A 64,731-nucleotide genomic window follows, 5' to 3' on the forward strand; every position below is an offset into this window, starting at 1 on the left:
GACTTTACTCCGGACAAAGTTTTTATTCCGGAGTTCCGACGGAATTTTCGGTTTTCCCGTAGTCGACGATCAAACATCCCATAGACTTGAATGGGGAATTCCGAAAATTCCTCTAAGCTCTCACACACACAGCGTGCGCAGAGCTCAGGCACGGCTTCTCTCTCTGTGATCCACGCAGTATAGTAATAAGTAGAATCCCATAATGACTGCAGTATTGACATGAAATGTCCAAACCCTCAGTAGCCACTTTTTGCAAAAAGTATTGGCACCCCACTGGGTATTCTGGTGACGTCACTCGACACCACATGACGTCATGTGTAGCCCCGCCCCCAAAACTAGCGAAATCAAAAACTTTGCACAACATGGACATGTGACATATCAAAACACTCAGCACAATGAGGGGAATTGCCCCATGGGTATTCTGGTCACGTCACGTTACGTCACGTGTAGCCCCGCCCCCAAAACAAGCGAAATCAAAAATTTGCACAACATGGACATGTGACATATAAACACTCAGCACATCGAGGGGGACTGCTCCACGCGTATTCTGGTCACGTCACGTGACGTCACGTGTAGCCCCGCCCCCAAAACAAGTGAAATCAAAAATTTGCACAACATGGACATGTGACATATCAAAACACTCAGCACATCGAGGGGAACTGCCCCAGGGGTATTATGGTAACGTCACGTGAGGTCACGTGACGTCACGTGAAAATTTAAAATTTGCACAACATGGACATGTGACATATCAAAACACTCAGCACAATGAGGGGAACTGCCCCACGGGTATAATGGTCACGTCACATGCTCATGTTCGCTCACCTTCAAAAGTATTGGCACCCTAGCAGTCCAGTAGCTTTCACAATCTTTCTGTCCACTCGCCTCCAAATTGCACCGGCTTTTGCGAATACTTGCACCGTCAAAGCCAACATCAACATTTACATTTACATTTACAGCATGTGACAGACCCCTTATCCAGAGCGACGTACATAAGAGCTTAAATCTCTAACACTGAATACATTAATGCTGCTCACTAGGTTACATACTTAAGATACCATGAGTTTAAAACATTTGTTCAACGTTACAATGAAAAAGTGTCAAAGGTTTTTTTTTTTTTTTTTTTCAAATGCAAAAGATAAGGAAAGAAGTGCTAGTTGAAATGTTTCCTGAATAAGTAGGTCTTCAACCGCCGCTTGAAAATAGCCAGTGACTCAATAGCCAGTCCGGACCTCTAGGGGACGTTCATTCCACCACCTTGGTGCCAGAACAGAGAAAAGTCTTGTAGTATACTTGCCTCTTAACCTGAGAGATGGTGGAACCAGTCGAGCAGTGCTGGTAGATCAGAGGTTGCGGGGTGAAGTGCGAGGAATGATGAGGGCTTTGAGGTAAGAGGGAGCTGGTCCATTTTTGGCTTTGTAGGCCAGCATCAGTGTTTTGAATCGGATGCGAGCAGCTACCGGAAGCCAGTGGAGGGATCGCAGCAGCGGGGTGGTATCAAAGTTTGTTGCGATGAACTTTACAAATCTAGTTATGTTGGCTTTGTAGAAGCCAACATTCTGATTTCCGTTATAAGCTTATTATTATTATTATTATTATTATTATTATTATTATTATTATTATTATTATTATTATTATTATTAGACAAAAATTTATTTAAAAAAATGCGGCCTAGGGCGTTCGAGCCACATGCACCAAATTCGGATATGTCGTAGACCCTTGTCTTAAGTTTGTTGCTTCTATTTTTCTAAGCGATCGGAATTCCGGCAGTCCCGGTACGGAAGGTCAAAGTGGCCTTTTTTTCCATAGACTTCCATTATAAACTTTTGAGGTTCATATCTCGGACAAAGTTTTTATTCCGGAGTTCCGACGGAATTTTCGGTTTTCCCATAGTCGACGGTCAAACATCCCATAGACTTGAATAGGGAATTCCGAAAAGTCCTCTAAGCTCTCACACACACAATACATCCAACATTAAGAATTGCATGTACTGTTCTATGCAGTATAATAAGTAGAATCCCATAATGACTGCAGTAGTGACATGAAATGTTCAAACCCTCAGTAGCCACTTTTTGCCAAAAGTATTGGCACCCCACCGGGTATTCTGGTGACATCACTCGACACCACGTGACGTCACGTGTAGCCCCGCCCCCAAAATAAGCGAAATCAAAAATTTGCACAACATGGACATGTGACATGTCAAAACACTCAGCACAATGAGGGGAACTGCCCCACGGGTATTCTGGTCACGTCACGTGACGTCACGTGTAGCCCCGCCACCAAAACAAGCAAAATCAAAAATTTGCACAACATGGACATGTGACATATCAATACACTCAGCACAATGAGGGGAAGTACCTCACGGGTATTCGGATCATGTTACATGCTCATGTCTGCTCACCTCCAAAAGTATTGGCACCCTAGAGGTCCAGTAGCTTTCACAATCTTTCTGTCCACCTGCCTCCAAAATGCACCGGCCTTTGCGAATACTTGGACCGTCAAAGCCAACATCAAAGTTTGTCGCGACGAACTTTACAAATCTGTTTTTTTTGTTTGTTTGTTTGTTTGTTTGTTTGTGGAGGGGTGCTGGGGAGGTTGGAGATGTCACACTTGTCTGTCTTCAAAACTAGAGAGCCCTGGCATTTGGTCTGATAATATAGAGCACAGTATTATGGGATGTATTATGTGTACGCCTGACTAAAGAGATGAGTTTTTAATCTACATTTTAACTGGGGAAATGTGTCTGAGCCCCGAACACTATCAGGAAGACAATTCCAAAGTTTGGGAGCTAAATAAGAAAATGCTCTACCACCTTTAGTAGACTTAGATATTCTGGGGACTAGCAGAAGTCCTGAGTTTTGTGATCTCAGAGAGCGTGAAGGATTGTAACGTGTTAGAAGACTAGTTAGATACATGGGAGCTAAACCATTAAGAGCCTTGTACGTAAGTAGCAGCAGTTTGTAATCAGTTCTAAACTTAACAGGTAGCCAGTGTAGAGCTGATAAAATTGGGGTTAAAGGTCATACTTTCTTGTCCTAGTGAGAACTCTGGCAGCTGCATTTTGGACTAACTGTAACCTATTTATTAAAGATGCAGGACAAAAACCTAGTAATGCATTACAATAGTCCAGTCTAGAGGTCATGAAGGCATGAACTAGCTTCTCAGCATCAGATACAGACAGGATGTTTCTCAGCTTGGTGATATTTCTAAGGTGAAGAAGGCTGTGTTTGTAATATGATGATATAAGTATAAAGACAAGTTGCTTAGTTGCTACCTTAGGATGATGCATTTGGGGATTTATGCTACACATTTTTCTGCTTTGCAACCAGGTGCGGAAACCAGGAAACAAAATACAGTTGAATGCAAATGTTTGTACACCCTTTGACACCTGTTATGATAAATCCTGCTAATTAGATTAGACAAGTATGTCATTTAGCCTATCAGTTAGCCTTAGACAATAAAGAGTGATAAAGATAATAATTACATCAGATGTGCAAACAGTCTAGACCCAACCGTAAGATTAAATTCTCACACAGATTACTCACACAGATTAGATTACTCACACAATTTCTACATGGCTGCTAATAAACTGTTGATTAGCTTTTGCTAAAACTCGTCCACTAATGAAAACACACACCTTTACTGTATTTAGTAACTGACATGTTTATGTTCGACTTGTGCTGTCAGTGGTCATTAATATTCAGTACTCAGTTACAGCAGTCTATCATTCCTTTCCTGACTAATTCTTCTATGAATAAATAGTCAAAGTTTCTTCAACTTCCGTTCAGACATGTCCATGTCCTGTCCATCACTCATACACACGATCGTACACAACCTCGCTCCTGCACACAGCACAGCTGCCTGTAGGGAGTGGACGTTAGCATGGGTCATTTCTTAATAAGTGACTGTTATGTGCTTGAGTGGCTTTTATGGATCTGCTGGAATTCACCTGACATGGTGATTCATGGGGCTGGTGGTGGTAGCGTCATTTTTAGAGTTACTCTTGTCCAATCCCCTCTTTACTCCTCTCCAGTCAGAGTTGTGCTTGTTCTGTACGGTTCATTCAAAGTTAGATGCTCTTATGTCCCTTAAAACTCATTAATCTGCTTTATCTGATAACCAACGAGAACATTGGACCTAAAGCAGAAAACAACTTTAAGGGCAGAAGATGAAATGGGTTTTATTGAAGGGAATGCATGGAGAAGAGGCACGGCTCAAGGCAGGGAAACCACACAGACCAGTCACTGTGACACAATCACTAAAGCTGTTCCACATAATGCACTTCCTGTTAATACAGCGCTTTCAGTTCAGTTCCATTTTATCTGTATCACACTTTTAACAGTGGACATGGTCTCAAAGCAGGTTTAGAGAAATAGAAAAACATGGAATTACAATGTAAAAGTTTAACATCTATCCCTGTTGATCGGGTCTATGTTGATGGTGGTGAGGAAAAACTCCTTGAGGTGATATGAGGAGGAAACCTTGAGATGAACCAGACTCAGGAGTGAACACTGGACAGTAACGAACATCTTCAGTGTCTCAGCATTGCTTCAGTGTTTAAGTTCATCTTGGTTCTGTAGAACTGCGGCTGTGACAAAAGTTCTGAGCTGAGCTGAACACTTTGCTGTCATGAGCTCAAACACCACACATTCCTAACAGAGGAGAGGTTTTGTGAGGACCACGTCAGTAATTATTTAAAAGAATTACGCTGTATTTAACAGGAGGATTAACTAACGTTCAGAAAATATGTAACGTCTTAAAACAGACAAAAGCACTTGTGTAAATCCTGATGACGTTCTGAACATTATTCAAATGTGTGTGTAATGTGAAGGATGTGTAAGCACTTTATTTTAGTGTGTAGATGATGAAATCCAGCAAGCGGAGAACTTCCTGTGCAGAAGTTCACTGGCCGTCAACCGTCATTGAGAATAAACACCATATAAATTCCTGTCATCAGTTAGTAAGAACTAATACAGCAGTTTAGTACAGTAGCACTACAGGACCTGTATGTAGGTGTGTGTGTGTGTGTTTGTGTGTGTGTGTGTGTGTGTGTGTGTGTGTGTGTGTGTGTGTGTGTGTGTAGCAGTTTGTAGCAATGACTGTGTCCACATTTCCAACTTCACAATCACTGTTAAGCTTGTTGAGGACCATGCTGTTGTTCGCCTGATCTCTGATTAAAGCCTGGAGAACTAGTGCCAGGAAAACAGCCTCCTCCTGAACATCAGCAGCACAAAGAAGTTGATCGTGGACTTCAGCTTGAAACAGGAGAGGAGATAGTGTCTGCCCAGGAGAACCCCAGTGGAGAAAGTGGACAATTGGTGACCAAGGTCCCTCAGCATCTTTACCACCTCACACACTTTACACTGCTCTTTCAGGAGATCCAGAGCATCCTGCTAGGAAGCATCACAGCCTGGATTGGGAACAGGACCATGCAGGACCGAAGGCTCTCCAGCTGTCGGTTCCTCTGAGTTCAAGGCCAGGAAGATAGAGAAGGACCTTAAGCTTCTAAACTCTGACACTTGTCCCTGATGTGGTCAGAGAAGTGCTACAGCTCCATGAATTCAAACACAGAGAATGAGGAGAAACTTCGTACTCCTACAGAACATTTCAACGAAATTCTATTCAGTATTATTTGTTTTGCACTTTTAACAGTGGACATTGTTTCAACACACACCCAGCATCCCTTTCCTGTTTACTTTGTTTTCATCTGCACTTTATTTCAAATGCACTCGTTATAAAAGCTCCATTTTTATGGAGTCAGTAAAAGCATTTCACTGCGTCACACTGTGCACAGTAGTGTGTATGAGCAAAGGTTAAAACAGAAAAAACAATTTTTGAATGTACACAGAACACCTCACACTAAACACCCAGAGTGTATAATCAGAAAGTACCTTCATGATAAAAGAACAATAATAAAATTACACAAGATGCCACAAGACAGGGGCAAAGAAGTAAACATTATCACCACATGACATGAGGACAGCTACATGACCTACAGCATTACACAAAGCTGGAGGAAAAACCCCAAATCAGCTGAAAGGCCCAGCGAGCTGTACTGAGTTAAATATATGATAATATAAGAACACAAAACCTCATGTTCACCATAACACACAGCAAACTCAATTAGCTTAACAGTTTAAATTTTAAGATTCAGTTCCTCAAACCACTTTTACCACAGAGCTGCTGCTGAGTTCTGGATTCTGATTGGTGGTCAGATGTTGATTAATTCTCTCTAACAGCAGCTCTGACTGTAGAGGAGTTTGCAGTTTCTCAGTAAAACAAACAAGCTGCATTATTATTATTATTATTATTATTATTATTATTATTATTATTATTATTATTATTATTATAAGAACTGCGTCTTTTGTTTATTTTTTGCTTTAAATATTTATTACGTTTACAGCATTTTGCAGACGCCGTTAGTCAGAGCGACTTACATTTTTAGCTCATTTATACAGACGAGCAATTGAGGGTTAAGGGCCTTGCTCAGGGGCCCAGCATGGGCAGATTGGTGACCAAGGGATTCACGACTCATGACCTTCGATGAGTAGTCCAACACCTTAACCCCCAGACTCCCACATTCCATAATCACTTCATCTTCCGTTTTATTTTTTATTTTCATTGTTTAAGTTGAGTTTGCCTGTGTGCAATTGGCTGGTTATAAAATCATCTAAATTGAAAGCTTCTCACTGTATGTCACCCAGTCCCCCCCTCTCACCCCCAGTCTTTCCCAGTCCTCCCAGATTTTCACAAATCTGTCCTCCCAGTCCTCTGTTTAAAGCTTGAAAAGCCCAGAATTCTCGTTCCCTTCTGTTCTCTTTGAACAATTCAAATCTTCTCTATGGATTTCATGCCACATAAGATAAATCTGAAGTGGGAGGAACCTGTGGACCAGGAGAACCTCACGGTAGTAGCATGGATTGTTTGCCTCATGTTGACCCGAGGGAACGTTCAGGCCGAATGTCCTCACTCCTACATGATGTCTGGGTTGAAGTCCAGCTTTTTCCAGACACATTCCCATGTAAGCATCATCGATAGGAATCAGGGGGATGGAGTGAGACATGTTGTAGATAACTCTGGAAGTGAATTGTGACAGCAGGAAGCCACCACCACCACAGTAGGGAGGATAGGTGTCTGATTTATGGATTTGTACAGGGACGAAGTATTTACTGCCTTGTTGCCGATCGGCTCCATATATTCGTTCAAGTGGCCGATAAAAAGATGTTTGCTTCCATCAATATCATCTAAGCCCTTGAGGTACTGCACCATATTGTCTGTGTTGGCAAAAATGTCATCATCTCCATTGAGGAGAAAGTGCACATCTGGGCAAAACCTCTCCATCCACTCCAGGAATAAGACCTGCTTCAGTGTGAGGTTGTAAAAGGTATCATCAAAGTCCCACTGCAGAATGTCCTGGTACTCGCGGTTCTCCAGCTCCAGGAGTTTATTCAGTTTTTCCTTCTCATAACCGTCTCCTGTGGTTCCAGATATGAACACGGTGCGGATCCACACACCGCTATGAAGCCGCTCCAAAGCCCACGTTTTACGCAGAACCTCACGCCGATCGTAGTTGGGTGGAGAACTTTTAATGACCAACAGTAGGAAAACATCTGCGGAGTTCTTTGGTCCGCCGCACTTCCCAGGATTGTTGAGGAGCATGGGGAAATGGCGACAGTGCTGGTAAAACAGGAAGTCTTGGATATTCTTTGGTAAAGTTGAGAAGTCATGAATCTTGGAGGCAGATGAGTTTAGCGTACACTTGGGGACTGAGTTTAGGAACATGTCCGGCCATGTCTCTGGTTCAGGTTTCTGCTTTCTCAAGACTTTGTCTTGTCTTATGGTTTGTGATTTCTTGCCCTGGAGGTGTATTTGCAGTATTACTAACAAACACAGAGTGGCTGTGATGAGCAGTGACACCACCTCCAGGTTCCTGGTAAATCTCCTGTGTCCTGCAAAAATCAAATCAAATAAAAATTTCAATTTTATTCAGAGGGGAAAAACAAAACCTAGAATACATTTGAATATAATAATAATAATAATAATAATAATAATAATAATAATAATAATAATAATAATAATAATAATAACTATATTATTTCCTTCCCTGTAAGCACTCTCTGAAAGATGAAAAGTGATATTATATTTATTGCAATGTTCTTTATATACAGTATGTTAAATAATAAAGGACCCAATACTGAGTCAGTGACGTGGGGGTAAAACAGACCCAAATAGTGTTAAAATAAAACAGGAGTTATTAAATAAAAAGCACAAAACAGAAACCAAGTCATGACACAGGACAACATCACAACAGGAGACAACAACAGAGGCTCGACTAAATACTAATCACAATTAGACACATGAGGAACAGGTGTGCAGAGACGGGGAGAAACACCAAAGACCATTATAACCATGTGTGTGAAGTATTGCGACGTCTTCGCAATCACCAGAAAATGATCCAGTTCCTGGGGTATGATGTATCAGAACGTGGCGTCAGCATGGACGATACAAAGGTGGTTGTGATCACAACCTGGCCACCACCCAGCTCTATAAAGGAGCTCCAAAGATTCCTGGGATTCGCAAATTTCTACCGTCGCTTCATTCGGGACTTCAGTCTCATCGTTACTCCACTCACCACCGTGCTTCGTGGAAACCCTAAGAAACTCATCTGGACTCCAGACATGCAAATCGCATTCGAGAGACTAAAAAGGGCATTTTGCGACGCGCCAGTACTGGTTCAGCCAGACCCCACGAAACCTTTCCGGGTAGAGGTGGACGCATCCTCCACCGGTGTGGGCGCGGTTCTGGCGCAAAGGACAGGTGAATCCCCCGCTCATCATCCATGCGCCTTTTATTCATACAAGTTCAGTTCGGCCGAGAAGAACTATGTTATTGGCGACCGTGAACTGTTAGCCATAAAAATGGCACTGGAAGAGTGGAGACACTGGCTCGAGGGAGCCAGACATCCGTTCATTGTGATCACAGATCATAAGAATCTCCAGTACTTGAAGGAGGCCAGACGAATGAACTCTAGACAAGCCAGGTGGGCTCTATTCTTTACATGGTTTAACTTCTCCATTCCTATCAACCAGGTTCAAAGAATGGACAAGCAGACGAACTATCATGGAGATTCTCACCAGAAGAAGAAAAGCTGTCTCCCGAGCCCATCCTAGCGGATAAAATCTTTGCATGCCCAATTGAATGGAGCGAGAAGGATGAGATACCAGACACTCCATCACCTCCTCCAGAGTGTCCGCCTGGACGTATGTTCGTCCCTCATTCACTCAGGACCACATTGATTGAAAAGAGTCACTCGTCTCCAGGCACGGGACATCCCGGTGTGAATCAGAGTGTCACCGTGCTGCAGCAGCGCTACTGATGGCCCAATATGAGGCAGGATGTGAACCGTTTTGTCCAGGGCTGACGGAATTGTGCAATGGCCAAGACACCCAGACAGCTTCCGTGTGGCAAGCTCCTACCTCTCCCCGTTCCTCGTCGTCCATGGTCGCATTTAGGAGTAGATATTGCCACCGATCTGCCAGTCTCTCAAGGTAATAAGTCATTTTCGTCATTGTAGATCCTTTTTCAAAAATATTAAAGCTCGTCCCAATGAAAGGTCTTCCTACAGCTATGGAGAGCGCCGAAGTGCTATTCCAGCAAGTATTCCGCCATTTCCCCTACATACTGCCCCTTACAGAAGCCCAGGTGAGAATGGAGCTCAGGAAGGTCAAGGTTAGGAAGACTGCAGGCCCAGCCTTCCTCACCTTGGTAAATGCAGGGAACACCAAAGAACTGGTGGTGGATTTCTGCAGAGACAAACACACTCTCACAAAAGCACTCTCTGGACTCTCATGAATGCCTGGGTGTTCATCTGAACAGTAAATTGTACTGAACAGACAATACAGATGCCATTTCTAAGATAGAGCAGAGCAAACTCTTTCTGTTGAAGCACTAGTGAAGACCTTTTTTGCCACAGCCATCATCTATGGATTAGTCTGCTGGTGCAGCAGCATCTCTACTACACACAGGAAGAGACTGGACAAGCTGATAAGGAAGGCCAGTGTCGTAACTCAGAGCCGGTCTCCAAGCCGACACATCACAGGGTGTCCTCTTCTCTTAGACTTTTTGGTTACTAAAAACTGTTTTAGTTAGACTTAACTGTTAGCTCTATAAATACTACAAAAACACTGAGAAATCTCCTCAGACCTGGAAGAGAATGAGCAAACTTCTTTATTGTGGTCAATCAGCCAACAATCTTTTAAGAGAAATTGCCAAGTTGAAAAATAACAAATGAAAACCCCCAAAAAGAGAATGTCATGCAAAATCAACCAAGAAAAACAAGAACTCTCGCGACATTCTTGCAAAAATAAAAACACCCATCTTCACACACACACACGCACACACACCACACACGCACACACACCACCCACAACACGCGCGCACACACACACACACACCACGCACGCACACACACCACACACGCACACACACCACACACGCACACACACAACACGCGCGCACACATGCACACACACACGCGCACGCGCCCGCACACGCAATTAGTTTGAGAGTGTAAATACCGTACTGTTTCCTTCTTCTGCATTTTTTTCTTTACTGCTGTAACATAAAAATCTCCCCACTGTGGTATGAATGAAGCTTTATCTTATCGCAACTTATCATGTCTTAACAATAGGGACATTCTGTACAAGTGCTGTGAACTGATGTAAAGATGTCGCTCTGGATTAGGACGTCTGCCAAATGCTGAAAATATAAAGATCCATGTTGTTGTATTGGGTGAACAGTGTTCGAAAGCGTGAGCTTTATATAAGTTAATGATGATGACAGAAAGATGAGACTCACTGGTTAAAATCTACAGAATTAAAATGTTTCTAAGACTTACATGTGATAAACATTTTTGCAATTGTGCAATGACTTTATTAACAGAGATCTAAATGTGACCTGTGTGTGTGTGTGTGTGTGTGTGTGTGTGTGTGTGTGTGTGTGTGTGTGTGTGTGTGTGTGTGTGTGTGTGTCTACACATGTACAAGGTTGCTCTGCTGACAGATAAACAAACTCTGTCTTGTTCCTATGGAGAAAATGTTCTGCTCAGCGGCTCCTATTTGACTGTTTAAGTGGAAACCAGTCACTGTGTACACACACACACTGTGGTCACAACCTGACAGCAATATTTTGTGATGTAAAAAAAACTCATAACTTTTTCCTCCTCTGTGTGAAGTGGCAGCATATAGAAATGAAATGAAACATGGAGGAAACAGAGCAGCACAGTGACATCACCAGGAACAGGACAAAATCATAGCAGGGAGGCTGCTGAGAGACCTACAGCAACATTAAAGGAGCTACAGGAAGATCTCACACCTACTGATTCCTCTCAGAATGTGATAGCAGCCTCTCTCATTCTTCACATGTCTGAGCTAACAGTCTTCTTCTTCTTTGGTCTTTTCCTGTTAGGGGTCACCACTCCTGACACTCTTCTGTCACACACACACAACACTCCTGACACTCTTCTGTCACACACACACAACACTCCTGACACTCTTCTGTCACACACACACAACACTCCTGACACTCTTCTGTCAAATACACACACAACACTCCTGACACTCTTCTGTCACACACACAACACTCCTGACACTCTTCTGTCACACACACAACACTCCTGACACTCTTCTTTCACACACACAACACTCCTGACACTCTTCTGTCACACACACAACACTCTCTCTCGTTCATACACATTTATTCTGTCTTACTACCACTGACTTTCATTCTCCTCAGATCCTTCCTCACCTCATCCTATTCGCTTCTTCCTCCAGTCTTTCCCTGTCATTTTCCTCACAAATCAGCTCTTCAAAATACTCCTTCCATCTTCTCTGCACACTGTCCTCACCTGTCAGCACCTTCCCATCTCTATCTCTGTCTCCCTAATCTGTACAAGTCCTCCTCACCTTCCTCATGTCTAACCCTGTGTACAACTCATCGTATGCTTTCTGCTTTGTCTTCATCACGTCCCTCTTCACTCTCTCTGTGATTCCTTGTAATCATTTCTACTTTCTTCAGTCCTTTCTACACCTCACTTCTTTTTAGCCTCTTCCTCTGAATGTTGTCCTGTGTTTCCTCATTCCACCACCAAATACAGCTCACAGTATACTCATTTATCTCAACTCTAACATTTCCAAGTATGTTCTGTGTATTTATTTGTGATCTCCAGGAAATGTGTATAAAGTCACAGATTGGTGACACAGTGTAGAGAGAAAGCAGTAAAATGGAGATTTCATTGCTTACCGAAAATCCTCTGCAGCACCACCATTTTGACCTGAAACAGTTTCAGACCTTGTGTTAATACAGAGAGCGAAACAGACACAGACATAACGTTCACTTTATTTTTTTTTTTATTTTTTTTGGGGGGGGGGGGGGGTTTGGGTGTCTGTGTGTGCCCGTGTGTGTAGCATCATCCACCCCCCACCATCCCCCATCCCAGTTGTAAGTAGGGTTGCCACCTTCAATACAGAAAAATAAGGGACGCCTGCCACAGCGGGGGCCACACCCCTCGGGGCCACACCCCTCGGGGCCACGATGACCACAGTCCCGATGGCGTGCCAGTGGCGGTATATCATAACTTAAAACATGTATTCATAAAAATATTAATATTGATACCAATGGACATTATAATAAGACGTCTGCTATTGAAATCAGTGTGAACAGATGCACTCAGTCTCTCACTGTCACAACTTAAGTGGTCATATTGAATACACAGCTATGACAATAATAAATATACACCAACAAACTGTGACTGTGAACACAAAAATAAGCTTTTGGAGGAACTTGTGAGATGTGAACCATATTTTATTAACTTATTATTAAATTAACAGATCCATAACTTAGTAATTATATCTTGCAAACTTGCAAAAGATCTTCCATGAACATCATGAACATAATAACATCAGTGGATGTATATCAGTGTATCAGTGAATATCAGCGGACCAGAAGTGATAGTGTGCAGTATTTGAGCAGGTCAGGCCTACTTTCGTTTATAAGTGTACTTCTTGTCACTCCGTGCAGCACTGAGAAGCTGTTTGTCTTTCAAACATCTACAGAAAACTCTCAACAGGACTGCAACGTTAAAAGTGATCACGAGCTCACTCCTGATGAGCTCCACAGGAGAGCTTCCTGCTGTCAGTCCATTTGTTGGCTATGATCAATGATCATTCTAGAAATGATCCTTTCCACATAACCAGCATCCACTGGTTGTGTGGACACGGGCGGGGGGGGATGGGGGGGGGGGTTTATCTGGAGACGCCATCGTTTCATATGGATTTTCTGTCACTCTGACTCTGTCAAAAGAACCGGCGAGGCGGCGTCCCGCCCTCCTCTGACTCTGATTGGCCGTGATTCACGGCCCGTAACCCTAAAACAAACCAATCAAACCAACGATGGCAACGAGTATTACCCAATCAGGGGCAGAATAGGACGCATCTCCACACAATGCGGGTGGGGTGATGTGCATGGGATGCTGTATAAGATGTATGTAGATGTCGCCTTGGGGTCCTAAAAATGCGTCAAAACCGCCGCCATCTTTGTACGGTGCTCCTTTACCTCAAACACATGGACGATGCCGGACTTCTGTGCTGCGTTTGTTTGTTAAAACGAAATAAATCTAAAAACCAGACAGAAGGGATTACATTACACACGTGAGAATGTGTTTTATGGTGATGAATGTTAGGGAATTATATTTCTTGTTCCGTTGGTTTGTTTTGTGACAGTTAGGAAATCAGACGTTTGTAGATTCCGAAGCTCTTAATAAGGACATTAAAAATTGACCCATGTTTTGTTTTGTTTTTTTGCTTAAAGGTGAAAAGACGGAACTTTCTGTATGTTCTGTAAGATTCCCTTATCTGTCTAACATATTTTATTAGATTGTCCTGGACTTAACACAAGCAGAACGCTCTTTTATTACATTACTTCACTTAAGGACAGATTTAATTATATTATGTTTGAAAAGGGTTTGGATTTTTTTTTAACGTATGTTAATTAAAATAAAAAAAGTTATATTTGTTTTGTTTTTATTACATTTATATTTGTGTTTTTGTAATTGAATTTTGCCATGAAAATAGCTTTTGATTGCTGACATGGTATTAAATATAATAATGTGAATCTGAATGTGTTTGTAGATTCCCAAGTGATAAACAGAGACGTCAGTCATGGACAAGTTGCAGGGAAACTAAACAGTTAAGTCAGCTGACGGTCCAGGATGTCACCAGTTAGCTTGGCAGTGTAACACACAAGTTCAGCCTCAAAGTCCAACTTTTTTATTTATTTATTTTTTTGTTTATGTGACACTTTATTACATACTTATTTAATGTGGCAAAGGTATTGCAGGAAGGGAAATATAATAGAAAAACTGATAATAGGAAATAACAGATTGAACAGTCTTTGGCACCTCGACTATCTCACTTTCACATTATGTTCCTGTTGAATTTGTGATTTGCTTCCAACTGGAAACTGCTTTATTTATATATATATATATATATATATATATATATATATATATATATATATATATATATATATATATATAGTGTGTGTGTGTGTGTGTGTGTACCGTAGCAACACTGCTAGCTACAATAGTGTGACTATACATGTTAATTTATAATCACACACACACACACACACACACACACACACACCATTGTAGCAGTGTTACATGCAGCAGGCTATAAGGTAAGTAGTGATTGTTCATTTGAAGTTTACTCAAGTGGAAGAATGTAAATAATAAACTTACACCTACTAGCATTATGCATTATAATGCGAAAAAGTAGATTAATTTATATCAAAACCTTAAAAAAAAAAAAGAAATCGCATTCATGACGTTTTATGTTGATTTTATTACTTACTTGCCTACATTGACACTAATGCATTAAGAGGAGGGGGTCCCCTGTACCAAGATGGCGGCTCTATTGACACATTCGTTCCAATGTACTGCCCTATACATGGCGACATCTAGTGTATATATATCTATGCTGTATAATGTGGACCTATGTAAAATACGGGACAAATCGCACCACGTATTGATTTGATGCGGGACGCGTCATTTTGCCTGTAAATATGGGACGATTCCGTATTTCACAGGACGGGTGTAAGAGGTGAGCATTAAGTACAAGACAGAAAGACATGAAGACACCTTCATACAGTTCTGTTACACAGGAATCTTCATCACAGAAGAATGTTAAACGTTACGTTTTACACAACACAACACACACTGACTAGAAAATCACTTTAACTCTGGACTTGTACAGCACAGTGCCACTTTATACACTATTTACACACCATACTGTATCTGGACACTTTAAGGACAATCTTTAAAATCCATACACACTTATTAATATGTATATTTATGCATATGTATATACAATATGTCTCCTCCTATTTTCATATTTTATATAATTTTTTATAGTTTTCTTATATAGTTTATACATTTTTATTTATCTATCTCCTTTGTTTTTTTATCCTAAATTGCATCACCTTTTATTCTTATACCGGACAGATGCATAAAGCATTTCACTGCATGACGTACCCTGTATGTATGTGTATGTGACAAATAAAAATTTGATTTGATTTGGGCAAAAGTGAAGATAACCAAATCAACATCATCACCTCGTCTAACTGGGTCTACACTTAACAGGAATGCACTAATTAAATATTATTAATATTGTTAAATTAATTTAATAATAAATGAATATTAAATATTTAGAGTTTTTTCCCTCGCACTAACATCATAACCATAAATGGAAAATAATTAAATCTTAATTACTTGAATAATGTCTTCTGTGTCTTCTGTTCATTATTCCTTTTACATTTACATGTGATACAAATTTAAATTTATTTATAAAGGACTGAAATTTATAAAGGACTGAAAATCAGACATCAAACTGTTCACAAGTCTCTCAGGACAAACCTTAACTTAGTCAGTAAGGAACAAACAGAGAGAAACTCAGACAGAAAAGAAACTCTCTCTACTTTTATGATTACTGTTCATTTCTACACCACATGAAAAGCTGAAGCAACTGAACACACACACAAACACACACACACACACACACACACACACACACACACACACACACACACACAATAAATAAAAAAAGATTTACCTGTAATATGAACTCAAACAAGCTGGACAATGAAAGAGGTTAAGAAGAGAAAGTATCAGCCATCAGGATGTGTGTGTGCGTGAGTGTGCATATATGTGTGTATGTGTTTGTGTGTGTGTGTGTGTGTGTGTGTGCCTGTGTGTGTGTGTGCTCTGAACACTTAAGTTCATTTCAGCATTACCAGTTCAAACACTTGTTAATAACCTGTAGGCCCTCCCCTGAACAGAGAGGAAGAGACAGGAGAAGAGGGAAAATAAGAGTGTGCAACACAGAAATAGTGAAATCACACCTACAGAGGTACATTTTCCTTTCAGCCACCCAGAAACACACACACACACACACACACACACACACACACACACACACACACACACACACACACACACACACACATGCACACACACACATAAAGACTCAATGACTATTGCCCCATTGCACTCACACCCATCTTTATGAAGTGCTTCGAGAAGCTCGTCATGAGGCACATGAAGACCCAGTTACCACCCTCACTGGACCCCCTACAGTTCGCGTATCGTACAAACCGCTTCACAGCCGATGCCATTGCCACGGCCCTTTATTTAGCCCTCACCCACCTGGACAATAAAGACACTTATGTACAAAGGTTGTTCATAGACTTTAGTTCAGCTGGGACTGAACACGTCTCTCTGCAACTGGATCTTGGACTTCCTGACTGGGAGACCTCAGTCAGTCTGGATCGGGAACAGCATCTCCAGCACCACCACACTGAACACTGGAGCCCCTCAGGGCTGTGTGCTCAGTCCACTGCTGTTCACATTGCTGACTCACGACTGTGCAGCAATACACAGATCGGACCATATCATCAAGTTCGCAGATGACACGACTGTGGTGGGTCTCATCAGCAAGAACAAGGAGTCAGCATACAGTGAGGAGGTGCCACATCTAACTACAGTACCTGGTGTAGAGCCAACAACGTGTCTCTGAATGTCAAAGAGATGGTTATTGACTTCAGAAGAGCACAGAGCGACCACTCTCCGCTGAACATCGATGGATCTTCTATGGAGATCGTCAAGAGCACCAAATTTCTTGGTGTTCATCTAGCGGAGAACTTCACCTGGTCACTCAATACCAGCTCCATAACCAAGAAAGTCCAGCAGCGTCTCTACTTCTTATGAAGGCTGAGTAAGGCACATCTCCCTCCCCCCATCCTGACCATGTTTTTCAGAGGGACCATTGAGAGCATCCTGAGCAGCTGCATCACTGTCTGGTTTGGGAACTGCACCATCTCAGATCGCAAGATCCTGCAGCAGATAGTGAGGACAGCTGAGAAGTTCATTGGTGTCTCTCTTCCCTCTATCATGGACACTTACACCACATGTTGCATCTGCAAAGCCAACAGTATTGTGGACCTCAGACACCTCACACACACTCTTCACCCCACACACCCCTTACACACACACTGTCCTGCACTGCCTTTTGTTTTGCACTGTCTTCTTGTCCTGTGTCCCATACTGTGTACACCAGGTTGTAAAGATAAACTTTGTGTGTCTATGACTAATTTACTTCAGTCCTTATCTGTGTTGTTCTATGTTGTTCAAACACACCATTATCAGGGGTTCTTCCTGTTTGAAGGACAACAGATGGATTTCGTGTGAACAGAGCAGTACAGAGACAGACTAGACTTGGGGTTGGAGTAAGACAAGGAGGAAGATGAAGATGAGGAATCTGATAAAACTGGAGTAAAAGCTGCACCAGATCCCAAAGGGAGCAGTGACATGGACTTTATGTCCACAGGTTGATTTACACTCTGAAGTCCTGCTGTTTTGTGTAGCTGTATGGAGCACCAGGAGTCTGGAGGAACGTGGTTTTATTTCACGGTGAACTGCATCAGATATAAATATATATATATACACACGCACACATGCACACAGAATATACATATATATACACCTGCACACACACACACACACACACACACACTATACATATACACATACACACACACACATATCACAATATTATTACTGAAATATTATCATTAAACAAAAAATACATAATAAATAGACAGTTTATTGCTCACACTCTTGACTTGTGATGAAGTCACATTTTATTTCAGCAAGATGATCTGAAGGAACCACAAATAAATACATTTTAATTTCTCAACTAATAAATACAACTACAGCATTGTTTCCCCATCAAAAAAAAACATTCACAGCCATCATCAATATTTTGTTGTTCCCAACAAGGACGGGAGGCTGCGTCCGATTTTGGACCTGTGGGCCCTGAACTGTACTCTGAAGACTTACAGGTTCAGGATGTTCGCGCTCAAGGTTATCGTGTCCCAGATCAGGTCCAAAGACTGTTTTGTGATGATCGACCTCGAGGGTGCTTATTTTCATATAGGCATTCTACCAGAGCACAGGAAGTTCCTCAGGTTCACTTTTGGGGGCGAAGTGTACCAGTATTGTGTTCTTCCTTTTGGCTTACCCCTTTCAGCACGCACATTTACAAAGTGCATGGACGCTGCCCTGACACCGTCGGGTCTCCAGGGCATCCGTGTACTGAATTACCTGGATGACTGGCTCATTCTGGCCCAATCGAATGCTATGGTGGCCAGTCATCGAGATGCTGTGCTTGCCCATATGAGGTCTCCAGGCCTCAGGTTGAATCCAGAGTGTGTGTGCTTTCTCCTTCTCAGAGAACCACCTTTCTGGTGATAGTTTGGTATCCACCACGATGCGGGCACATCTGTCTCTTGCTCGGGTGGCTTCCATCTGGTCAGCTGTGAAAGTTATTCAGCTAGGCCGAGGCCTCTTTTTCACCGAGGGACAGAGGGTGCTCGGCCTCATGTTGGCAGCAACCAACTTTATCCCTTTGGGTCTGCCTCACATGAGGCAGGGTCTGCCTCACATTCGAGCTCTGCCTCAGGAGTCCGGGCTTTCATCCTCACAGCCATCCCTTCAGGGTATGCGCTGTGGGCTTCGTACCCTTCTTATGTGGAAAAGACCCTGGTTCCAGGCCTTGGGTCCCACTCTAGGGGCGTGTCACCGTTGCAGGATTCTTTCGACGGATGCCTCACTTTCGGACTGGGGAGCGGCCTTGGATGGCCATCCTGCCCAGGGTCTATGGGAGGTCTATAATCAACCTTTTTTGGCACAGTAGATTCTGCTTTGGGCAGAGACCAGGTTCCTTTTGCTGAGAGTGATTTACATTCCATGTAAATCGGGAGGCAGACTTCCTGTCGAGGCAATTGCTGAGGCCCGGGGAGTGACATCTCCACCCCACGTGGTGTCGCGAATTTGGCAAATTTTTGCCCGGCGGAAGTGGATCTGTTCGCCTCCAAGGAGTCGACCCACTGTCCTCCGGGGCTTTCCCTCTCTCATCCGGCCCCTATGGGCCTGGAAGTCTTTGTATGGACGTGGCCGAGGCTCCATCTGTATGCCTTCCCCCGTAGCTCTGCTCCCACAAGTCCTAGCCAAAGTGCACCACGACTGGGTCAAACTTCTCCTCGTTGCCCTTCGTTGGCTCTCTCGAGTTGATCCACAGTCCTAGCCTCCCTTCTGAACGGAACTCCATGGGACGTTCCCGTCAGGGTGGATCTCCTCTCTCAGGCACAGGGGGCAATACACCCCCGCCTTTAGATGTGGAAGCTTCGGGTCTGGCCTCTGAGGTGGACTAGTTACTAGAGGCAGGCCTCTCATCTGAGGTGACAGAGACTCTACAGAATGCTAGGGCTCCTTTCACTAGGAAGCTATATGCTCTGAAATGTAGGATTTTTTTTGTCTCTGGTGCGATGAACACTGTCAGGATCCAGTTCACTGCCCGGTTGGTACAGTGCTGGAGTTCCTGCAGTCATTTCTTGGTGCCTGTCCCCATCTACTTTACAGGTGTACATGGCCGCCATTGCTGCGAACCACAAGCCTCTCCTTGGGATCTTCTTGGGTAGGCACCCTCTGGTCTCTCACTTTGTGCATGGTGTCAGGCGGCTGACCTCTCTGTGGTCCTGGAGGGGTTGCTGGAAGACCACTTTGAACCCATAGAGTCAGCCTCTGAAAAGATTCTGACCCCAAAGATGGCTTTGCTCCTAGCTTTGGCCTCTCTCAAAAGAGTGAGAGATTTGCAGGCCTTGTCAATCGCCCCCCAACTGCCAAGAATTTTCCCCCTGGCATGTCCAAGTCTATTCTGCACCCCAGGGCAGGATATGTCTCTAAGGTGCCCAGGATGGCTGGCGTGGGCCTACTCTTCCCCGCCTCATGAGTCAGCGGAACAGGAGAGGCTGCATTTGCTTTACCCAGTAAGGGCCTTGAGGACTTATGTCCACCGCTCTAGTTTGTGGAATAACTCCTCTGCCCTTTTTGTCTGTTTTGGGGGCCGGAATGAGGGTAATACGGTTTCCAGGCATCACCTGGTGCACTGGGTGGTGGAGGCTATTAACTCAGGCATATGAGTTGTGCGATCTTGCCTCACCTCTCGGCATCATAGCTCACTCCACTAGGAGTATTGCCTCATCCAGTGCCTTGGCCAGTGGTGTCCCCCTTGATGATATTTGTGCTGCGGCAGGTTGGTCCTCACCCCACACCTTTTATGAGGTTCTATATCCTGTACTTGGACCCCACTCCAGGGTCCCAGGTCCTGCTGGGCCATTGATGGTCTGTTCTGTTCGTGCTTTCTCATGGCCTCTGGCACAGTCATCGACCAGTGCGTGGCGGCATGGGTATTGCCCTTATATGGACTTACTGGCACGTAATCACTTCGTCACGTGTCCTTCCCGAGCCATTAAATTGGTGTGTTTGCACACAGAGCTTCAGATACTTCAGACCTCATGGAAGCGATCCCATAGCGCCAGCCCTGACGCAGCATGTCGTTTCTTTCTCAGGGAACCGAGTTACAAACGTAACCTGGTGTAGTTTTTTCGTTAGAACTGGTTTCTGTGGGAGAAAAGTGTCATTTTAATTTAGTTACATTGTGAGTGTTCAGATTTTGAGTTCATCTGCTTCCATACAACATGTCTCAGACAATGCAGGACAAATGATATTACACAAAAGACAATAGACAAAAGCAGCACTGAGCAGTGTACATGCTGTATGTTCTACAGTAGAGGTTAGGTTAGAAAAATTATGTTAATGTGAGATTATATGTCTTAATGTGAGATTAGATTAAACTTCGAATGTATCTGTATCTGTATTTGTTTATTTTATTCTCAGTGTCAGACATGGCCACGTCTTTTATTGTCATTCCATCCATATATATCTGACACACTACGTCAGACACGGCCACGTCTCCGGCTAAGTCTTCCATGCTGGGCTCAGACTCTGCCTACATCTGGATCCTCTCTCTGATTGGTTAGTCAGTAATGTTTACAATTATTTTTATCTACTAATTCATGTGTTTATTTGGCTCATTTTTTATCATCTAGTCTCTCATATGAATAATTTTTCTGAATCTTTGTCTATATATTTATTGATTTTCTCTTTATTCTAGAGTTTTAATGTCACAGCAAGTGAAGGAACAAAAGAATTGTTCTTCTTGTTCCTGTTTTTCTCCTTATCACATCATCATCTCTTTGGTCTCCCTGTTTTTTTCCTCTCTAGTTTTCTCCTGTGTTCTTTTTGCTGCTCTGTTTCACTACCGGAGAACTGGAACCTTCTCATCGTCTCTCTCTCAGTTCCCTGGAGAATCCACGATGAAGGAGTCACAGGATCCACTCGTAGCAGCAGGAGACCCCGAGACACATGAAGACAAAGTAATAAAACTAATAAAACATTACACACAGGCTGCTTACAGATGGGGAAAGAGGGAGGGAGAATTATTTACCTGATATTGTGATTATATATTTATTTATTTAACATTTTGTTATTTATTAAGTCCTGACTATAAAACACGAATTGTGTTTAAAATGCCACGTGTATTTCTTCAGTCTGTAAATGGCATAAACAATAAAATTAGACATTCAGAGTTGTTAATTTTTTTTTTCCCACAGGAAATCATGGCCCCTGTTCCTGTCTGAAGTGACAGAAGAAAAGAGAGATTGTGCGTGCATGGGGGTGCACAAGTGTGTGTGTATGTGTGTGTGTGTGTGTGTGTGTGTGTGTGTGTGTGTGTGTGTGTGTGTGTGTGTGTGTGTGTGTGTGTGTGTGTGTGTGTGTGTGTTTGCACGTGTGTGCATCTGTGGGTTTGTTTATGGGTCTGTTGTGTTTGTTTGTGAGTGGGTGTGTCAAACTGATGATGGCTATGAATGTTTTTTTTTTTTGGCGGGGAAACAATGCTGTAGTTGTATTTATTAGTTGAGAAATTGAAATGTATTTATTTGTGGTTCCTTCAGATCATCTTGCTGAAATAAAAAAGTAAACATGTGACAAGTCAAGAGTGTGAGCAATAAACTGTCTTTATTTATTTTGTATTTTTTGTTGATGATAATTTTGTTAATAATAATTTAGTAATAATATTGTGATGACCAGAGTAGGTGTGAGTCACTTGTGGAAGTGTTTGGTGCCTTATGCTTGTTAGAACTGGTTTCTGTGGGAGAAAAAAAATTCAATTTTATTTATATCATTTATATTATTTTATACTATATAATTTTAACTAAATAAATTGTGAGTGTTCAGATTCTGAGTTGATCTGCTTCCACACAACATGTCTCAGTAATAAACTATACACTGAAGGTGGACTTTTAATATCACTCTTAATATTCTACATGACATTATTTTCGCTGGAAACCAGTTATGAAGAAAGTTGCAGAGAGACGTGTTCAGTCCCAGCTGAACTAAAGTCTATGAACAACCTTTATACATAAGTGTCTTTATTGTCCAGGTGGGTGAGGGCTAAATAAAGGGCCGTGGCAATGGCATCGTCTGTGGAGCGGTTTGTACGATATGTGAACTGTAGGGGGTCCAGTGAGGGTGGTAACTGGGTCTTCATGTGCCTCATGTCGAGCTTCTCGAAGCACTTCATAAAGATGGGTGTGAGTGCAATGGGGCAATAGTCATTGAGTCTTTATGTGTGTGTGTGCATGTGTGTGTGTGTGTGTGTTTCTGGGTGGCTGAAAGGAAAATGTACCTCTGTAGGTGTGATTTCACTATTTCTGTGTTGCACACTCTTATTTTCCCCTCTTCTCCTGTCTCTTCATCTCTGTTCAGGGGAGGGCCTACAGGTTATTAACAAGTGTTTAAACTGGTAATGCTGAAATGAACTTAAGTGTTCAGAGCACACACACACACACGCACACACACACACACACACACAAACACACACACACACATATGCACACTCACGCACACACACATCCTGATGGCTGATACTTTCTCTTCTTAACCTCTTTCATTGTCCAGCTTGTTTGAGTTCATATTACAGGTAAATCTTTTTTTATTTATTGTGTCTGTGTGTGTGTGTGTGCGTGTGTGTGTGTGTGTGTGTGTGTGTGTGTTCAGTTGCTTCAGCTTTTAATGTGGTGTAGAAATGAACAGTAATCATAAAAGTAGAGAGAGTTTCGTTTCTGTCTGAGTTTCTCTCTGTTTGTTCCTTACTGACTAAGTTAAGGTTTGTCCTGAGAGACTTGTGAACAGTTTGATGTCTGATTTTAAGTCCTTTATAAATTTCAGTCCTTTATAAATAAATTTAAATTTGTATCACATGTAAATGTAAAAGGAATAATGAACAGAAGACACAGAAGACATTATTCAAGTAATTAAGATTTAATTCTTTTCCATTTATGGTTATGGTGTTAGTGCGAGGGAAAAAACTCTAAATATTTAATATTCATTTATTATTAAATTAATTTAACAATATTAATAATATTTAATTAGTGCATTCCTGTTAAGTGTAGACCCAGTTAGACGAGGTGATGATGTTGATTTGGTTATCTTCACTTTTGCCCAAATCAAATCAAATTTTTATTTGTCACATACACATACATACAGGGTACGTCATGCAGTGAAATGCTTTATGCATCTGTCCGGTATAAGAATAAAAGGTGATGCAATTTAGTATAAAAAAACAAAGGAGATAGATAAATAAAAATGTATAAACTATATAAGAAAACTATAAAAAATGATATAAAATATGAAAATAGGAGGAGACATATTGTAGATACATATGCATAAATATACATATTAATAAGTGTGTATGGATTTTAAAGATTGTCCTTAAAGTGTCCAGATACAGTATGGTGTGTAAATAGTGTATAAAGTGGCACTGTGCTGTACAAGTCCAGAGTTAAAGTGATTTTCTAGTCAGTGTGTGTTGTGTTGTGTAAAACGTAACGTTTAACATTCTTCTGTGACGAAGATTCCTGTGTAACAGAACTGTATGAAGGTGTCTTCATGTCTTTCTGTCTTGTACTTAATGCTCACCTCTTACACCCGTCCTGTGAAATACGGAATCGTCCCATATTTACAGGCAAAATGACGCGTCCCGTATCAAATCAATACGTGGCGCGATTTGTCCCGTATTTTACATAGGTCCACATTATACAGCATAGATATATATGCACTAGATGTCGCCATGTATAGGGCAGTACATTGGAATGAATGCATCAATAGAGCCGCCATCTTGGTACGGGGGACCCCCTCCTCTTAATGCATTAGTGTCAATGTAGGCAAGTAAGTAATAAAATCAACATAAAACGTCATGAATGCGATTTCTATTTTTTTATTTTTTTATTTTTTTAAGGTTTTGATATAAATTAATCTACTTTTTCGCAATATAATGCATAATGCTAGTAGGTAAGTTCATTATTTACATTCTTCCACTTGAGTAAACTTCAAATGAACAATCACTACTTACCTTATAGCCTACTGCATGTAACACTGCTACAATGGTGTGTGTGTGTGTGTGTGTGTGTGTGTGTGTGTGTGTGTGTGTGTGTGTGTGTGTGTGTGTGTGATTATAAATTAACATGTATAGTCACACTATTGTAGCTAGCAGTGTTGCTACGGTACACACACACACACACACACACACACACACACACACACACTATATATATATATATATATATATATATATATATATATATATATATATATATATATATATATATATATATATATAAATAAAGCAGTTTCCAGTTGGAAGCAAATCACAAATTCAACAGGAACATAATGTGAAAGTGAGATAGTCGAGGTGCCAAAGACTGTTCAATCTGTTATTTCCTATTATCAGTTTTTCTATTATATTTCCCTTCCTGCAATACCTTTGCCACATTAAATAAGTATGTAATAAAGTGTCACATAAACAAAAAAATAAATAAATAAAAAAGTTGGACTTTGAGGCTGAACTTGTGTGTTACACTGCCAAGCTATCTGGTGACATCCTGGACCGTCAGCTGACTTAAGTGTTTAGTTTCCCTGCAACTTGTCCATGACTGACGTCTCTGTTTATCACTTGGGAATCTACAAACACATTCAGATTCACATTATTATATTTAATACCATGTCAGCAATCAAAAGCTATTTTCATGGCAAAATTCAATTACAAAAACACAAATATAAATGTAATAAAAACAAAACAAATATAACTTTTTTTATTTTAATTAACATACGTTAAAAAAAAATCCAAACCCTTTTCAAACATAATATAATTAAATCTGTCCTTAAGTGAAGTAATGTAATAAAAGAGCGTTCTGCTTGTGTTAAGTCCAGGACAATCTAATAAAATATGTTAGACAGATAAGGGAATCTTACAGAACATACAGAAAGTTCCGTCTTTTCACCTTTAAGCAAAAAAAAAAACAAAACATGGGTCAATTTTTAATGTCCTTATTAAGAGCTTCAGAATCTACAAACGTCTGATTTCCTAACTGTCACAAAACAAACCAACGGAACAAGAAATATAATTCCCTAACATTCATCACCATAAAACACATTCTCACTTGTGTAATGTAATCCCTTCTGTCTGGTTTTTAGATTTATTTCGTTTTAACAAACAAACGCAGCACAGAAGTCCGGCATCGTCCATGTGTTTGAGGTAAAGGAGCACCGTACAAAGATGGCGGCGGTTTTGACGCATTTTTAGGACCCCAAGGCGACATCTACATACATCTTACAGAGTGACAGAAAATCCATATGAAACGATGGCATCTCCAGATAAACCCCCCCCCCCATCCCCCCCCCGCCCGCGTCCACACAACCAGTGGATGCTGGTTATGTGGAAAGGATCATTTCTAGAATGGCCAACAAATGGAGTGACAGCAGGAAGCTCTCCTGTGGAGCTCATCAGGAGTGAGCTCGTGATCACTTTTAACGTTGCAGTCCTGTTGAGAGTTTTCTGTAGATGTTTGAAAGACAAACAGCTTCTCAGTGCTGCACGGAGTGACAAGAAGTACACTTATAAAAGAAAGTAGGCCTGACCTGCTCCAATACTGCACACTATCACTTCTGGTCCGCTGATATTCACTGATACACTGATATACATCCACTGATGTTATTATGTTCATGATGTTCATGGAAGATCTTTTGCAAGTTTGCAAGATATAATTACTAAGTTATGGATCTGTTAATTTAATAATAAGTTAATAAAATATGGTTCACATCTCACAAGTTCCTCCAAAAGCTTATTTTTGTGTTCACAGTCACAGTTTGTTGGTGTATATTTATTATTGTCATAGCTGTGTATTCAATATGACCACTTAAGTTGTGACAGTGAGAGACTGAGTGCATCTGTTCACACTGATTTCAATAGCAGATATCTTATTATAATGTCCATTGGTATCAATATTAATATTTTTATGAATACATGTTTTAAGTTATGATATACCGCCACTGGCACGCCATCGGGACTGTGGTCATCGTGGCCCCGAGGGGTGTGGCCCCCGCTGTGGCAGGCGTCCCTTATTTTTCTGTATTGAAGGTGGCAACCCTACTTACAACTGGGATGGGGGATGGTGGGGGGTGGATGATGCTACACACACGGGCACACACAGACACCCAAAGGCCCCCCCCCCCCCTTCAAAAAAAATAAATAAATAAAAATAAAGTGAACGTTATGTCTGTGTCTGTTTCGCTCTCTGTATTAACACAAGGTCTGAAACTGTTTCAGGTGAAAATGGTGGTGCTGCAGAGGATTTTCGGTAAGCAATGAAATCTCCATTTTACTGCTTTCTCTCTACACTGTGTCACCAATCTGTGACTTTATACACATTTCCTGGAGATCACAAATAAATACACAGAACATACTTGGAAATGTTAGAGTTGAGATAAATGAGTATACTGTGAGCTGTATTTGGTGGTGGAATGAGGAAACACAGGACAACATTCAGAGGAAGAGGCTAAAAAGAAGTGAGGTGTAGAAAGGACTGAAGAAAGTAGAAATGATTACAAGGAATCACAGAGAGAGTGAAGAGGGACGTGATGAAGACAAAGCAGAAAGCATACGATGAGTTGTACACAGGGTTAGACATGAGGAAGGTGAGGAGGACTTGTACAGATTAGGGAGACAGAGATAGAGATGGGAAGGTTCTGACAGGTGAGGACAGTGTGCAGAGAAGATGGAAGGAGTATTTTGAAGAGCTGATTTGTGAGGAAAATGACAGGGAAAGACTGGAGGAAGAGACGAATAGGATGAGGTGAGGAAGGATCTGAGGAGAATAAAAGTCAGTGGTAGTAAGACAGAATAAATGTGTATGAACGAGAGAGAGTGTTGTGTGTGTGACAGAAGAGTGTCAGGAGTGTTGTGTGTGTGTGTGTGTGTGTGTGTGTGTGTCTGTGTGTGTGTGAGAGAGACAGAAGAGTTTCAGGAGTGTTGTGTGTGTAACAGAAGAGTGTCAGGAGTGTTGTGTGTGTGACAGAAGAGTGTCAGGAGTGTTGTGTGTGTGACAGACGAGTGTCAGGAGTGTTGTGTGTGTGTGTGTGTGTGTGTGTGTGTGTGTGTGACAGAAGAGTGTCAGGAGTGTTGTGTGTGTGTGTGACAGAAGAGTGTCAGGAGTGTTGTGTGTGTGTGTGACAGAAGAGTGTCAGGAGTGTTGTGTGTGTGACAGAAGAGTGTCAGGAGTGTTGTGTGTGTGACAGAAGAGTGTCAGGAGTGTCATGTGTGTGACAGAAGAGTGTCAGGAGTGTTGTGTGTGTGTGACAGAAGAGTGTCAGGAGTGTTGTGTGTGTGTGACAGAAGAGTGTCAGGAGTGTTGTGTGTGTGTGACAGAAGAGTGTCAGGAGTGTTGTGTGTGTGTGACAGAAGAGTGTCAGGAGTGTTGTGTGTATGTGACAGAAGAGTGTCAGGAGTGTTGTGTATGTGACAGAAGAGTGTCAGGAGTGTTGTGTGTGTGTGACAGAAGAGTGTCAGGAGTGTTGTGTGTGTGTGACAGAAGAGTGTCAGGAGTGTTGTGTGTGTGTGACAGAAGAGTGTCAGGAGTGTTGTGTATGTGACAGAAGAGTGTCAGGAGTGTTGTGTGTGTGTGACAGAAGAGTGTCAGGAGTGTTGTGTGTGTGTGACAGAAGAGTGTCAGGAGTGTTGTGTGTGTGTGTGTGACAGAAGAGTGTCAGGAGTGTTGTGTGTGTGTGACAGAAGAGTGTCAGGAGTGTTGTGTGTGTATTTGACAGAAGAGTGTCAGGAGTGTTGTGTGTGTGTGACAGAAGAGTGTCAGGAGTGTTGTGTGTGTGACAGAAGAGTGTCAGGAGTGTTGTGTGTATGTGACAGAAGAGTGTCAGGAGTGTTGTGTGTGTGTGACAGAAGAGTGTCAGGAGTGTTGTGTGTGTGTGACAGAAGAGTGTCAGGAGTGTTGTGTATGTGTGACAGAAGAGTGTCAGGAGTGTTGTGTGTGTGACAGAAGAGTGTCAGGAGTGTTGTGTGTATGTGACAGAAGAGTGTCAGGAGTGTTGTGTGTGTGTGACAGAAGAGTGTCAGGAGTGGTGACCCCTAACAGGAAAAGACCAAAGAAGAAGAAGACTGTTAGCTCAGACATGTGAAGAATGAGAGAGGCTGCTATCACATTCTGAGAGGAATCAGTAGGTGTGAGATCTTCCTGTAGCTCCTTTAATGTTGCTGTAGGTCTCTCAGCAGCCTCCCTGCTATGATTTTGTCCTGTTCCTGGTGATGTCACTGTGCTGCTCTGTTTCCTCCATGTTTCATTTCATTTCTATATGCTGCCACTTCACACAGAGGAGGAAAAAGTTATGAGTTTTTTTACATCACAAAATATTGCTGTCAGGTTGTGACCACAGTGTGTGTGTGTACACAGTGACTGGTTTCCACTTAAACAGTCAAATAGGAGCCGCTGAGCAGAACATTTTCTCCATAGGAACAAGACAGAGTTTGTTTACACACACACACACACACACACACACACACACACACACACACACACACACACACACACACACACACACACACACACACACACACATCAGGTACACACACACACACACACATCAGGTACACACACACACACATCAGGTACACACACACATCAGGTACACACACACATCAGGTACACACACATCAGGTACACACACACACACATCAAGGTTCAGATTATTTGTGTTTTTTTACATCACAAAATATTGCTGTCAGGTTGTGACCACAGTGTGTGTGTGTACACAGTGACTGGTTTCCACTTAAACAGTCAAATAGGAGCCGCTGAGTAGAACATTTCCTCCACAAGAGAGTTTGTTTATCTGTCAGCAGAGCAACCTTGTACATGAGTACACACACACACACACACACACACACACACACACACACACACACACACACACACACACAGGTCACATTTAGATCTCTGTTAATAAAGTCATTGCACAATTGCAAAAATGTTTATCACATGTACGACTTAGAAACATTTTAATTCTGTAGATTTTAACCAGTGAGTCTCATCTTTCTGTCATCATCATTAACTTGTATAAAGTTCTCGTGCTTGAACATTGTTCACCCAATACAACAACATAGATCTTTATATTTACAGCATTTGTCCGTGTCACTATATATGTGAGCCGCGTTGCATTAGGCAGCGTGACTTCATTGATTATATTGTGTATTCCCTGTGTAGCGTGGTTTATGTTTGTCTTCCTAATGTATTAAACCCCTTTCATTTGAAGCTATCCTGCATATGGGTCTGTCTCCAAGCCACCTCTGCCAGGGTCCTGACAGAATGAAGCCACCTCGACCATGCAGACCCAGCAGGATAGCTTCCAGCTCGGACCGGCTTTTTTTTTTTCATTTTACCCCTGGACTGTTCCGCCAGTCCTTCCGGTGACATCGCTCCGCATCTCACCGGTGAAGGACGCCGCTCCACTTCCGGTTCCGCTCCGAGGAGGACGTCGCTTCACCACTTCCGTGGAGGGTGTCATCATGTTATTGGGGTTCCTTTTTTTTTTTGAGGTGCCCTGTGGCATCGCCCCGCATCTCTCCGGTGAAGGACGCCGCTCCACTTCTGGTTCCGTTCCGAGGAGGACGTCGCTTCACCACTTCCGCGGGGGGTGCTGCAGGCCCGAGGCGGGGGCGCCTTCCCGCCCTTTTCCTCAGCTCGCCGAGGCGCGTTTGGCCGCGGTGCGTCGGGGGAAGATGCTCGGCCCTTCAGCTCGGCGGTGGACGTCACTCGGCCCTTCAGCTCGGCTGTGGACTTCGCTCGGCCTTTAGTTCGGATGCGGACGTCGCCTCGGCCCCTTAGCTCGGCTGTGGACATCGCTCAGCCCTTTCCGGCTGCGCCGCCGTGTGCATCTGCTCCCCCCCACCTGCCTCGCCGTGTGCTTCTGCTCCCCTCGCCTACCTCGCCGTGGTCCTTGCTCTTCCCACTAGCCTCGCCGTCATCCTTGCTTCCCTCACCTGCCATTCTCCGTGGACCTCACCCCCCCGGACCTTGCTGGGTTTTGGTGCTTCGGGAGCCGCGCCTTAAGGGGGTGTTCTGTTAGGGATCAGCGCAGACTTGGTGCCATGTGCGTTTGTTGTTTGTTTGTCCACGTCTGCTCCTCCCCGGTCATCACACATGTTTCCCGTTGTGTGTGATTGTCCGTGTCACTATATCTGTGATCCGCGTTGCATTAGGCAGCACGGCTTCTTTGATTATATTGTGTATTCCCTGTGTAGCGTGGTTTATGTTTGTCTTCCTAATGTATTAAACCCCTTTCATTTGAAGCTATCCTGTGTACGGGTCTGTCTCCAAGCCACCTCAGCCAGGGTCCTGACAATACCACAGTGGGGAGATTTTTATGTTACAGCCGTAAAGAAAAAAATGCAGAAGAAGGAAACAGTACGGTATTTACACTCTCAAACTAATTGCACTAGTTTATATTGGTGTTATTACACATTTGCTATTCGGCAGAAATGTAAGTTGTTGTTATTGCACAGTTTATAACAATGCACATTATGGTGACTGGTTCACTGGGAGACACTCTGATTATACAGTCTAATAGCAACAGGGAGCTGCTCGTACAGGGGGTGAAAGTCATTCTCCATCAATGATGAGAGCTTAGCGACCATCCTCCTTTCCCCCACCTTCTCTACAGTGTCCAAGGGAATCCCCAGGACTGAGCTGGTGTATAATATAATATAATAAATAATATAATAAATAATGTTGTAACAAATCTTAGTAGAAATAATTAAAGTATTATTCCTTACAATACTATAACCAATGTAAAGTATTAGGCCTTGCAAAATATTACAATTGCTGTCATAAGACATATGTAGGCGATGTTGTAGGCCAAAGATGTTTATTGTAATCATAAACTTACTAAAAGTAACCAGATTCGGGGCTTTCAGGCCTAGTCAGTCTGAGCACATTTGTAATAACAAATACAAAATTGTTATAGAGAATGAAGAAGACCATGGTTCTCAGACCTTAGCTCATAGCGATAACTTTTTATGTAGACTAAAAAAGACATTGGTTCACAGACCTAGGCCCTGAGAACTAAGGGGAGGAAAATCCATAAATGGGCATATGGGGAAAAGGTAAAGGGTGAATAAGGGGAAATTAGGTCAGTGTATTTAGAAAACATAGGAGGTGATTCCAGTAAATAAGGTGATATGGCACCTGGGACTCCAAGAAATACTGGGAACTAAAGAGAAGGCTCCTAGGAGCGCCAGGGTATATATTGAGAAGATATCTGGGGCTCGGGGGTGAAGGTGTGTGTGCGCGTGGGTGTGTGCATGTGTGTGTGTGCGCGCGTGTTGTGTGTGTGCGTGTGTGGTGTGTGTGTGCGCGCGTGTTGTGTGTGTGCATGTGTGTGTGAAGATGGGTGTTTTTATTTTTGCAAGAATGTCGCGAGAGTTCTTGTTTTTCTTGATTGATTTTGCATGACATTCTCTTTTTGGGGGTTTTCATTTGTTATTTTTCAACTTGGCAATTTCTCTTAAAAGATTGTTGGCTGATTGACCACAATAAAGAAGTTTGCTCATTCTCTTCCAGGTCTGAGGAGATTTCTCAGTATTTTTGTAGTATTTATAGAGCTAACAGTTAAGTCTAACTAAAACAGTTTTTAGTAACCAAAAAGTCTAAGAGAAGAGGACACCCTGTGATGTGTCAGCTTGGAGACCGGCTCTGAGTTACGACACTGGCCTTCCTTATCAGCTTGTCCAGTCTCTTCCTGTGTGTAGTAGAGATGCTGCTGCACCAGCAGACTAATCCATAGATGATGACTGAGGCAAAAAAGGTCTTCACTAGTGCTTCAACAGAAAGAGTTTGCTCTGCTCTATCTTAGAAATGGCATCTGTATTGTCTGTTCAGTACAATTTACTGTTCAGATGAACACCCAGGCATTCATGAGAGTCCAGAGAGTGCTTTTGTGAGAGTGTGTTTGTCTCTGCAGAAATCCACCACCAGTTCTTTGGTGTTCCCTGCATTTACCAAGGTGACGAAGGCTGGGCCTGCAGTCTTCCTAACCTTGACCTTCCTGAGCTCCATTCTCACCTGGGCTTCTGTAAGGGGCAGTATGTATGGGTTGGTGTGGGGGCTGGGGGGAATTGGTAGGGGGGATAGGTTGGATGTGTTGTTGATCTGAGAGCAGTGCAGAGAGAGGTAGACCTATGCAGCTTGCTGTGGAAGCAGAGAAGGGGGACTGGATGGGGGTAGGTGTGGGTAGCTGATCAAATCAGTTAAAGAATAGATTCAGATCATTCACCCACTTCAGGTCACCCTCAGCCTGAAAGCTGGGCTCCTTATGACCAGTGATGGTTTTAGAGGTTGTTTTTTTACAGATCAGTGGGTGAATTAATGATGAGGTTTTTCTTCTTAGTCCTCTCCTGCCTTGAAGCCATCAATTAGCTTCATTTTCACTTTATTAGAGGAGCTCATGAGTGTTAGCACCAGGATTGAAGGATTTATTACTCGGTAATTGTTATACCTGGTGGCAGTGGTGACATAATGAGGCATAACAGGATGTTAATGAAATGTATAATCTCTCAACTGTGCTTGAGGGAACTTTATAATCACTGGAAGTTTCCAGATGAGCCAAGACTGAACTCAAACAAAACCTGACACTAACTGTACAGACAGACTGCGCTCGTTAGTTTGCGAGTGATAGCCTGAAGAGAGACTGACAGAGATTTTTAGAAGCCTGAAGAAAGCTGTCCAGACTCTGGAAATTAACTGGGGGCCCTGATCCGAGACAATGTCCTCTGGGAGCCCGAAATGGCGGAATACTTGCTGGAATAGCACCTCGGCGCTCTCCATAGCTGTAGGAAGACCGTTCATCGGGACGAGCTTTAACATTTTTGAAAAACGATCTATAATGACGAAAATGACATATTACCTTGGGAGACTGGCAGATCGGTGGCAAAATCTACTCCTAAATGCGACCATGGACAACAAGGAACGAGGAGAGGTAGGAGCTTGCCAAACGGAAGCTGTCTGGGTGTCTTGGCCATTGCACAATCCCGGCAGCCCTGGACAAAACGGTTCACATCCTGCCTCATATTGGGCCATCAGTAGCGCTGCTGCAGCACGGTGACACTCTGATTCACACCGGGATGTCCCGTGCCTGAAGACAAGTGACTCCTTTCAATCAATGTGGTCCTGAGTGAATGAGGGATATGCCTGTCCTTTGCACCAGAACCGCGCCCACACCGGTGGAGGATGCGTCCACCTCTACCCGGAATGGTTTCGTGGGGTCTGGCTGAACCAGTACTGGCGCTTCGCCAAAATGTCCCTTTTAGTCTCTCGAATGCGAATTGCATGTCTGGAGTCCAGATGAGTTTCTTAGGGTTTCCACGAAGCGCGGTGGTGAGTGGAGTAACGATGAGACTGAAGTCCCGAATGAAGCGACGGTAGAAATTCGCGAATCCCAGGAATCTTTGGAGCTCCTTTATAGATGGGTGGTGGCCAGGTTGTGATCGCTACCACCTTTGTATCGTCCATGCTGACGCCACGTTCTGATACATCATACCCCAGGAACTTATCGTTTTCTGGTGATTGCGAAGACGTCGCAATACTTCACACACATGGTTATAATGGTCTTTGGTGTTTCTCCCCGTCTCTGCACACCTGTTCCTCATGTGTCTAATTGTGATTAGTATTTAGTCGAGCCTCTGTTGTTGTCTCCTGTTGTGATGTTGTCCTGTGTCATGACTTGGTTTCTGTTTTGTGCTTTTTATTTAATAACTCCTGTTTTATTTTAACACTATTTGGGTCTGTTTTACCCCCACGTCACTGACTCAGTATTGGGTCCTTTATTATTTAACATACTGTATATAAAGAACATTGCAATAAATATAATATCACTTTTCATCTTTCAGAGAGTGCTTACAGGGAAGGAAATAATATAGTTATTATTATTATTATTATTATTATTATTATTATTATTATTATTATTATTATTATTATTATTATTATATTCAAATGTATTCTAAGTTTTGTTTTCCCCCTCTGAATAAAATTGTAATTTTTATTTGATTTGATTTTTGCAGGACACAGGAAATTTACCAGGAACCTGGAGGTGTTGTCACTGCTCATCACAGCCACTCTGTGTTTGTTAGTAATACTGCAAATACACCTCCAGGGCAAGAAATCACAAACCACAAGACAAGACAAAGTCTTGAGAAAGCAGAAACCTGAACCACAGACATGGCCAGACATGTTCCTAAACTCAGTCCCCAAGTGTACGCTAAACTCATCTGCCTCCAAGATTCATGACTTCTCAACTTTACCTAAGAATATCCAAGACTTCCTGTTTTACCAGCACTGTCGCCATTTCCCCCATGCTCCTCAACAATCCTGGGAAGTGCGGCGGACCAAAGAACTCCGCAGATGTTTTCCTACTGTTGGTCATTAAGAGTTCTCCACCCAACTACGATCGGCGTGAGGTTCTGCGTAAAACGTGGGCTTTGGAGCGGCTTCATAGCGGTGTGTGGATCCGCACCGTGTTCATATCTGGAACCACAGGAGACGGTTATGAGAAGGAAAGACAGAATAAACTCCTGGAGCTGGAGAACCGCGAGTACCAGGACATTCTGCAGTGGGACTTTGATGATACCTTTTACAACCTCACACTGAAGCAGGTCTTATTCCTGGAGTGGATGGAGAGGTTTTGCCCAGATGTGCACTTTCTCCTCAATGGAGATGATGACATTTTTGCCAACACAGACAATATGGTGCAGTACCTCAAGGGCTTAGATGATAATGATGGAAGCAAACATCTTTTTATCGGCCACTTGAACGAATATATGGAGCCGATCCGGCAACAAGGCAGTAAATACTTCGTCCCTGTACAAATCCATAAATCAGACACCTATCCTCCCTACTGTGGTGGTGGTGGCTTCCTGCTGTCACAATTCACTTCCAGAGTTATCTACAACATGTCTCACTCCATCCCCCTGATTCCTATCGATGATGTTTACATGGGAATGTGTCTGGAAAAGGCAGGACTTCTACCCAGACATCATATAGGAGTGAGGACATTCGGCCTGAACGTTCCCTCGGGTCACCATGAGGCAAACAATCCATGCTACTACCGTGAGGTTCTCCTGGTTCACAGGTTCCTCCCACTTCAGATTTATCTTATGTGGCATGAAATCCATAGAGAAGATTTGAATTGTTCAAAGAGAACAGAAGGGAATGAGAATTCTGGGCTTTTCAAGCTTTAAACAGAGGACTGGGAGGACAGATTTGTGAAAATCTGGGAGGACTGGGAAAGACTGGGGGTGAGAGGGGTGACTGGGTGACATACAGTGAGAAGCTTTCAATTTAGATGATTTTATAACCAGCCAATTGCACACAGGCAAACTCAACTTAAACAATGAAAGTAAAAAAATAAAACGGAAGATGAAGTGATTATGGAATGTGGGAGTCTGGGGGTTAAGGTGTTGGACTACTCATCGAAGGTCATGAGTCGTGAATCCCTTGGCCACCAATCTGCCCATGCTGGGCCCCTGAGCAAGGCCCTTAACCCTCAATTGCTCATCTGTATAAAAGAGCTAAAAATGTAAGTCACTCTGAATAACGGCGTCTGCTAAATGCTGTAAATGTAATAAATATTTAAAGCAAAAAATAAACAAAAGATGCAGTTCTTATAATAATAATAATAATAATAATAATAATAATAATAATAATAATAATAATAATAATAATAATAATAATGCAGCTTGTTTTTTTTACTGAGAAACTGCAAACTCCTCTACAGTCAGAGCTGCTGTTAGAGAGAATTAATCAACATCTGACCACCAATCAGAATCCAGAACTCAGCAGCAGCTCTGTGGTAAAAGTGGTTTGAGGAACTGAATCTTAAAATTTAAACTGTTAAGCTAATTGAGTTTGCTGTGTGTTATGGTGAACATGAGGTTTTGTGTTCTTATATTATCATATATTAAACTCAGTACAGCTCGCTGGGCCTTTCAGCTGATTTGGGGTTTTTCCTCCAGCTTTGTGTAATGCTGTAGGTCATGAAGCTGTCCTCATGTCATGTGGTGATAATGTTTACTTCTTTGCCCCTGTCTTGTGGCATCTTGTGTAATTTTATTATTGTTCTTTTATCATGAAGGTACTTTCTGATTATACACTCTGGGTGTTTAGTGTGAGGTGTTCTGTGTACATTCAAAAATTGTTTTTTCTGTTTTAACCTTTGCTCATACACACTACCGTGCACAGTGTGACGCAGTGAAATGCTTTTACTGACTCCATAAAAACGGAGCTTTTATAACGAGTGCATTTGAAATAAAGTGCAGATGAAAACAAAGTGAACAGGAAAGGGATGCTGGGTGTGTGTTGAAACAATGTCCACTGTTAAAAGTGCAAAACAAATAATACTGAATAGAATTTCGTTGAAATGTTCTGTAGGAGTACGAAGTTTCTCCTCATTCTCTGTGTTTGAATTCATGGAGCTGTAGCACTTCTCTGACCACATCAGGGACAAGTGTCAGAGTTTAGAAGCTTAAGGTCCTTCTCTATCTTCCTGGCCTTGAACTCAGAGGAACCGACAGCTGGAGAGCCTTCGGTCCTGCATGGTCCTGTTCCCAATCCAGGCTGTGATGCTTCCTGGCAGGATGCTCTGGATCTCCTGAAAGAGCAATGTAAAGTGTGTGAGGTGGTAAAGATGCTGAGGGACCTTGGTCACCAATTGTCCACTTTCTCCACTGAGGTTCTCCTGGGCAGACACTATCTCCTCTCCTGTTTCAAGCTGAAGTCCACGATCAACTTCTTTGTGCTGCTGATGTTCAGGAGGAGGCTGTTTTCCTGGCACTAGTTCTCCAGGCTTTAATCAGAGATCAGGCGAACAACAGCATGGTCCTCAACAAGCTTAACAGTGATTGTGAAGTTGGAAATGTGGACACAGTCATTGCTACAAACTGCTACACACACACACACACACACACACACACACACACACACACACACACACACACACACACACACACACACACACACACTCCTACATACAGCTCCTGTAGTGCTACTGTAATAAACTGCTGTATTAGTTCTTATTAACTGATAACAGTCATTTATATGGTGTTTAGTCTCAGTGACGGTTGACGGCCAGTGAACTTCTGCACAGGAAGTTCTCCGCTTGCTGGATTTCATCATCCACACACTAAAATAAAGTGCTTACACACCCTTCACATTACACACACATTTGAATAATGTTCAGAACGTCATCAGGATTTACACAAGTGCTTTTGTCTGTTTTAAGACGTTACATATTTTCTGAACGTTTCTTAATCCTCCTGTTAAATACAGCGTAATTCTTTTAAATAATTACTGACGTGGTCCTCACAAAGCCTCTCCTCTGTTAGGAATGTGTGGTGTTTGAGCTCATGACAGCAAAGTGTTCAGCTCAGCTCAGAACTTTTGTCACAGCCGCAGTTCTACAGAACCAAGATGAACTTAAACACTGAAGCAATGCTGAGACACTGAAGATGTTCGTTACTGTCCAGTGTTCACTCCTGAGTCTGGTTCCTCTCAAGGTTTCCTCCTCATATCACCTCAAGGAGTTTTTCCTCACCACCATCAACATAGACCCGATCAACAGGGATAGATGTTAAACTTTTACATTGTAATTCCATGTTTTTCTATTTCTCTAAACCTGCTTTGAGACCATGTCCACTGTTAAAAGTGTGATACAGATAAAATGGAACTGAATTGAAAGCGCTGTATTAACAGGAAGTGCATTATGTGGAACAGCTTTAGTGATTGTGTCACAGTGACTGGTCTGTGTGGTTTCCCTGCCTTGAGCCGTGCCTCTTCTCCATGCATTCCCTTCAATAAAACCCATTTCATCTTCTGCCCTTAAAGTTGTTTTCTGCTTTAGGTCCCATGTTCTCGTTGTTTATCAGATAAAGCTTATTAATGAGTTTTTAAGGACATAAGAGCATCTAACTTTTAATGAACTGTACAGAACAAGCACAACTCTGACTGGAGAGGAGTAAAGAGGGGATTGGACAAGAGTAACTCTAAAAATGACGCTACCACCACCAGCCCCATGAATCACCATGTCAGGGGAATTCCAGCAGATCCATAAAAGCCACTCAAGCACATAACAGTCACTTATTAAGAAATGACCCATGCTAACGTCCACTCCCTACAGGCAGCTGTGCTGTGTGCAGGAGCGAGGTTGTGTACGATCGTGTGTATGAGTGATGGACAGGACATGGACATGTCTGAACGGAAGTTGAAGAAACTTTGAACTATTTGTTCATAGAAGAATTAGTCAGGAAAGGAATGATAGACTGCTGTAACTGAGTACTGAATATTAATGACCGCTGACAGCACAAGTCGAACATAAACATGTCACTTACTAAATACAGTAAAGGTGTGTGTTTTCATTAGTGGACGAGTTTTAGCAAAAGCTAATCAACAGTTTATTAGCAGCCATGTAGAAATTGTGTGAGTAATCTAATCTGTGTGAGTAATCTGATAAGAATTGAATCTTACGGTTGGGTCTAGACTGCTTGCACATCTGAGTTAATTATTACCTTTATCAATCTTTATTGTCTAAGGCTAACTGATAGGCTAAATGACATACTTGTCTAATCTAATTAGCAGGATGTATCATAACAGGTTAAGGGTGTACAAAGATATGCATTCAACTGTATTTTGTTTCCTGGTTTCCGCACCTGGTTGCAAAGCAGAAAAATGTGTAGCATAAATCCCCAAATGCATCATCCTAAGGTAGCAACTAAGCAACTTGTCTTTAAACTTATATCATCATATTACAAACACAGCCTTCTTCCACCTTAGAAATATCACCAAGCTGAGAAACATCCTGTCTGTATCTGATGCTGAGAAGCTAGTTCACGTGACGGTGCCCATCCTTCCCCTGCACCACCAGGGCGGTAGGCCGTTGGCTCTGCCACAGGATGTGATTCAGAGCATGGCCCCCCTCCAGCGGGCACCTCCCTCCACTTCCGCCCAAAGTCTCTGTACGGATGGGGGAGGCCCGCCGCCAGATCAGGTCAGGGGACTGGTTCGTCACAATAGATCTGGAAGACGCGTACTTTCACGTTTCCATCCTTCCTTCACACAGGAGGTTCCTGAGGTTTGCTTTCGGGGGCGAAGCTTACCAATATCGGGTCCTCCCGTTCGGCCTAGCACTCTCGCCCCGCACCTTCACGAAATGCGTCGACGCAGCACTGACCCCGCTGTGGCTCCAGGGCATCCGCATTTTAAACTACCTCGACGACTGGCTGATTCTGGCTCAGTCGGAGTGCCAGGCATTGCGTCATCGAGATGTCGTCCTCGCCTGCATGAAGGTGCCCGGGTTTCGGCTAAACGCCAGCAAAAGCGTGCTCTCTCCAGCACAGAGAACCACCTTTTTGGGCGTGATCTGGGACTCGGCCCGGATGTAGGCACGGTTGTCACCTGCTCGGGTCGAAGTCATCCTCACCTCAGTCAGGAGAGTGCGGGAAGGCCAGCCACTCACTGTGAAGCGGTTCCAGAGGCTGCTAGGGCTCATGGCTGCGGCGTCCAGCGTAATCCCGCTCGGCCTCCTGCACATGACGCCCCTCCAGTGGTGGCTTCGGGGCAGGGGGTTTTCTCTTAGGGGAAACCCATATCGTTCCATCAAGGTCTCGTGGCGTGCCCTTCGAGCCTTGGATGTTTGGAAAGACCGAACATTTCTGTCCCAAGGCCCCGTGTTGGGGGCTCCATGTCGCCGCGTGACGCTAACGACAGACGCCTCCCTCACGGGGTGGGGTGCGGTCATGAGTGGCCACTCCGCCCAAGGTCTGTGGAGCGGCCCACGTCTCTCGTGGCACATAAATTGCCTGGAGATGATGGCGGTGTTTTTGGGGTTAAAACACTTCCTCCCGGACCTGAGAGATCGCCATGTATTGGTCCGCACGGACAATACTGCGGAGGTCTCCTACATCAACCACCAAGGGGGCCTCCGATCTTGCCCTTTGTACAAGTTAGCACGAGCGGTCCTCTTGTGGTCTCGGTGACAGACTCCTCTCTTTGAGGGCCATTTATATCCCGGGATGGTTGAATGTCAGAGCAGATGCCCTGTCGAGGCAGGGGCCGAGGCCTGGGGAATGGCGTCTCCACCCAGAGGTGGTGGAGTTCATATGGCGGAGGTTCTACAGAGCCCAGGTGGATCTGTTTGCGACCCGGGAAACCTCGCACTGTCCCCTCTGTCGAGTTCTATGTCCTTGACCTCAGAGCCACCCCGGGCTCCTCTGTTCTACGTGCAGGTGCCGAGGCCCTCACTCTCTAAGCAGGGTCTGGTCAGTGTGGCGTGATTGGACACTCGTTCCCATAGCGTTTCGACGCAGCTCGAGTTCCAAAAGGGAACGTCTCTAGGTTACGACCGTAACCATAGTTCCCTGAGGAACGAGACGCTGCGTCTCCGTGCCACACTCCCTGCATCCCTGCGGCGCTTACCTTCTCTCACAGGAGCTAGCGTCTTGTCCATCTCGCAGCCATTTGTAGCTTCCTGTTTACGCGACGTCACCCGCCGATGACGTCACGTTCCAAAGCCTATTGGTCAGATTACACACGTGGTTCAGAGCACGGTCACACAGAGGGCGTTCCCATAGCGTTTCGACGCAGCGTCTCGTTCCTCAGGGAACTATGGTTACGGTCGTAACCTAGAGACGTTCATGCCTTCATGACCTCTAGACTGGACTATTGTAATGCATTACTAGGTGGTTGTCCTGCATCTTTAATAAATAACCCACAGTTAGTCCAAAATGCAGCTGCCAGACTTCTCACTAGGACAAGAAAGTATGACCATATAACCCCAATTTTATCATCTCTACACTGGCTACCCTTTAAAGGTGGGGTCTCCGATTTTTGAAAGCCAATGTTGACATTTGAAATCACCAAAACAAACACGCCCCTAACCCAAATGGGTCCCACCCCTGTATCGATAGCTCCGCCCACACATACATACATAACCCAGGCAAATAATGGAAAGAAACGTGTCTTTATCATAGCTGAAGGGAAGAACAATACGATAAATTGCAGATAAACAAACAAGCAAAAATGACACACAAGCATAATGATGTAAAGGACAAAGGCATATATTAGTTCTGTGTAACAAAGCAAAACCAACGTTACTCACCTATCGAGAAGGAAAAAAGCGCCTCGGCGTCTTAAGTAAAGTCGGCCACACATTCACAGATTGGAGTTTCCCGAGTCAATAACTGAGCTAAACGCTGTTACTACACAAAACGCAGTTGTAGCTGCCTCTCTATATTACTACGATAGAAAAGAGGTGTTATTTGTGTAGTACAGTGGTACTCCGCTTATCGACCGGCTCGGACATCGACCTTTTCGCTTAGCGAACAGTTGTTTGAGCGAAATTTGCACCTGCTGAACGACCAAATCCCTGCTTATCGACCTCGACCCATGTAGTGCGAGGGGAAGGATCTTCCCAGTCTCGCCTCAGCCTTCGTGGAGAGAGCATCTATCGTAAATTAAACTTCGGTTTGTCGGAAGAAAGGTTTGCTGTTGAAATGCTTGCTTGTCCTGGACAACGGCACATCCTCCAGATTTAGGCGATGAGTTGGAGGCTGAGTTTGACTGGATTACAGTCAAATTTCTGCCATCAAATATGACCTCCCTCATTCAGCCTATGGATCAGATGATCATAGCAAACTTTAAAAAACTCTACACCAAACACCTGTTTCGTAAGTGTTTTAGCATGACCAATTCCTGCAATTTGACCCTGAAAGAGTACTGGAAGGACGACTTCAGTATCTATCAATGTATTCTGATAGATATGGCAAAGTTTTTAATTTATACTTTTTACAGTATTATATACAATATTATTTATGTACCTGTATTATTTTATGTATAATTTAGTATTAATACTGCTAAAAACGGGGCAAAAATGGTTAATTATTGGGTATCGGTGGAGGTCGGGAACGGATTAATCGGGTAACCATTTCTTATGGGATAATTACATTCGCTCTCCGACCTTTTCGCATTTTGACCGGTTTTATGGAACGGATTAAGATCAATAAGCGGGGTACCACTGTAACAGCGTTTAGCTCAGGAGTTATTGACTCGGGAATCTCCAACCTGTGAATATGTGGCCAACTTCCTGCTCCTTCAGTTCTCTCCAGCGCTGGAAAGCTGATCCTATATTAACACGTCCTACTTCTTGCCTTATCGTAAGTCTTTCTTCTCTTTCTTTCTTTGTTTTTAACCTCCATGTCGATGTTAAAACCGCTTTCTGCTAACGTCACACATGCGCACTCAACACTCTCTCCGCCCATATCGACAAGACACGCCCCTTTCTGCTCATTGGCTACACGTTAGATTTCATTTTTGTTTTGATTTTTGTTTATTATTCGGCATGACTCAGTTTTCTGAAGCATTTCTGAAAAATCGGAGACCCTGCCTTTAAGTTTAGAACTGATTACAAACTGCTGCTACTTACGTACAAGGCTCTTAATGGTTTAGCTCCCATGTATCTAACTAGTCTTCTAACACGTTACAATCCTTCACGCTCTCTGACATCACAAAACTCAGGACTTCTGCTAGTTCCCAGAATATCTAAGTCTACTAAAGGTGGTAGAGCGTTTCCTTATTTAGCTCCCAAACTTTGGAATAGTCTTCCTGATAGTGTTCGGGGCTCAGACACACTTTCCCAGTTTAAATGTAGATTAAAAACTCATCTCTTTAGTCAGGCGTACATATAATACATCCCATAATATTGTGCTCTATTACATCAGACCAAATGCACATTACCATCTAGTGCTTGTTAATATTATGAACAGCAGCTACATTAATTCCTCTCCACTGCTTCTCTCTTTCTACCATCTTGAGGCATCCAGACATTGTACCAGCTCCAGATGTGTTACACTTCTTGAAGGTCATGAACGTTCAAAGAGGAGATACCAACTCCATGTGGTCTTTGAGGAAACAATCTCCTCATCAATATAACATTTATTAGACTGTATATATATAATCACACCCCCAGTGTCACCCAGATGAGGATGAGGTTATATAATCACACCCCCAGTGTCACCCAGATGAGGATGAGGTTATATAATCACACCCCCAGTGTCACCCAGATGAGGATGAGGTTATATAATCACACCCCCAGTGTCACCCAGATGAGGATGAGGTTCCCCTTTGAGTCTGGTTCCTCTCAAGGTTTCTTCCTTTACCATCTAAGGGAGTTTTTCCTCCCCACAGTCACCTGAGTCACCTCAGACTTGTTCATTGGGGATAAATACATACACATTTATATATATATCTAATATTAATCTTGTATTTTGTGTTATATTAATCTTTATATTATTCTTTATATCAACCTTTTGTTCTATGTTTATGTTCTGTAAAGCTGCTTTGAGACGACGACCATTGTTAAAATCTCTATACAAATAAATTTGAATTAAATTTGGATAAAGGAACAGGAACCAGAAAATTGTATGTATGTAAAACAGTGTACTGAGAACGTGCCGGAGCGGTTGTGAAAGTGACGTGACATACGGCTAAGTACAGTGGAGCATACTCAGAATTCCTTCTCTGCATTTAACCCATCCAAAGTGCACACACACAGCAGTGAACACACACACACCGTGAACACACACCCGGAGCAGTGGGAAGCCATTTATGCTGCGGTGCCCGGGGAGCAGTTGGGGGGTTCGGTGCCTTGCTCAAGGGCACCTCAGTCGTGGCCGGCCCGAGACTCGAACTCACAACCTTAGGATTACGAGTCAGACTCTCTAACCAATAGGCCGTGTGTGTGTGTACGCATTTGTGTCTGTGTGTGTCTGCGTGTTTGTGTGTATGTGTGTGTGTGTATGTGTATGTGTGTGTATGCATGTTTCTGTCTGTGCGTGTGTATGCGTGTGTGTGTGTATGCATGTTTCTGTCTGTGTGTGTGTTTATGCGTGTGTGTGTGTGTGTGTGTGTGTGTGTGTATGTGTGTGTATGCGTGTATGTGTGTGTGTGTGTCTGTGTATGTGTATACGTGTGTGTGTGCTTGTGTGTGTGTGTGTGTGTACGTGTGTGTGTGTGTGTGTGTGTGTGTGTGTGTGCTTGTGTGTGTGTGTGTGCGTGTGTGCGCGTGTGTGTGCATGCGTGTGTATGTGTGTGTGTGTATGTGTGTGTGAGGAGCAGGTAGATGATAGCCCACATGTCAGCCTGGGTTAAAGATGAGGGCTTCATCTGAAGTCAGTCAGCAGAAACCCTGACGTGGTTTTGGGGAAGTCAGAACTTTTACTTGCCCTAAAGTCTCTTTACTGCTACAGTGAGTTATTAAAATGCTTAACATCTGCACAGAGGAACTAAGAAACACTGTGAAACACTGCGTGTGTTCCAGTAAAATACTGAGTGATAGAGCAGATCGTGATGATCTGATGCCTTTATTATATTTCAGCCATGTGGTGAGAAACATGTCACTACACTCCAAAATGTACACATCAGAAATCTACAGCTTTATTTTCACTCATGAGTGAAGTTTTGTGGTTGAGTTTAGATCATTTCCTGTGTTCCATTTCTCACATATAAACTTTACAATGAAATCTGAGTCTGAACTGATTCTGAGTCCGAGTGACGTTAGGCTTTGTGTCAGTGAACAGATTGTGATGTAAATAAACAGAATTAAAATTTTACACTTTATTATAAGATTGAATTTAAACTTTTGCTAATTAAAGTGATGAGCTACAATTCTATTATATTTTATCAATTTCAGACTGTAGGAGGTTTCTCACTCCCTCACCAGCAGATTGTTACACTACAGCATCACATCCGAGTGTGCAGTAATTTCTGTATGTGAAATTTGTATGTATATAAAATCTGAGAAAAACCTTTTGTTTGAGATTTTGTGGAGAGAAGAGTTTTTTGCCCTTCTGGTTGGGGCCTGCAGATGGCGCACTAGTGCATGTTACAGATATTCAATTTATTTCTATTTAAATTTATTTGTATAGAGCTTTTAACAATGGACATTGTCTCAAAGCATTCCATGTGCTCCATGTGGAACTCCACGGCAAGACACTGTGCACGCACACACACACACACACACACACACACACACACACACACACACACACACACACACACACACACACACACACACACACACACACACACACACACACACACACACACACACACACACACACACACGCACACACACATACACACACACACACACACACACACACACACACACACACACACACACACACACACACACACACACACACACACACACACACACACACACACACACACACATTGTACTGGACCAACACTGAACACATCTACAGGTACTGAACACACACACACGCACACACACACACACACACACACTGTACTGGAACGACACTGAACACATCTATAGGTACTGAACACACACACTGTACTCAACCGACACTGAACACATCTACGGGTACTGAACACACACACACACTGTACTGAACACATCTACAGGTACTGAACACACACACTGTACTGGACCAACACTGAACACATCTACAGGTACTGAACACACACACACACACACACACTGTACTGAACACACAAACATACAGGTATTGAGCACACACATGTGTACAGGTACTGAACACACACACACACACTGTACTGGACCAACATTGAACAACATTAAACACATCAATAGGAACACACACACATGTGTACAGGTACTGAACACACACACGTGTACAGGTACTTAACACATACACGTGTACAGGTACTGAACACACACACGAACAGGTACTGAACAAACACACGTGTACAGGTACTGAACACTCACACGCAGGTACTGAACACACACTAAACTCGACCAATATTGAACAACATTAAACACATCAATAGGTACTGAACACACACACACATGTACGGGTACTGAGAACACACACACACACACACACACACACACACACACACACACACACACACACACACACACACACACACACACACACACACACACACACACACACACACACACACACACACGTGTACTGATCTCTGAACTGTGTGTGTTCTCAGGATGGTTCTGGATGCATTAGATCATGAACCCTCAGTGATGTTCTCTGGAGTCAGTGGGATTGTGGGTCTGGCTGTGGACTGGATTAATGAGGTTCTGTACTGGACCAGTAACAGTACTGGAGCTGTTCATGCTGCAGAACTGAACGGAAGTGAACACACTCCTCTAATCTCGGGTCTGTCGTCCCCGACCGCTGTCGCCGTGCAGCCTGTAGTCGGGTCAGTTGTGCAGGTTCTAACTCCAAGTAACCTGTCACCTGATTCGAATGAAATTCCACTTATATGGAAATCAGCTTTTGTCCTTCCCCTGTTTAAAGAGTGATCATGCCTGCTTGGGGGTGCACAAGTGTGTGTGTGGGTTTGTTTAAGGCTCTGTTGTGTTTGTTTGTGTGTGTGTGTGTGTGTGTGTCACACTGATGATGCCTGTGAATGTTTTTTTGATGGGGAAACAATGCTGTAGTTGTATTTATTAGTTGAGAAATTAAAATGTATTTATTTGTGGTTCCTTCAGATCATCTTGCTGAAATAAAATGTGACTTCATCACAAGTCAAGAGTGTGAGCAATAAACTGTCTATTTATTATGTATTTTTTGTTTAATGATAATATTTCAGTAATAATATTGTGATATGTGTGTGTGTGTATGTGTATATGTATAGTGTGTGTGTGTGTGTGTGTGTGTGTGTGTGTGTGTGTGTGTGTGTGTGTGTGTGTGTGTGCAGGTGTATATATATGTATATTCTGTGTGCATGTGTGCGTGTGTATATATATATATTTATATCTGATGCAGTTCACCGTGAAATAAAACCACGTTCCTCCAGACTCCTGGTGCTCCATACAGCTACACAAAACAGCAGGACTTCAGAGTGTAAATCAACCTGTGGACATAAAGTCCATGTCACTGCTCCCTTTGGGATCTGGTGCAGCTTTTACTCCAGTTTTATCAGATTCCTCATCTTCATCTTCCTCCTTGTCTTACTACAACCCCAAGTCTAGTCTGTCTCTGTACTGCTCTGTTCACACGAAATCCATCTGTTGTCCTTCAAACAGGAAGAACCCCTGATAATGGTGTGTTTGAACAACATAGAACAACACAGATAAGGACTGAAGTAAATTAGTCATAGACACACAAAGTTTATCTTTACAACCTGGTGTACACAGTATGGGACACAGGACAAGAAGACAGTGCAAAACAAAAGGCAGTGCAGGACAGTGTGTGTGTGTAAGGGGTGTGTGGGGTGAAGAGTGTGTGTGAGGTGTCTGAGGTCCACAATACTTTTGGCTTTGCAGATGCAGCGTGTGGTGTAAGTGTCCATGATAGAGGGAAGAGAGACACCAATGAACTTCTCAGCTGTCCTCACTATCTGCTGCAGGATCTTGCGATCTGAGATGGTGCAGTTCCCAAACCAGACAGTGATGCAGCTGCTCAGGATGCTCTCAATGGTCCCTCTGAAAAACATGGTCAGGATGGGGGGAGGGAGATGTGCCTTACTCAGCCTTCATAAGAAGTAGAGACGCTGCTGGACTTTCTTGGTTATGGAGCTGGTGTTGAGTGACCAGGTGAAGTTCTTCACTAGATGAACACTAAGAAATTTGGTGCTCTTGACGATCTCTACAGAAGATCCATCGATGTTCAGCGGAGAGTGGTCGCTCTGTGCTCTTCTGAAGTCAACAACCATCTCTTTGACATTCAGAGACACGTTGTTGGCTCTACACCAGGTACTGTAGTTAGATGTTGCACCTCCTCACTGTATGCTGACTCCTTGTTCTTGCTGATGAGACCCACCACAGTCGTGTCATCTGCGAACTTGATGATATGGTCCGATCTGTGCATTGCTGCACAGTCGTGAGTCAGCAATGTGAACAGCAGTGGACTGAGCACACAGCCCTGAGGGGCTCCAGTGTTCAGTGTGGTGGTGCTGGAGATGCTGTTCCCGATCCAGACTGACTGAGGTCTCCTAGTCAGGAAGTCCAGGATCCAGTTGCAGAGAGACGTGTTCAGTCCCAGCTGAACTAAAGTCTATGAACAGCCTTTATACATAAGTGTCTTTATTGTCCAGGTGGGTGAGGGCTAAATAAAGGGCCGTGGCAATGGCATCGTCTGTGAAGCGGTTTGTACGATATGTGAACTGTAGGGGGTCCAGTGAGGGTGGTAACTGGGTCTTCATGTGCCTCATGTCGAGCTTCTCGAAGCACTTCATAAAGATGGGTGTGAGTGCAATGGGGCAATAGTCATTGAGTCTTTATGTGTGTGTGTGTGTGTGTGTGTGTGTGTGTGTGTGTGTGTGTGTGTGTTTCTGGGTGGCTGAAAGGAAAATGTACCTCTGTGGGTGTGATTTCACTATTTCTGTGTTGCACACTCTTATTTTCCCTCTTCTCCTGTCTCTTCCTCTCTGTTCAGGGGAGGGCCTATAGGTTATTAACAAGTGTTTGAACTGGTAATGCTGAAATGAACTTAAGTGTTCAGAGCACACACACACACGCACACACACACACACGCACACAAACACACACACGCACACACACACACACACACACACACATCCTGATGGCTGATACTTTCTCTTCTTAACCTCTTTCATTGTCCAGCTTGTTTGAGTTCATATTACAGGTAAATCTTTTTTTATTTATTGTGTCTGTGTGTGTGTGTGTGCGTGTGTGTGTGTGTGTGTGTGTGTTCAGTTGCTTCAGCTTTTAATGTGGTGTAGAAATGAACAGTAATCATAAAAGTAGAGAGAGTTTCTTTTCTGTCTGAGTTTCTCTCTGTTTGTTCCTTACTGACTAAGTTAAGGTTTGTCCTGAGAGACTTGTGAACAGTTTGATGTCTGATTTTAAGTCCTTTATAAATTTCAGTCCTTTATAAATAAATTTAAATTTGTATCACATGTAAATGTAAAAGGAATAATGAACAGAAGACACAGAAGACATTATTCAAGTAATTAAGATTTAATTCTTTTCCATTTATGGTTATGGTGTTAGTGCGAGGGAAAAAACTCTAAATATTTAATATTCATTTATTATTAAATTAATTTAACAATATTAATAATATTTAATTAGTGCATTCCTGTTAAGTGTAGACCCAGTTAGACGAGGTGATGATGTTGATTTGGTTATCTTCACTTTTGCCCAAATCAAATCAAATTTTTATTTGTCACATACACATACATACAGGGTACGTCATGCAGTGAAATGCTTTATGCATCTGTCCGGTATAAGAATAAAAGGTGATGCAATTTAGGATAAAAAAAAAGGAGATAGATAAATAAAAATGTATAAACTATATAAGAAAACTATAAAAAATGATATAAAATATGAAAATAGGAGGAGACATATTGTATATACATATGCATAAATATACATATAGATAAGTGTGTATGGATTTTAAAGATTGTCCTTAAAGTGTCCAGATACAGTATGGTGTGTAAATAGTGTATAAAGTGGCACTGTGCTGTACAAGTCCAGAGTTAAAGTGATTTTCTAGTCAGTGTGTGTTGTGTTGTGTAAAACGTAACGTTTAACATTCTTCTGTGACGAAGATTCCTGTGTAACAGAACTGTATGAAGGTGTCTTCATGTCTTTCTGTCTTGTACTTAATGCTCACCTCTTACACCCGTCCTGTGAAATACGGAATCGTCCCATATTTACAGGCAAAATGACGCGTCCTGTATCAAATCAATACGTGGTGCGATTTGTCCCGTATTTTACATAGGTCCACATTATACAGCATAGATATATATGCACTAGATGTCGCCATGTATAGGGCAGTACATTGGAACGAATGCATCAATAGAGCCGCCATCTTGGTACGGGGGACCCCCTCCTCTTAATGCATTAGCGTCAATGTAGGCAAGTAAGTAATAAAATCAACATAAAACGTCATGAATGCGATTTCTTTTTTTTTTTTTAAGGTTTTGATATAAATTAATCTACTTTTTCGCATTATAATGCATAATGCTAGTAGGTGTAAGTTTATTATTTACATTCTTCCACTTGAGTAAACTTCAAATGAACAATCACTACTTACCTTATAGCCTACTGCATGTAACACTGCTACAATGGTGTGTGTGTGTGTGTGTGTGTGTGTGTGTGTGTGTGTGTGTGTGTGTGTGTGTGTGTGTGTGTGATTATAAATTAACATGTATAGTCACACTATTGTAGCTAGCAGTGTTGCTACGGTACACACACACACACACACACACACACACACACATATATATATATATATATATATATATAAATAAAGCAGTTTCCAGTTGGAAGCAAATCACAAATTCAACAGGAACATAATGTGAAAGTGAGATAGTCGAGGTGCCAAAGACTGTTCAATCTTTTATTTCCTATTATCAGTTTTTCTATTATATTTCCCTTCCTGCAATACCTTTGCCACATTAAATAAGTATGTAATAAAGTGTCACATAAACAAAAAAATAAATAAATAAAAAAGTTGGACTTTGAGGCTGAACTTGTGTGTTACACTGCCAAGCTAACTGGTGACATCCTGGACCGTCAGCTGACTTAAGTGTTTAGTTTCCCTGCAACTTGTCCATGACTGACGTCTCTGTTTATCACTTGGGAATCTACAAACACATTCAGATTCAGATTATTATATTTAATACCATGTCAGCAATCAAAAGCTATTTTCATGGCAAAATTCAATTACAAAAACACAAATATAAATGTAATAAAAACAAAACAAATATAACTTTTTTTATTTTAATTAACATACGTTAAAAAAAAATCCAAACCCTTTTCAAACATAATATAATTAAATCTGTCCTTAAGTGAAGTAATGTAATAAAAGAGCGTTCTGCTTGTGTTAAGTCCAGGACAATCTAATAAAATATGTTAGACAGATAAGGGAATCTTACAGAACATACAGAAAGTTCCGTCTTTTCACCTTTAAGCAAAAAAACAAAACAAAACATGGGTCAATTTTTAATGTCCTTATTAAGAGCTTCGGAATCTACAAACGTCTGATTTCCTAACTGTCACAAAACAAACCAACGGAACAAGAAATATAATTCCCTAACATTCATCACCATAAAACACATTCTCACGTGTGTAATGTAATCCCTTCTGTCTGGTTTTTAGATTTATTTCGTTTTAACAAACAAACGCAGCACAGAAGTCCGGCATCGTCCATGTGTTTGAGGTAAAGGAGCACCGTACAAAGATGGCGGCGGTTTTGACGCATTTTTAGGACCCCAAGGCGACATCTACATACATCTTATACAGCATCCCATGCACATCACCCCACCCGCATTGTGTGGAGATGCGTCCTATTCTGCCCCTGATTGGGTAATACTCGTTGCCATCGTTGGTTTGATTGGTTTGTTTTAGGGTTACAGGCCGTGAATCACGGCCAATCAGAGTCAGAGGAGGGCGGGACGCCGCCTCGCCGGTTCTTTTGACAGAGTCAGAGTGACAGAAAATCCATATGAAACGATGGCGTCTCCAGATAAACCCCCCCCCCCCATCCCCCCCCGCCCGTGTCCACACAACCAGTGGATGCTGGTTATGTGGAAAGGATCATTTCTAGAATGATCATTGATCATAGCCAACAAATGGACTGACAGCAGGAAGCTCTCCTGTGGAGCTCATCAGGAGTGAGCTCGTGATCACTTTTAACGTTGCAGTCCTGTTGAGAGTTTTCTGTAGATGTTTGAAAGACAAACAGCTTCTCAGTGCTGCACGGAGTGACAAGAAGTACACTTATAAAAGAAAGTAGGCCTGACCTGCTCCAATACTGCACACTATCACTTCTGGTCCGCTGATATTCACTGATACACTGATATACATCCACTGATGTTATTATGTTCATGATGTTCATGGAAGATCTTTTGCAAGTTTGCAAGATATAATTACTAAGTTATGGATCTGTTAATTTAATAATAAGTTAATAAAATATGGTTCACATCTCACAAGTTCCTCCAAAAGCTTATTTTTGTGTTCACAGTCACAGTTTGTTGGTGTATATTTATTATTGTCATAGCTGTGTATTCAATATGACCACTTAAGTTGTGACAGTGAGAGACTGAGTGCATCTGTTCACACTGATTTCAATAGCAGACGTCTTATTATAATGTCCATTGGTATCAATATTAATATTTTTATGAATACATGTTTTAAGTTATGATATACCGCCACTGGCACGCCATCGGGACTGTGGTCATCGTGGCCCCGAGGGGTGTGGCCCCCGCTGTGGCAGGCGTCCCTTATTTTTCTGTATTGAAGGTGGCAACCCTACTTACAACTGGGATGGGGGATGGTGGGGGGTGGATGATGCTATACACACGGGCACACACAGACACCCAAACCCCCCCCCCCCCCAAAAAAAAAATAAATAAAGTGAACATTATGTCTGTGTCTGTTTCGCTCTCTGTATTAACACAAGGTCTGAAACTGTTTCAGGTGAAAATGGTGGTGCTGCAGAGGATTTTCGGTAAGCAATGAAATCTCCATTTTACTGCTTTCTCTCTACACTGTGTCACCAATCTGTGACTTTATACACATTTCCTGGAGATCACAAATAAATACACAGAACATACTTGGAAATGTTAGAGTTGAGATAAATGAGTATACTGTGAGCTGTATTTGGTGGTGGAATGAGGAAACACAGGACAACATTCAGAGGAAGAGGCTAAAAAGAAGTGAGGTGTAGAAAGGACTGAAGAAAGTAGAAATGATTACAAGGAATCACAGAGAGAGTGAAGAGGGACGTGATGAAGACAAAGCAGAAAGCATACGATGAGTTGTACACAGGGTTAGACATGAGGAAGGTGAGGAGGACTTGTACAGATTAGGGAGACAGAGATAGAGATGGGAAGGTGCTGACAGGTGAGGACAGTGTGCAGAGAAGATGGAAGGAGTATTTTGAAGAGCTGATTTGTGAGGAAAATGACAGGGAAAGACTGGAAGAAGAAGTGAATAGGATGAGGTGAGGAAGGATCTGAGGAGAATGAAAGTCAGTGGTAGTAAGACAGAATAAATGTGTATGAACGAGAGAGAGTGTTGTGTGTGTGACAGAAGAGTGTCAGGAGTGTTGTGTGTGTGACAGAAGAGTGTCAGGAGTGTTGTGTGTGTGACAGAAGAGTGTCAGGAGTGTTGTGTGTGTGTGTGACAGAAGAGTGTCAGAAGTGTTGTGTATGTGACAGAAGAGTGTCAGGAGTGTTGTGTGTGTGTGACAGAAGAGTGTCAGGAGTGTTGTGTGTGTGACAGAAGAGTGTCAGGAGTGTTGTGTGTGTGTGACAGAAGAGTGTCAGGAGTGTTGTGTGTGTGACAGAAGAGTGTCAGGAGTGTTGTGTGTATGTGACAGAAGAGTGTCAGGAGTGTTATGTGTGTGTGTGTGACAGAAGAGTGTCAGGAGTGTTGTGTGTATGTGTGACAGAAGAGTGTCAGGAGTGTTGTGTGTGTGTGACAGAAGAGTGTCAGGATTGTTGTGTGTGTGTGTGACAGAAGAGTGTCAGGAGTGTTGTGTGTGTGTGACAGAAGAGTGTCAGGATTGTTGTGTGTGTGTGTGACAGAAGAGTGTCAGGAGTGTTGTGTGTGTGTGACAGAAGAGTGTCAGGAGTGTTGTGTGTGTGTGACAGAAGAGTGTCAGGAGTGTTGTGTGTGTGTGACAGAAGAGTGTCAGGAGTGTTGTGTATGTGACAGAAGAGTGTCAGGAGTGTTGTGTGTGTGTGACAGAAGAGTGTCAGGAGTGTTGTGTGTGTGACAGAAGAGTGTCAGGAGTGGTGACCCCTAACAGGAAAAGACCAAAGAAGAAGAAGACTGTTAGCTCAGACATGTGAAGAATGAGAGAGGCTGCTATCACATTCTGAGAGGAATCAGTAGGTGTGAGATCTTCCTGTAGCTCCTTTAATGTTGCTGTAGGTCTCTCAGCAGCCTCCCTGCTATGATTTTGTCCTGTTCCTGGTGATGTCACTGTGCTGCTCTGTTTCCTCCATGTTTCATTTCATTTCTATATGCTGCCACTTCACACAGAGGAGGAAAAAGTTATGAGTTTTTTTTACATCACAAAATATTGCTGTCAGGTTGTGACCACAGTGTGTGTGTGTACACAGTGACTGGTTTCCACTTAAACAGTCAAATAGGAGCCGCTGAGCAGAACATTTTCTCCATAGGAACAAGACAGAGTTTGTTTATCTGTCAGCAGAGCAACCTTGTACATGTGTAGACACACACACACACACACACACACACACACACACACACACACACACACACACACACACACACACACACACACACACACACAGGTCACATTTAGATCTCTGTTAATAAAGTCATTGCACAATTGCAAAAATGTTTATCACATGTAAGTCTTAGAAACATTTTAATTCTGTAGATTTTAACCAGTGAGTCTCATCTTTCTGTCATCATCATTAACTTATATAAAGCTCACGCTCTCGAACACTGTTCACCCAATACAACAACATAGATCTTTATATTTTCAGCATTTGGCAGACGTCCTAATCCAGAGCGAAATCTTTACATCAGTTCACAGCACTTGTACAGAATGTCCCTATTGTTAAGACATGATAAGTTGCGATAAGATAAAGCTTCATTCATACCACAGTGGGGAGATTTTTATGTTACAGCAGTAAAGAAAAAAATGCAGAAGAAGGAAACAGTACGGTATTTACACTCTCAAACTAATTGCACTAGTTTATATTGGTGTTATTACACATTTGCTATTGGACAGAAATGTAAGTTGTTGTTATTGCACAGTTTATAACAATGCACATTATGGTGACTGCAATGATGAGAGCTTAGCGACCATCCTCCTTTCCCCCACCTTCTCTACAGTGTCCAAGGGAATCCCCAGGACTGAGCTGATGTATAATTTAATATAATAAATAATGTTGTAAAAAATCTTAGTAGAAATAATTAAAGTATTATTCCTTACAATACTATAACCAATGTAAAGTATTAGGCCTTGCAAAATATTACAATTGCTGTCATGAGACATATGTAGGCGATGTTGTAGGCCAAAGATGTTTATTGTAATCATAAACTTAGTAAAAGTAACCAGATTCGGGGCTTTCAGGCCTAGTCAGTCTGAGCACATTTGTAATAACAAATACAAAATTGTTATAGAGAATGAAGAAGACCATGGTTCTCAGACCTTAGCTCATAGCGATAACTTTTTATGTAGACTGAAAAAGACATTGGTTCACAGACCTAGGCCCTGAGAACTAAGGGGAGGAAAATCCATAAATGGGCATATGGGGAAAAGGTAAAGGGTGAATAAGGGGAAATTAGGTCAGTGTATTTAGAAAACATAGGAGGTGATTCCAGTAAATAAAGTGATATGGCACCTGGGACTCCAAGAAATACTGGGAACTAAAGAGAAGGCTCCTAGGAGCGCCAGGGTATATATTGAGAAGATATCTGGGGCTCGGTGGTGAAGGTGTGTGTGCGCGCGTGTGCGGGCGCGTGCGCGTGTGTGCATGTGTGCGCGCGTGTTGTGTGTGTGCGTGTGTGGTGTGTGTGCGTGTGTGGTGTGTGTGCGTGCGTGGTGTGTGTGTGTGTGTGCGCGCGTGTTGTGTGTGGTGTGTGTGCGTGTGTGCGTGCGTGGTGTGTGTGCGTGTGTGCGTGTGTGGTGTGTGTGCGTGTGTGTGTGTGAAGATGGGTGTTTTTATTTTTGCAAGAACATCGCGAGAGTTCTTGTTTTTCTTGGTTGATTTTGCATGACATTCTCTTTTTGGGGGTTTTCATTTGTTATTTTTCAACTTGGCAATTTCTCTTAAAAGATTGTTGGCTGATTGACCACAATAAAGAAGTTTGCTCATTCTCTTCCAGGTCTGAGGAGATTTCTCAGTGTTTTTGTAGTATTTATAGAGCTAACAGTTAAGTCTAACTAAAACAGTTTTTAGTAACCAAAAAGTCTAAGAGAAGAGGACACCCTGTGATGTGTCGGCTTGGAGACCGGCTCTGAGTTACGACACTGGCCTTCCTTATCAGCTTGTCCAGTCTCTTCCTGTGTGTAGTAGAGATGCTGCTGCACCAGCAGACTAATCCATAGATGATGACTGAGGCAAAAAAGGTCTTCACTAGTGCTTCAACAGAAAGAGTTTGCTCTGCTCTATCTTAGAAATGGCATCTGTATTGTCTGTTCAGTACAATGTACTGTTCAGATGAACACCCAGGCATTCATGAGAGTCCAGAGAGTGCTTTTGTGAGAGTGTGTTTGTCTCTGCAGAAATCCACCACCAGTTCTTTGGTGTTCCCTGCATTTACCAAGGTGAGGAAGGCTGGGCCTGCAGTCTTCCTAACCTTGACCTTCCTGAGCTCCATTCTCACCCGGGCTTCTGTAAGGGGCAGTATGTAGGGGAAATGGCGGAATACTTGCTGGAATAGCACTTCGGCGCTCTCCATAGCTGTAGGAAGACCTTTCATTGGGACGAGCTTTAATATTTTTGAAAAAGGATCTACAATGACGAAAATGACTTATTACCTTGAGAGACTGGCAGATCGGTGGCAATATCTACTCCTAAATGCGACCATGGACGACGAGGAACGGGGAGAGGTAGGAGCTTGCCACACGGAAGCTGTCTGGGTGTCTTGGCCATTGCACAATTCCGTCAGCCCTGGACAAAACGGTTCACATCCTGCCTCATATTGGGCCATCAGTAGCGCTGCTGCAGCACGGTGAGACTCTGATTCACACCGGGATGTCCCGTGCCTGGAGACGAGTGACTCTTTTCAATCAATGTGGTCCTGAGTGAATGAGGGACGAACATACGTCCAGGCGGACACTCTGGAGGAGGTGATGGAGTGTCTGGTATCTCATCCTTCTCGCTCCATTCAATTGGGCATGCAAAGATTTTATCCGCTAGGATGGGCTCGGGAGACAGCTTTTCTTCTTCTGGTGAGAATCTCCATGATAGTTCGTCTGCTTGTCCATTCTTTGAACCTGGTTGATAGGAATGGAGAAGTTAAACCGTGTAAAGAATAGAGCCCACCTGGCTTGTCTAGAGTTCATTCGTCTGGCCTCCTTCAAGTACTGGAGATTCTTATGATCTGTGATCACAATGAACGGATGTCTGGCTCCCTCGAGCCAGTGTCTCCACTCTTCCAGTGCCATTTTTATGGCTAACAGTTCACGGTCGCCAATAACATAGTTCTTCTCGGCCGAACTGAACTTGTATGAATAAAAGGCGCATGGATGATGAGCGGGGGATTCACCTGTCCTTTGCGCCAGAACCGCGCCCACACCGGTGGAGGATGCGTCCACCTCTACCCGGAAAGGTTTCGTGGGGTCTGGCTGAACCAGTACTGGCGCTTCGCAAAATGTCCCTTTTAGTCTCTCGAATGCGAATTGCATGTCTGGAGTCCAGATGAGTTTCTTAGGGTTTCCACGAAGCACGGTGGTGAGTGGAGTAACGATGAGACTGAAGTCCCGAATGAAGCGACGGTAGAAATTTGCGAATCCCAGGAATCTTTGGAGCTCCTTTATAGAGCTGGGTGGTGGCCAGGTTGTGATCGCTACCACCTTTGTATCGTCCATGCTGACGCCACGTTCTGATACATCATACCCCAGGAACTTATCGTTTTCTGGTGATTGCGAAGACGTCGCAATACTTCACACACATGGTTATAATGGTCTTTGGTGTTTCTCCCCGTCTCTGCACACCTGTTCCTCATGTGTCTAATTGTGATTAGTATTTAGTCAAGCCTCTGTTGTTGTCTCCTGTTGTGATGTTGTCCTGTGTCATGACTTGGTTTCTGTTTTGTGCTTTTTATTTAATAACTCCTGTTTTATTTTAACGCTATTTGGGTCTGTTTTACCCCCACGTCACTGACTCAGTATTGGGTCCTTTATTATTTAACATACTGTATATAAAGAACATTGCAATAAATATAATATCACTTTTCATCTTTCAGAGAGTGCTTACAGGAAAGGAAATAATATAGTTATTATTATTATTATTATTATTATTATTATTATTATTATTATTATTATTATTATTATTATTATTATTATATTCAAATGTATTCTAGGTTTTGTTTTTCCCCTCTGAATAAAATTGTAATTTTTATTTGATTTGATTTTTGCAGGACACAGGAGATTTACCAGGAACCTGGAGGTGGTGTCACTGCTCATCACGGCCACTCTGTGTTTGTTAGTAATACTGCAAATACACCTCCAGGGCAAGAAATCACAAACCATAAGACAAGACAAAGTCTTGAGAAAGCAGAAACCTGAACCAGAGACATGGCCGGACATGTTCCTAAACTCAGTCCCCAAGTGTACGCTAAACTCATCTGCCTCCAAGATTCATGACTTCTCAACTTTACCAAAGAATATCCAAGACTTCCTGTTTTACCAGCACTGTCGCCATTTCCCCATGCTCCTCAACAATCCTGGGAAGTGCGGCGGACCAAAGAACTCCGCAGATGTTTTCCTACTGTTGGTCATTAAGAGTTCTCCACCCAACTACGATCGGCGTGAGGTTCTGCGTAAAACGTGGGCTTTGGAGCGGCTTCATAGCGGTGTGTGGATCCGCACCGTGTTCATATCTGGAACCACAGGAGACGGTTATGAGAAGGAAAAACTGAATAAACTCCTGGAGCTGGAGAACCGCGAGTACCAGGACATTCTGCAGTGGGACTTTGATGATACCTTTTACAACCTCACACTGAAGCAGGTCTTATTCCTGGAGTGGATGGAGAGGTTTTGCCCAGATGTGCACTTTCTCCTCAATGGAGATGATGACATTTTTGCCAACACAGACAATATGGTGCAGTACCTCAAGGGCTTAGATGATATTGATGGAAGCAAACATCTTTTTATCGGCCACTTGAACGAATATATGGAGCCGATCCGGCAACAAGGCAGTAAATACTTCGTCCCTGTACAAATCCATAAATCAGACACCTATCCTCCCTACTGTGGTGGTGGTGGCTTCCTGCTGTCACAATTCACTTCCAGAGTTATCTACAACATGTCTCACTCCATCCCCCTGATTCCTATCGATGATGCTTACATGGGAATGTGTCTGGAAAAAGCTGGACTTCAACCCAGACATCATGTAGGAGTGAGGACATTCGGCCTGAACGTTCCCTCGGGTCAACATGAGGCAAACAATCCATGCTACTACCGTGAGGTTCTCCTGGTCCACAGGTTCCTCCCACTTCAGATTTATCTTATGTGGCATGAAATCCATAGAGAAGATTTGAATTGTTCAAAGAGAACAGAAGGGAACGAGAATTCTGGGCTTTTCAAGCTTTAAACAGAGGACTGGGAGGACAGATTTGTGAAAATCTGGGAGGACTGGGAAAGACTGGGGGTGAGAGGGGTGACTGGGTGACATACAGTGAGAAGCTTTTAATTTAGATGATTTTATAACCAGCCAATTGCACACAGGCAAACTCAACTTAAACAATGAAAATAAAAAATAAAACGGAAGATGAAGTGATTATGGAATGTGGGAGTCTGGGGGTTAAGGTGTTGGACTACTCATCGAAGGTCATGAGTCGTGAATCCCTTGGCCACCAAACTGCCCATGCTGGGCCCCTGAGCAAGGCCCTTAACCCTCAATTGCTCATCTGTATAAATGAGCTAAAAATGTAAGTCGCTCTGACTAACGGCGTCTGCTAAATGCTGTAAATGTAATAAATATTTAAAGCAAAAAATAAACAAAAGACGCAGTTCTTATAATAATAATAATAATAATAATAATAATAATAATAATAATAATAATAATAATAATAATAATAATAATGCAGCTTGTTTTTTTTACTGAGAAACTGCAAACTCCTCTACAGTCAGAGCTGCTGTTAGAGAGAATTAATCAACATCTGACCACCAATCAGAATCCAGAACACAGCAGCAGCTCTGTGGTAAAAGTGGTTTGAGGAACTGAATCTTAAAATTTAAACTGTTAAGCTAATTGAGTTTGCTGTGTGTTATGGTGAACATGAGGTTTTGTGTTCTTATATTATCATATATTAAACTCAGTACAGCTCGCTGGGCCTTTCAGCTGATTTGGGGTTTTTCCTCCAGCTTTGTGTAATGCTGTAGGTCATGTAGCTGTCCTCATGTCATGTGGTGATAATGTTTACTTCTTTGCCCCTGTCTTGTGGCATCTTGTGTAATTTTATTATTGTTCTTTTATCATGAAGGTACTTTCTGATTATACACTCTGGGTGTTTAGTGTGAGGTGTTCTGTGTACATTCAAAAATTGTTTTTTCTGTTTGAACCTTTGCTCATACACACTACTGTGCACAGTGTGACGCAGTGAAATGCTTTTACTGACTCCATAAAAACGGAGCTTTTATAACGAGTGCATTTGAAATAAAGTGCAGATGAAAACAAAGTGAACAGGAAAGGGATGCTGGGTGTGTGTTGAAACAATGTCCACTGTTAAAATTGCAAAACAAATAAAACTGAATAGAATTTCGTTGAAATGTTCTGCAGGAGTACGAAGTTTCTCCTCATTCTCTGTGTTTGAATTCATGGAGCTGTAGCACTTCTCTGACCACATCAGGGACAAGTTTCAGAGTTTAGAAGGTTAAGGTCCTTCTCTATCTTCCTGGCCTTGAACTCAGAGGAACCGACAGCTGGAGAGCCTTCGGTCCTGCATGGTCCTGTTCCCAATCCAGGCTGTGATGCTTCCTAGCAGGATGCTCTGGATCTCCTGAAAGAGCAGTGTAAAGTGTGTGAGGTGGTAAAGATGCTGAGGGACCTTGGTCACCAATTGTCCACTTTCTCCACTGAGGTTCTCCTGGGCAGACGCTATCTCCTCTCCTGTTTCAAGTTGAAGTCCACGATCAACTTCTTTGTGCTGCTGATGTTCAGGAGGAGGCTGTTTTCCTGGCACTAGTTCTCCAGGCTTTAATCAGAGATCAGGCGAACAACAGCATGGTCCTCAACAAGCTTAACAGTGATTGTGAAGTTGGAAATGTGGACACAGTCATTGCTACAAACTGCTACACACACACACACACACACACACACACACACACACACACACACACACACACACACACACACACACACACACACACACCTACATACAGGTCCTGTAGTGCTACTGTACTAAACTGCTGTATTAGTTCTTACTAACTGATGACAGGAATTTATATGGTGTTTAGTCTCAATGACGGTTGATGGCCAGTGAACTTCTGCACAGGAAGTTCTCCGCTTGCTGGATTTCATCATCTACACACTAAAATAAAGTGCTTACACACCCTTCACATTACACACACATTTGAATAATGTTCAGAACGTCATCAGGATTTACACAAGTGCTTTTGTCTGTTTTAAGACGTTACATATTTTCTGAACGTTAGTTAATCCTCCTGTTAAATACAGCGTAATTCTTTTAAATAATTACTGACGTGGTCCTCACAAAGCCTCTCCTCTGTTAGGAATCTATGGTGTTTGAGCTCATGACAGCAAAGTGTTCAGCTCAGCTCAGAACTTTTGTCACAGCCACAGTTCTACAGAACCAAGATGAACTTAAACACTGAAGCAATGCTGAGACACTGAAGATGTTCGTTACTGTCCAGTGTTCACTCCTGAGTCTGGTTCATCTCAAGGTTTCCTCCTCATATCACCTCAAGGAGTTTTTCCTCACCACCATCAACATAGACCCGATCAACAGGGATAGATGTTAAACTTTTACATTGTAATTCCATGTTTTTCTATTTCTCTAAACCTGCTTTGAGACCATGTCCACTGTTAAAAGTGTGTTGCAGATAAAATGGAACTGAACTGAAAGCGCTGTATTAACAGGAAGTGCATTATGTGGAACAGCTTTAGTGATTGTGTCACAGTGACTGGTCTGTGTGGTTTCCCTGCCTTGAGCCGTGCCGCTTCTCCATGCATTCCCTTCAATAAAACCCATTTCATCTTCTGCCCTTAAAGTTTTAGGGCCAATGTTCTCGTTGGTTATCAGATAAAGCTTATTAATGAGTTTTAAAGGACATAAGAGCATCTAACTTTTATTGAACCGTACAGAACAAGCACAACTCTGACTGGAGAGGAGTAAAGAGGGGATTGGACAAGAGTAACTCTAAAAATGACACTACCACCACCAGCCCCATGAATCACCATGTCAGGTGAATTCCAGCAGATCCATAAAAGCCACTCAAGCACATAACAGTCACTTATTAAGAAATGACCCATGCTAACGTCCACTCCCTACAGGCAGCTGTGCTGTGTGCAGGAGCGAGGTTGTGTACGATCGTGTGTATGAGTGATGGACAGGACATGGACATGTCTGAACGGAAGTTGAAGAAACTTTGACTATTTATTCATAGAAGAATTAGTCAGGAATGGAATGATAGACTGCTGTAACTGAGTACTGAATATTAATGACCGCTGACAGCACAAGTCGAACATAAACATGTCAGTTACTAAATACAGTAAAGGTGTGTGTTTTTATTAGTGGACGAGTTTTAGCAAAAGCTAATCAACAGTTTATTAGCAGCCATGTAGAAATTGTGTGAGTAATCTAATGTGTGTGAGTAATCTGTGTGAGAATTTAATCTTACGGTTGGGTCTAGACTGCTTGCACATCTGATGTAATTATTATCTTTATCAATCTTTATTGTCTAAGGCTAACTGTTAGGCTAAATGACATACTTGTCTAATCTAATTAGCAGGATTTATCATAACAGGTTAAGGGTGTACAAACATTTGCATTCAACTGTATTTTGTTTCCTGGTTTCCGCACCTGGTTGCAAAGCAGAAAAATGTGTAGCATAAATCCCCAAATGCATCATCCTAAGGTAGCAACTAAGCAACTTGTCTTTAAACTTATATCATCATATTACAAACACAGCCTTCTTCACCTTAGAAATATCACCAAGCTGAGAAACATCCTGTCTGTATCTGATGCTGAGAAGCTAGTTCATGCCTTCATGACCTCTAGACTGGACTATTGTAATGCATTACTAGGTGGTTGTCCTGCATCTTTAATAAATAGATTACAGTTAGTCCAAAATGCAGCTGCCAGAGTTCTCACTAGGACAAGAAAGTATGACCTTTAACCCCTATGTTATCATCTCTACACTGGCTACCTGTTAAGTTTAGAACTGATTACAAACTGCTGCTACTTACGTACAAGGCTCTTAATGGTTTAGCTCCCATGCATCTAACTAGTCTTCTAACACGTTACAATCCTTCACGCTCTCTGAGATCACAAAACTCAGGACTTCTGCTAGTTCCCAGAATACATAAGTCTACTAAAGGTGGTAGAGCATTTTCTTATTTAGCTCCCAAACTTTGGAATAGTCTTCCTGATAGTGTTCGGGGCTCAGACACACTTTCCCAGTTAAAATGTAGATTAAAAACTCATCTCTGTAGTCAGGCGTACACATAATACATCCCATAATACTGTGCTCTATTTTATCAGACCAAATGCCAGGGCTCTCTAGTTTTGAAGACAGACAAGTGTGACATCTCCAACCTCCCCAGCACCCCTCCACAAACAAACAAACAAACAAACAAAAAAAAAACAGATTTGTAAATTTCGTCGCGACAAACTTTGATGTTGGCTTTGACGGTCCAAGTATTCGCAAAGGCCGGTGCATTTTGGAGGCAGGTGGACAGAAAGATTGTGAAAGCTACTGGACCTCTAGGGTGCCAATACTTTTGGAGGTGAGCAGACATGAGCATGTAACATGATCCGAATACCCGTGAGGTACTTCCCCTCATTTTGCTGAGTGTATTGATATGTCACATGTCCATGTTGTGCAAATTTTTGATTTTGCTTGTTTTGGTGGCGGGGCTACACGTGACGTCACGTGACGTGACCAGAATACCCGTGGGGCAGTT

The 64,731-nt window shown here is 42.7% G+C and overlaps 1 protein-coding gene and 2 pseudogenes across 1 annotated transcript; 2 read left to right on the forward strand and 1 right to left on the reverse strand.

The window, feature by feature from the left end:
• Positions 1-6,545: 6,545 nt before the first annotated feature.
• LOC125138316 lies at positions 6,546-16,302 on the reverse strand (annotated as a pseudogene).
• A 7,010-nt stretch (positions 16,303-23,312) lies between these two features.
• LOC125138548 lies at positions 23,313-36,517 on the forward strand (annotated as a pseudogene).
• Positions 36,518-49,422: 12,905 nt separating this feature from the next.
• LOC125146324 (N-acetyllactosaminide beta-1,3-N-acetylglucosaminyltransferase 3-like) lies at positions 49,423-60,575 on the forward strand. The gene is made up of 3 exons (XM_047822849.1): positions 49,423-49,550; positions 53,351-53,381; positions 59,003-60,575. Exons 2-3 carry the CDS (start codon positions 53,357-53,359, stop codon positions 60,175-60,177), a joined length of 1,200 nt encoding a protein of 399 aa, XP_047678805.1. The 5' UTR covers positions 49,423-49,550; positions 53,351-53,356; the 3' UTR covers positions 60,178-60,575.
• Positions 60,576-64,731: the final 4,156 nt, after the last annotated feature.

The sequence above is a fragment of the Tachysurus fulvidraco genome, chromosome 14 (assembly GCF_022655615.1).
Source record: "Tachysurus fulvidraco isolate hzauxx_2018 chromosome 14, HZAU_PFXX_2.0, whole genome shotgun sequence".
Taxonomy (NCBI): domain Eukaryota; kingdom Metazoa; phylum Chordata; class Actinopteri; order Siluriformes; family Bagridae; genus Tachysurus; species Tachysurus fulvidraco.

Coding starts and splice junctions, on each gene's coding strand:
- LOC125146324 (XM_047822849.1), top strand. CDS start 53,357: ATGGTGGTGCTGCAGAGGATTTTCG. Junction 53,382..59,002: donor GGTGCTGCAGAGGATTTTCG/GTAAGCAATGAA, acceptor TGATTTTTGCAG/GACACAGGAGATTTACCAGG.